Genomic DNA, 71,771 nt, shown 5'->3' with positions numbered 1-71,771 from the left:
TCATATGTTCATGACCATGAGCCTTGAGCTATCCCAAGGTCAAATTTCCCACCAATGGAAAATGTTCAGTAAAAATAAAGTAAACCATGAGTAGTGCCTTTATAAGGGATAGGAAAAGGAGACACATCTGTAGAGTACTGCAACCATCATTTCTGTCTGTGGCTGGAACTTGCCATCTATGTAGACCACCAAGCTATTTTGCATTGGATGGTTTGAGTTCATTTCTGTGACTTGACATCAAGTATTCTAAGCAAACCTTTCTTAATGGATAAGTACAGTCTACAAACCTCATCTGAAGACTAGGGAGAGTGCAGGAAAGTTATCCCAAGTCCCTGCATGAGTACGAAGTTTAGACGCACTCAGAAGGAGCACCACCAAATATGCTCAACTTGAAAGGGTGAAAGACAAAAGAAACTCATCATGTTCAGTGTGAGACAGTGTCATGCTCACCACGGCTGCACCAAACTCTTGGTTCATGAAATCCCCAGACACTCAGGAGTTGTAACAAGGATTGTGTGCAGAACTCACCTAGTTCTATTTCCTCAAGTTTTTCTGGCAGAGAATCTCAGAATATTAACTCCTTTCTCTGGAAGGTATGTAAGGGATTCAGAGAAACTCAGTAAAAAGATGATCACAAATGATTGTGGAGGATTCTACTCTAGTATAATCATCCCTTCAACCTACTAAGAAAAATCTTAATTTAACCATCCATGCAAGTTGATGCACATTCTAACGCAAGATGTAACACTGAAGTGATCACACAAATTTCTAACCTTCAGAGCCAGTGGATAATGCATAATATAGAGATCGACATAGTCCAGTTGAAGACTTTTCAGTGACTTTTCCAAGGCTTGTCGGACCAACTCTGGTCGAAAGGATGTGCACCAAAGCTGCAGAAGTTAAAGAATAAAAGTTGTATTAAGAATACTTTAGGTAACTTATTTTGGCCTTACTGCAAGGCTTGTCTGATATTACTTCCCCAACCAAGGATCAAATCAGGGCACATGGCATTAAAGTGCCAAGTCTTAAGCACTGAACCACCAGGGAACTCTAATACTTTAGGAATTTATCAATAAGAATAGTTCACCAAGCAACTCTTCATCAAAGGATCCTATTATATAATTGTCACCTGGGCACAATCACTTGCACATATGTGCACACACACAACACACACAGTACCTTTGAAGTGCAGAATATGTCTTCTCTCTTCACAGTGCCATCTGCAATCTTACTTCGAATGGCCTGGCCTATCTGCTCTTCATTTTGGTAAGCATGAGCACAGTCAATATGGCGGAACCCAACCTCTATAGCAAATGGGGTGAATTCCAGAGCATCCCTCTTAGCAACCTACATAAGCAACAAAGGTAGAAGTTGAATACCCAGATGATTAAGAGATTGCTAGGCACAAGCTTTCATCTTCCCAACATCAACTTTTCTTTGTGCCTTTGGTTAGCTCTGTATGTGTGGTGATGAATGCTTGATGATTTCCCTGAATGTTCCTGGTCAGTGATTAACTGGACACCCAGGAACCACTCATCCTGAGGTGATCATGGCTGATTATGGGCATCAGAGACCTCAAGACCACCTGCTGTTTCATTGATTTGCTGGTAGAACCCAAAGTACTCAGGATAACGTTGCAGTCAGAATAGGATTTATACTGTGAGATCTTTGAAGATAATTCAACAAAGGTGTAAGGTGCCTAGTAAAAGCATCAAGAAACAAGGTAATTGCTTCTAAGACCTCTGTCTACCAGTGAGGCCACAAAAAAACACACCACATAAAAACTGTATGTAATCAAGGTGTACAAAGAGATGTTCTCATATAAGTCGCTGTTTTTGTTCCATCACTCAGTCCTGTTCAATTCCTTCTGATCCCACGGACTGCAGCACTCCAGGTTACCCTGTATTTCATTACCTCCTGCAGCCTGCTCAAGCTCATGTCCATTGTATCAGTGATGCCACCCAACTATCTCACCCTCTGTCGCCCCCTTCTCCTCGCGCCTTCAGTCTTTTCCAGAATCAGGGTCTTTTCCAATGAGTTGGCTCTTCGTATTGCGTGGCCAAAGTATTGGAGCTTCAACTTCAGCATCAGTCCTTCCAAGGAATACTCAGGGTTGATTTCCTTTAGGTGATGACTGGCTTGATCTCTTTGCTGTCCAAGGCATTCTCAAGAGTCTTCTCCAACACCACAGTTCAAAAGCATCAATTCTCCCCCGCATAGCCTTTTATGGTCCAACTCTCACATCCATACATAACGACTGGAAAAACCATGGCTTTGACTATATGGACCTTTGTCCACAAGCCAGTGTCTCTGCTTTTTAAGATGATGTCTAGGTTTCTCGTAGCTTTTCTTCTGAGGAGCAATCATCTTTTAATTTCCTGGCTACAGTCACCGTCCACAATGATTTGGAGTCCAAGAAAATAAAGTCTGCCACTGTTTCCATTTCTCCCCCATTTACTTGCCATGAAGTGATGGGACTGAATGACATGATCTTAGGTTTTTGAAAGTTTAATTTTAAATCAGCTTTTCACTCCCTCTTTCAACTTCATCAAGAGATTCTCTAGTTCCTCTTCCTTTCTGCCATTAGGGTGGTGTCATCTCCATTCTGAGGTCATTGCTCTTTCTCCCGGCTTAAGCTTGATTCAAGCTTGAGCTTCAACCAGTGTGCCATTTCCCATGATTATTCTTACCAATGGAGGTATCCACTCTTAATGAATTACCAAAATCAACCTAGGTAACAGTTCCATCACCTCACACACCTAACTTTTTTGGGTGTTTGTAAGAAGACATAAGATATAGTCTACAAAATTGAAGATATATCCCATTATTGTTAACTATAGTCACAGTGCTTTACATCAGGTCTCCATGATTATTCATCTTATAATTGATGGTCTGTACCCTTGACCAACAACTTACCATTTTTCCCAGGCTTGACACCAGCTGCTGGTCACCACACCTCTATTCTCTGCTTCTATGAGTTCTACTTTTTAAGATTCTAGCTACAAGGAGATTATGCAGTATTTGTCTTTCTATTTCTAGCTTGTTTCACTTGCCTTAATGTTCTTACCATCCATCTGTGCAGTTGCAAATGGCAGGATTAATGTCATTTTAATGCTGAATAATATTCCATTTCTTTTTATATGATTGAGAATCTTTCCCATTTCAAAGTGTTAAAGTGTTAGTCATTCAGTCATGTCCAGCTCTTTGTGACCACATGGACTGTAACCCGTCAGGCTCCTCTGTCCACGGGATTCTCCACAAGAATACTGGAGTGGGTTGCCATTTCCTTCTTCAAGGGATCTTCCCAACCCAGGGATCGAACTCAGATCCCCTGCATTGCAGGCAGATTCTTTAACATTTGAACTACCCGGGGAAGCCCAAGAAAACGTTACAAAACCTGGCCTGTAGGGTAGTAACTTTTACCCTCAAATGATAGTACTATTTTCTCTGAGAATAAATTTCCAAGCAGAAACAAAAATATGAGGCAAAACACAGTTGGAGTGTTTCTTGCCTGCCATCTAACAGGCACTCCACAGTATAAAAGCAATGCATTCCCATTATTTTTCATTCAACTCATCTACAGGACTTCCCATCTCAAATACTTCTCAGTGTCATGGCTTTTTGGAAAGAGGAAAGAGTTCTGGAATTAATTAACTATACAGATAAACTTCACCATTGCAATCACCTTCAAAGCAAAGCAGCTGACAGTATTCTTGACAGCTGAGTCTCACCTCTTCTGCCAATCTGGGAAAGAGATGGAAACTGGAAGGAAACCCAGAGTAATCTGCAGGTGAACACAGCTTCAGACCATGAAGCAGAGTGAAGCCTGAATGCTTTATCCTCTTTCAGAGGAAATGGTTCTAGCCTGGTTGGTGGAATCACATGACCCTCCCAGAGTCACACAGGAGCTCAGTGCTTGACAACCCAAGTCCCTTCTGCTCATGTCACATCCACTACTATTTATGTCTCAACCCCAAACCACTACTGTTACCTCTGGAGGTGCGTAGGTTCCAAATCCCAGGACAGGAATGAAGTGGCCATCATTAAGCTTCACCTTCTGGCCTTTGGGATCCATTGTCTGTTGCTCCTCTGAGTAAGCAGACTGGGACTTTTTTCTTCTCCCTTCAAATGTTATAAATAACAAGAACATAACACCCCAGCTGCACTGTCCAGTGCTAGCAGAGACATTGTAGGAGAAGCAGAGATGATTGAACACTGCTAACTTATTTGATTATTTTTATCAACATAACCTCACATATTATATAATGATGAGACTGGGTGAGCAATTATTGACTACTTGTTAGACTAGAAACTTCCAACAACAATCGTTTTTAATTTTCTATTATGAAACCCAATGTCGATCAAACATCGATTGAAAAAACTACCTTACAGTACAAACACACACACATACACAAATCACACAATCCAAAAGTGTTTAATAGCACTTTTCAAAATGTTACCCCTTAATAAAGAATCAAACCTTCAAATGAAAATAAATTTCCCCTTTTACATTTCCCACAGCAAAATTATTATGCTTTACAGACCTGACTGGTGAAATCCTGAACAGAAAATAGAAATGAGACATTTTGGCAAAGTGTTTATTGGAAGTTAATTATTAATAGCCTTAGAATACCATGTACAGTGTTCAAAGAGACTTTGAGTGTTGATCCCTTCTAGCTAGTTATATAACTTTTAGGGTACCCTTATAATGTCACTGATACATATTTTACATAATGTACTAACTGCTCCACATCATTCGTAAATGAAAAACCTATAAACAAATTAAAATGCAACAAATTTGGAAAGAGTAACAGAAATTGTGATGCACTGATACACGAGAATCTTGTGAAGACAAAATTTAACATGTACAGTGATGTCAGCAAAATGGTGAGGTGGGAGGACTGAACTCTCCCATGGAAAGACAAGAAAAGAAAGACAAATCAGCTTTAAAACTTCATAGGAGTTCTGGAAAACAGTCAAACACAGATTAACAGCAACAAAGTGAACAGGCAATTAGGAAAAATCCAGGACAGAGTGGAAGGAAATTTCACCGTGTGTTACTCACCTGTACCCTCCTCCTGCCTGCAGCAGTACAGTCTGGATGAGCGCCCAGTTGCTCCCTCAATCCAGAGTGACAACAGAAAACCTCATGTGTGGTATTCCAACCTACTTGGGGGCTGTCTGGGGACTAGTGTCTGTTCCACTTAATTCTAAGTTTAAACTGAAGAGCACTTGGAATGCCTATTGCAGCTTCAGGGGAACTATATATACATGTTTGTGTGTGTGTGTATACATACATACAGAGCCAAGGACAAAGGAATAAGGGCGGAGACATGGACGAGACCATGTATTAAAAGGCCCTGAATAGAATGGGGGTGTGGCTTTGGGGGACATAGTGCATTCAGAAACAGTCATAAATTCACCAGAATCAGATAGCCAATCTCAGCCAGGTAAGATGCTGACTCAGAAATGAACTGAACCACCCGTAGCTTTCCTGTTGGGCTGATCCCAGGGCTAGGAGCATGACGAGCTAACTAGTAAAAGTCATGACAGGGAACAAATCTACCGAGAGTGAGACTTTCCTGTTATTTCAAGTACCAAACTAAATGCACATACACAGAAGCACACAGAGGAACATACATACAGAAACACACACACACACAGGAACACACATCCAGGAACACACACACAGGAATACACACACACAAAGGGACACACATATAGGAACACATACACACACAGGAATACACACACACAGGAACACACATCCAGGAACCCATACACACAGAGGAACACACACACATCTGGACGGGGCAGGGCAGCCATCACAGAGGGCCCCGAGGAGCAGGGTCTGGGGCTCTGATGGTATGTAGGGCTGCACCACATGCACGGCTGCCCGCACCAGGGGCTGCTCCTGCACACCTTCCTCCAGCTCTGCCACCCTCTGGGGCAAAGGTGCAGTGCAGGGGACGGGGGTGCACACTTACAAGGGGTGCACACTTACAAGGAGTGGAACTAGTCTGGACCCAACCCTCAGAGTTCTGCTCCAGCATCTTGGGACTCACATGGCCCAGTAGGGTGGGGACAGCCACTGAGCACAAGAGAAGCCTTTGCTCACACTAGGCTCTGGCTCTAGCCTGCCCCTCCTCCTCCCACCGAGGTGACAGTTGCCAGCACACCCTGGGAAGGGATGACCTCTGACCAGCTCAGCTCCAGCTCTGCCCTAAAGCCTTGTGCACACAGACTGCACAGACATGGGTCCACAGAAGGACAGCCCCACAAAACCAGGACAGAAAACTTTTTCACCTAACTTAATAGAAAAGGAGGAAGCTAAGCAAAATGAGAAGAGAGAGGAATTCGTGTCAAATGAAACAATTAAAAAAAAACTTGAAAAGATCAGATATTGAGATAGAGATTAATAATTTACCAAAATAATTTACCAGAATACAGAATCATAATAAAAATGCTATATTAACTAGGGAATAGTACATACTAACATTCACAGTGTAGGAGTTCCAGAAGCAGAAGAGATGGAGAAGAGAGCCGAAAATGTAGGTATGATGAAATTGTGGCTAAAAATTTCCTTTAACCTGGGACTTTCCTGGTGGTCCAGTGGTGAGGACTCTGTGCCTCCACTGCAGGGGGCATGGTTCTGAACCTGGTCTGGGAACGATCTTGTAAAGCTGATTAAAATCTTGAGAGGCAAGATATTCTTGGTTTACCTGGTAACTCTAGTATAATGACAAAGTCCTTACATGTGTGACCTGGGAGGGTTGTATTCAAAGAGAAGGTGGGGAGATAGGAGCATTAGATAAAAGATTCTAAGATGCTATAGTCTGTCTCTGAAGACCTCAGTAGAGTCTACAAGATGAAGATGGAAGAGTTCTCTTGTTCAGTTTCTTGGTTGTATCCAACTCTTTGCCATCCCATGGACTGCAACACAGCAGTCTTCTCTGTCCTTCACTATCTCCCAGAGTTTGCTCAACTCATGTCCATTGAGTCAGTGATGCCATCCAACCATCTCATCCTCTGTCCTCCCCTTCTCCTCTTGCCCTCACTCTTTCCCAGCATCAGGGTCTTTTTCAATGAGCTGGTTCTTCACATCAGGTGGCCAAAATATTGGTGTTTCAGCTTCAGCATCAGTCCTTCCAATGAATATTCAGGATTGATTTCCTTCAGGATTGACTAGTTTGATCTGGCTATCCAAGGGCTCTCAAGTGTCTTCTCCAGAACCACAGTTTGAAAGCATCAGTTCTTCAGGGCTCAGCCTTCTTTACAGTCCAACTCTCACATTCATACATGATTACTGGAAATGCCATAGCTTTGACCCTACAGATCTTTGTCAGCAAAGTGATGGCTCTGCTTTTAAATAGGTTATCTAGATTTGTCATAGTTTATCTTCCAAGAAGTAAGCATCTTAATTTAACAGCTACAGTCACCATCTGCAGTGATTTTGGAGGCCAAGAAAATAAACTGTCACTGTTTCCCTTTTTTTCTCCATCTATTTCCTGCGAAGGGATGGAACCAGATGCCATGATCTTAATTTTTCAAATATTTAGATTTAAGTCAGTTATTTCTCTCTCCTCTTTCACCTCCATCAAGAGACTCTTTAGTTCCTCTTTGCTTTCTGCCATTAAAACAAAGAAAGAAAGTGAAGTCGCTCAATCATGTTCAACACTTTGCAACCCTATAGATTGTAGCCTGCCATGCTCCTCCACCCATGGGATTTTCCAGGCAAGAGTACTGGAGTGGGTGCCATTTCCTTCTCCAGAAGATCTTCCCAACCCAGAGATCGAACCTCGGTCTCCCGCATTGTAGGCAGACGCTTTACCATCTGAGCCACCAGGGAAGACTTTTCTGCCATTAAGGTGATGTCATCTGCGCATCTGAGGTTACTGATCTTTCTCCCAGCAATCTTCAGCCCACCGTGTGATTCATCCAGCTTGGCATTCCACATAATGTACTCTGCATATAAAGTAAATAAGCAGGGTGAAAATATACAGCTTTGATGTACTCCTCTCACAATTTGGAACCAGTCCATTGTTTCATGTCCAGCTCTAACTATTGCTTCTTAGCCTGCATACAGGTTTCTCAGGAGGCAGGCAAAGTGGTCTGGTATTTCCATCTCTTTAAGAATTTTCCACAGTTTGTTGTGATCCACAGAGTCAAAGGCTTTAGCATAGTCAATGAAACAGAAGTAGATTTTTTTGTGGAATTCTCTTGCTTTTTTGATGATCCAATGGATGTTGGCAATTTGATCTCTGGTTCCTCTGGCTTTTCTAAATCCAGCTTGAACATCTGGAAGTTCTTGGTTCACATACCATTCAAGCCTAGCATCAAAGATTTTCAGCATTACCTTGCTACTATGTGAAATGAGTGCAATTGTGCAGTAGTTTGAACATTCTTTGGCATTGCCCTTCTTTGGGATTGGAATGAAAACTGACTTCTTCCAGTCCTGGGGTCACTGCTGAGTTTCCCAAATTTGCTGGGCTATTGAGTGCAGCACTTTCACAGCATCATCTTTTAGGATTTAGAATAGCTCAGCTGGAATTCCATCACCTCCACTAGTTTCATTCATAGTGATTCTTCCTAACGCCCACTTGACTTCACATTCCATGATGTCTGGCTCTATGTGAGTGATCACACCATAATGGTTATCCCGAGCATTAAGGCCATTTTTTTGTATAGTTCTTTGTGTTCTTGCCACCTGTTCCTAATCTGTTCTGCTTATCTTAGGTCATACAATTTCTGTCCTTTATTGTCATCATCTTTGCATGAAATCTTCCTTTAATATCCCTAATTTTCTTGAAGTGATCTCTAGTGTTTCTCATTATATTGTTTTCCTCAATTTCTTTGCACTGATCACTTAAGACTTCCTTACCTCTCCTAGCTATTCCTTGGAACTCTGCATTCAGATGGGTAAATCTTTCCCTTCCTCTTTTGCCTTTTGCTTTTCCTCTTTTCTCAGCTATTTGTAAGGTCTCCTCAGACAACCATTTTGCCTTGTTGCATTTCTTTTCTTGGTGATGGTTTGGTCACTGCCTCCTGTACAGTGTTACAAATCTCCACCCATAGTTCTTCAGGCACTCTGTCTATCATATCTAATCCCTTGAATCTTTCTGTCACTTCCACTGTATAATCATAAGGAATTTCATTTAGGTCATACCAGAATGGCCTAGTGGTTTTCCCTTCTACTGGAGGGCGCACAGTCCCACTTTTACCAAAAGGGCGTTTGCGGGGACAGCTGCTCTTCACTTCAAAGCCAATAATCAGGCCAGGTTGGTGGAAAGGAAAGTTTGTTTGATTTCAGATTCCAGCAACTGGGCTGTTGGGGTTACAGACATCAACCCAAAGGCTGACCCCCCTCCACTTCAACCAGTGGGGCAAGAGCCCTTATAGACAGAAGTGATAGTGTTGCCATATGCAGAAACACTACAGTCTGCTCTGGGAGTCATCTTCAAATTGGTCATCAGTGGTCTGACCTGTGTCATCTTGCTGTTCTATGTACATTAGTCTTCAGTTCCAGGACCCATTTGTTTGCATTTCTTGAGTTCAGTACTCAGAATTGTGGCAGCTTATGTCATGGATATATTCTGGCCATCATGTGGTTAACTTCTCCACCTGGTGTTCTAGGATCTATACAGCAGCTCACAGGATATGGTATGCTTAATGACCACACGGTTATTATTTAGTCTCCTTTGACCCTTTTCCTTTGTGTCTAGTTTCTCAATTCTCTGATTAAACTTATTCTTTGAAGTTTTCCACAAAGAGCTGGGAAAGGACATGGTACTGGGGCAAGGAAAAAAGGATTCTGCTCATTTCACCACCCACCAGCAGAAAATTGGGCTAAAGATTTACTAAGCATTGCCCTGCCCACCAGAGAAATACAGTCAGTACCTCACATCAGGAAACTTGCACAAGCCTCTTGAAAACTGCAATCACAGAAAACTAAACAATGTGATTACATGGATCACAACCTTGTATAACTCATGAAACTATCAGTCATGCCATGCAGGGCCACCCAAGATGGACAAGTCATGATGGAGAGATCTGATGATGGAGAAGGAATGGCAAGCCACTTCAACATTCCTGCCTTGAGAACCCCATGAACAGTATGAAAAGGCAAAAGTATGTCATACTGAAGGATGAGATACATGGGTTGGTAGGTGTCCAATGTGCTACTAGAAAAGAGTGGAGAGATAGCTCTAAAAGGAATGAAGAGGCAGAGCCAAAGCAGAAACAACACCCAACTGTGGATGTCTCTAGTGGTGGAAGTAAAATCTGATGCTGTAAAGAATAATATTGCATAGGAACCTGGAAAGTTAGGTCTCTGAAACCAGGTAAATTGGATGTGGTCCAACAGGAGATGGCAGGAGTAAACATGGATATTTTGGAAATCAGTGAACTAAAATGGATGGGAACGGCTGAAATTAATTCCGATGACCATTATATCTACTACTGTGGGCAAGAATCCCTTAGAAGAAAGGGAGTAGCCCTCATAGTCAACAAAAGAGTCTGAAATGCTATATACTAGGGTACAATCTCAAAGGTGACAGAATGATCTCGGTTCAGTTCCATGGCAAAGCATTCAACATTGCCATAATTCAAGTCCATGTCCCAAACACAAAGGCCAGAGAAGCTGAAGTTGACTGGTTCTCTGAAGGCCTAAGAGACCTTCTGAATCTGACACCAGAACAAGATGTCCTTTTCATGAGGGGACTGGAATCTGAAAGTAGAAAGTCAAGAGCTACCTGAACTAACAGGTATCTCTGTTAGTTTGTATTAACAGACTTTGTACTCCAAGTTTGGCCTTGGAGTACAAATGAAGCAGGGCAAAAGCTAACAGAATTTTGTCAAGAGAATGCTCTGGTCTTAGCAAACACCCTCTTCCAACAACACAAGACCTGTTCTCTAGGAGTTGGAAAAGACAACAAAATGGATTCCCCCTACAACCTTCAGAAAAGAATGCAGGCCTGCTGGCACTTTAATTAGCCCATTGAACCGGATTTTGAATTTCTGACCTCAGGGTATGTAAACTAGTACATTGGTGTTGTTTCAAGGCACAAAGTGTTTGGTCATTTGGTGTAGCAGCAGCAGTAACTAATACGGATATGGTTCAAACCAGCCCATTTCCGTCCGCAGCATCATAGGATTTCCTCTCTCTGCTGGACTGTTCCTCTGACCTCAGAGGCTGGCGATACTCTTCAGGGTAACCCAACAGTGTACTTGTCTCTTAATTCCACTTCCTTCTTCAACAACTGCCCAATTCCGTAGTCCGCATTACAGCAAAGTCTTTGAAAGCTGTGTCTACTCTGTTTCTCACTGACCTCTTAACACCGCTTCTTGAACCCACTCTACGCAGAGTTTGCCTTCACCACTCTATCAGAGCTGCCCTTGACCTTGCCAGGGTTACCTGCCAAATCCAATGGTCAGGTTCAGTCTTCTCTTACTTGTCCCCTTGCAAGAACTGGATTCTTTTCTCCTCCAATCATTTACTTCATGTGCCTTCTAAAAACAGTCCCTCCTACTTCACTAGCCTCTTCTTCTCTGCCTCTTCTGCTGGTTCCTCCACATTTTTTTTTTTTTTAAGAAAAAACTAACTTCTCAATGCTAGGTTCTCATGAAGCGTGATGTCCCAGACTACACTCACTCAAGTATACCGTATTATCTCTGATTTTCTAGTTTCATGGCTTTAAGTGGCAACTAAATTTGAGAAGCCACAAATATAAATATTTTACCTAACCCTTTTCTCTAATAGACTTAATGTCCAACTGTGTGCATGCATCTTCACTTGGGTACCTAAAGGCATCTCAAAGATCCATGTCTGTAACTGAATTCATAATCTTCCCACAAAAAAATGTCCTCCCCCACATCATCTCCATCTGAGAAAAGGGCATCTCCTTTTCCTATCCCGTAAGCACAGACGTTGGGAGTCAGCTTTGATTCCCCTCTTCCTTTCACTTTACGTCCAATATGTCAGAAATCTAGTTGATGGAGCCCTTTAAATGTATCCCTATTCTAACAACTTTGACCACACTTACTGTTCCTTCTGTGGTCCAAGCCAACATCATCTCTCACCTAGATTGCTGTAAAGTCCTAAAAGAGGGCTCTTTTTTCTCTTTTTCATCTCAAAATAGCAACAAGGGTAACTTTTTTTTGAAGCATGTCTCTTTATGTAACTATTCTGCTCAGAACCCAAAATATCATTCTCCATTTCCCTCAGAGTAAAGTCCTTTCAAAACCCCTTGTGACACAAACCCTATGGTGCCACTATCTCTCTGGCATATCTTCAGCTTCTGTCTCTGCATCTCACTAAGCTTCACCCAAATCAGCCAACTTCAGTTCAGTTCAGTTGTTCAGTCGTGTCCGACTCTTTGCAACCCCATGGAGTACATCACTCCAGGCTTCCCTGTACATCACCAACTCCCTGAGTTTACTCAAACTCATGTCCATTGAGTTGGTGATTCCATCCAACCATCTCATCCTCTGTCATCCCCTTCTCCTCTCACCTTCAATCTTTCCCAGCATCAGGGTCTTTTCAAATGAGTCAGTTCTTCACATCAGGTGTCCAAAGTATTGGAGTTTCAGCTTCAGCATCAGTCCTTCCAATGAATATTATGGACTAATTTCCTTTAAGATTGACTGATTGGGTTTCCTTGCAGTCCAAGGGACTCTCAAGAGTCTTCTCCAACACCACAATTAAAAAGCATCAATTCTTCAGTGTTCAGCTTTCTTTATAGTCCACCTCTCACATCCATACATGACTACTGGAAAAACCATAACTTTGACTAGATGGACCTTTGTTATTAATGTCAGCCAACTTGCTGTCCCTTAAATGTTACATAACACTTGGCCTTCTTGAACTTAGTATTTTCTGCTCCGGAGTAATGAATGGAGCCACTGTCTCTATGTTGCAAGGCTGTTTCTTGTACAAATGAAAAGTTGCGTGGGATGAAGGGTAGTTGGTGTCTCTGCCTAACAGATATACAGAAATGAGAGAGATTGTGCAGAATTATCTCCTACAGGCACTTACTCATTTCTAACAGCTAAGTCCTCCTGATTTCATTCACAGTCTTATCCTCCAGTAGGTTATAGACTCAAGAATTTCTCATTTTAATTGATATTTATTGATAATAAATGTTACTAAAGAATATTCAATAAAGTTTTGCTGAATTAATGAGTGAATGACAACCAATGAATCAATGGCAAAATATATAAAAATTCATCAAAATGCTAAGCATGGGCAAAAAATTAAGAAATTAAATAAAAGAATATGATATGCTGCTTTATAGTAAGCAAAATATAATACTGGATTTTTAAGTCATATTTTTATTTTACCAAGATAATTATGCTAAGTTAAAAATGAGTAGAAAACCTATAATTGAAAATCTTTTCCCTTTGTAAATGAAAACACACACATTTATACAGTAAAATCATAAGGAAGAGGCACCAAATTAAAATATTATTAAATGGGTTAATCATAGCTTATCTTTATTCTCTATCATTTCCTTTCAACTTTCAAAATTTTCTGTAATTTGCATTTTTTAACTATCACAAAAAAGTATTCTAACTTTGAAGCCTTTATTGTTTCATGAACTGTTTATTTTTTTTAAGGAAAGGCAAACTTTCAAACATTCAGACATTTAAGCACCTCCACCAAGTACAAAAATCTTCTTCATAGTCCTAGAAGCAAGTAATTCTCAAAGAACCACAGTGAGAGCTGAGAGTCAATATTCTTCAGAGAATGGAAACTCAGGATGATCGACACAACTGAAAGAGAAGAATGATTCATTTATTAAATCAGCCATGTTGTCATAGAGAACATTATTCTGTGAATGTGGTCAGGATGGGCTAAAACTCTAAATCTACAAACACGTCCCTCGTTCTCCCCCAACAAGCACACCTGCAGGTGCCTGCTCCGTGTGCACACGGCACCTGCACGTCCAGTCCCAACATTCACGTGTGATCTCCACTCCACAGTGACAGGCAGTTGGACTCAGGTTACAATTTATATGAGAGCACAAGACCTAGAGCTCACTGTGGAGGCCATTTCACACACAGGGAGAACTTCTTCAGTCCCTAGTTGATGAAAAGGTGCACAAATTAGCTGCCCTTTTCCACACATCCATGGATAAGCAAATACTGAGCACTCCAAAAATACAGAGCACCACCATTAAGGAACTTGTCTATAGGAGAGCTAGCATGCGCACCTGAATAATCACACAGTTCAAAGCGGGATTATTACCTCTTTAATTTAGTCAAACATTGGTTATGCAGTAATTACTATTACTGCTTTTTTTCATTTTTCCTATGTTTCTACTTTTCTTTCAGAATTTGTCTTTTTAAATTTGATTGATTAAAGAGTGCATTCTGAGCAATTCCAAGTACCAGGAGCCTGGCTCAGGTCATTACCTGAGCCCACAACAGAGTACAGAAAAGTAAGTATCCACCTTTTTTTCAATTATCATGTCTTTTATCAGAAGCATGATAGCTGCTATAAAAACAATAGGGAGAGTTTTGAAATCTTTCACTGGAAACAAAATCTTCATTTCACCAATAATTGGTATTCCTTTCTCTCTAAATTCCCATCCAACATCTCGTGTTTGATTAGCCCTCTGTCCCTTCAATCCTGACATCTTCCTGCAGTAATTGGGCAGCTGGAATTCAATGTTAGTGACTAATTCAAAGTCAAGAGGGTAGGGGCTCCCCAGGGGATGGACCTCTGATGGACAAATACAACACTGGTGTGAGTCTTGACTCAAGAAACCACAGAGACCCAGATAATCTTACCTGAGTGTGTCCTGCTAAGCAGTCACTCACTGGAGGGTCAGTTAAGCTCAAGATCTACTTGTAATTCAGTTTTGTGAGACAACAAGGATGAAGACATGGGAGTTGTAATAGGGAAGAAAGGGCAGTGAAGAGATCAATTTGTAAGAAATAGATGGTGTCTTGGTGAAGAAATGCCCATAAGGGAGAATGTCCACCAGACCCTTACGGGACAAGGTGGAGGCAGGCCCATGTGACATCGTAGCACTGATGGATGTTGGCCTTTCTAGGACCCTCCTCCATAAAAAAAACATCTACAATACATTTTATAGTTGTGTTGGGGTTAACATGATTGCAGGCTTCCTAGGTGGCTCAGTGGTAAAAGATCCACCTGCAAAGCGGGAGACATTGGTTTGACCCCTGAGTCAGCAAGATCCCCTGGAGAAGGAAATGGCAACTCACTTCAGTATTCTTGCCTGGGAAATCCCAGGGACAGAGGAGCCTTGCAGGCTACAGTCCATGGAAGACCAAGAGTTGGAAATGACTGAGTGACTAAATAACAACAACAAAACTTGAATGCAATTCATGATGGATTCATTATTATACAAAATATTATTAATATAATAATTTTCCACTGATGTAGAAAGAAATAGAGATTAAACATGTTCACAGGACCCTGAAAGAATACAGGGCTGCAGGCACCTTGCCCTCTGTGTTTCCTGGGTCCCTCAGCCTTGAGAGGAGGTACACCAGGCATAGGGATTAAGGGTACAAGTTAGTGAATTCACCAGGATGTCAACTCAGTGATTTTATTGATGGGCTGGCCTGGGCCCCATCACATTCCTCTTGGTCAGAGACAGAGCCCTGGAGGAAACCTCTGGTCTGAAGTCTGCAGGAAGCCCCTGATTTACTCCTACTCTAGAAATTAGCACTGCTTTCCTATATTTAAGCTTTTTAAAAGCTAAGCTCTCCTGCTGACCTGCCTACTACAGAAAACAGTATTTGTGGGAAACATAGGCAAGTCACTTACAGGTGAAGATCATAGTATCTTATATTACGATTGAGGCCATCGATTGCTTTCATGTCTTCTGGAGTCAGTTCAAAGTCAAACACCTGGAAGGAAAGAAGAATCACATTGACCTCTCCCCCAAGGAGCCAGCCTCCCCCTGGGGACTGGAGGACTTTCCAGCTGGATGGAGACAAGAAGAGGGGATAGGGAAGCATGTCTGTTCTCAGTTTCCAGATGAATAAGCTTAGGACCCTCTGCTGAGTTCTCACCTCTCCCTTCCCACATCTTCTCCTTCTCTGTTAACCTCACAAACATTACAGCGCATCAGTCACTTATCTTTCCAAGTGAATTACTTGAGACAAAAAAGAAGAAGAAATCTAAAATCATTTTTTTCCAAACACACTGCTTTTAGACACTCCTGACTTGATACTTGAACCTGAGTTGACATTAGACTGATTGCCTCTCCCCAACATACCCTAAGGGCAACAGCATTTGGCCGAAGCAATATGGGAAGGAGGCTCCCCTGAGAAAGCCTGTTCAGGAATCTGATATCAAACTACTCATTATCTATGATTGAATCTAAAAAAAAACCTTTATGTACATACATTCCTGGAGAAAGTTATAAGAAGTGTTTAAACATTAAGGAACAACAAATTATTAAAAATTCACATCATAACAAATGGAAATGGAAAGCTCAATTTTGTAAAGAAATTCATTTTCTCCAAAGTGATCTCTTGTTTCAATGCAACATGAACCAAAGACTTAAACACATATTCTGTTGTGGAAGTTGGTATAGTGATACTGAATTTTAAATAAGAGAAGAGCTAGTCAAAAGCAGTCAAGACATCCTTAAAATAGAAGAACGTACCATACTAAAAAGCAAAACTTATTTTTTACTTCAGTAACACAGTACAGAAATAGTTAAATAGACAAGAGTGGGCAGAAATGTACTTATGGACACTTGATATGTGGCAGAGTTGACAAGGAAAACGTGGAAATGGACAGTTGTTTTTGTTATTCAGTCACTTAGTATGTCCGACTCTTTGTGACCCCAAAGGAAGAGGTTTTTCTCCCCACTCACTGACTGAGAATCATATCACTGTGCTGAAAAGAAGACTAGGTTAGTTGCCTTATTCTAGGCAATAAAAACTATACAGAAAAGTCTTCAGGCTCCTCTGACAAGAGCCACATCCACCTGCTAAAGCAGAACTCCCGAGCTGCTCAGCACTGAACTGCAAATGCACAAAAGAGCCCAGCCTAGAGGACAACAGCTGAGCTGAGTGCAGGCTGATTTTCAAACCACAGATTCAGATACATAAATGAACTCCGCATTAAATCCTGAAACTGGGGAGAGTTTCCTGTACAGCTAAGGGCAGAATAATGGTCTCCTACAAATAAATCAAAAGAGAAACAACCTAGCTAAAGTGGACAGACAAAGTCATTAAGAGGAACTTCACAAAGACAGAAACTCAAAAAGATTAAAGGTATGAAGATGAAAGCCTATTATTATTCAGGGAAATAGTAATAAAACCACAAGGCTTTGGAAGTTAAAGAAAATTTTTGTGCCCCCAAATTCACATGTTATGGTGTTAAAAATGGAGTCTTTGAGGGAGGAGTAGATCATGATGGCAGAGCCCTCACAAATGAGATTTCAAGAATATCATATTCATATAAGAGACTTGGGAGAGCTCTGTTTCCCCTCCAACATGTAAAGATACAAGGAGAAGCCTGTGACCTGGAGGAGAGCCCTCACCCAACCACCCGGATCCTGATCTCAGATCTCCAGCTTCACAACTGTGAGAAACAAATTTAAATTTTTTCACAGCCACTCAGCCTGTAGTGTTTTGTTAGAGCAATTCAAACAGTCTAAGAAAAATCACATGATGCAATTTTATCAATTGAGAACAGAGAAACTAAGATATTTTCCTTAGGAGCCCTCTGCCCACAGCCCTGCTCCGTCACCTGTATGTTCTCTTTGATCCACTTCTTGTTGTTACCCTTGGCCAGAACCACAACCCCACGTTGTATCTGGTAGTGAAGGGCAACCAGAGCTGCCGTTTTCTTGTGCTTTTGAGCAATGGCAGAGAGAACCGGGTCCTCCAGGAGAACGGGGTGGTTTGGGTTCACCCTGGAAGGAATTTCAGAAATGTTGAGGAGCTGAGACTACGCAGTTTCTATGGAGGCTTTTCACAAAGAACAAGTAGGTCCACTCTAGACCAGTGCTTCCCAAAGTCTGGTCCAGGGACTGGCAGCATCAGTATCACTTGGGATCTTATTAGAAATACAAATTCCATGGCTGAGCTGAAGACAAACTGAATCAGAACCTCAACTGAGACACTTCCCATTTTTTGTTTACAGAGCTCTGCAGGTGATTCAGATGCATTATTGAGTTGAGACCAGAATGCCAAATTGTGGATTATTTTCTTTAATTCTCAGGGGTTGTTTTCTTCGGCAATCAAGGGCATGAATAGAGAAACAGTAGGAGGAGCCCAGGAATTGTTTTTAAATTTCACTTTTTAAGGTATTGATAAAAATTGAGTAGTCTCAAAAATAAGACACGTTTATTTCATCATTATTTTTCTAGGATGTTCACAGAAATGCTTCAAATTGAAATGTTTTCTATCGTGATATACTGAGTAGTTACATATTATCCAAATTTTAGATATGGGCTAAGTGAGGCTTGCAACATCTGTTTTTACAAATGTGTTCATTAGTTAATAAGTAAATCATGACATCACCTTGTGTCTCTGGTCTCAACTGGGGGATTCTATATAGATTTCAGTGCAGACATTTGTTATTGATGAGTCTACAAGCTAATACAATGTAGAAAACTTGTCTGGGTGATGGGAAGATACAAGGGTTAATTTCATCCCACCCCTCACTCCCCTCTGCCTATGAGAGATTTCCCAGTACTGTGCTATTTAAATTGTTTCATCAAATATTGAATTTCAGGGAAACTCCAGATGTCTTCATTAGGATTCAATACCATTCTTTTACTCGTTGGGATCCCAGAGCAGCATAGGCAACAAGAACGATTTCATGTGCCTTGCAGAAATCCAACAGTTTGCTCTGGTTGAGATAAGGGTGACATTCCACCTGTAGAATGCCCAAAGAGAAGAGTGTCAGATTATATGCAAAGGCAATATTAATATGACAGAGAAAGACTAAAAGTTTTCAAAGGCTAAAGGAAAGACTAAAACATTAAATGAAAACTGGAAATGTCAACATTTACAAGAAACAGAGAAAAGTGTATCTATACAGTTAATTTTATGATAGACATGGATGGAAGAACCAGTCCAATACTGATACAGTAATCAAAAGCTGTGCTCTACATTTGAGTGGATGTTCTTGAGTAACTATTTCATAAATTACTAGTATCACCTTGAGCCTTTAACTTCATCCTCTAACCTGGATGATTTTCATCACCTCCAACACATTTTTCTGAACTACGCTCCCTGTTTAAGACTCATAAATGCTGAGACAACCAGACCAAGAATTCAGACATCAGAACCCCACACAAACCCTTAAAATCCACCTCAGCTGTTTTGACTCTTCATTAATTTACTTCTGATTCCATGTTTTTATCATCTTCCTTCCTGTATGCAGTTCTCTTCAGGGCACATTTCCCTCCATCTGTTCATCCTTCCATTTCAGGGAAATGCCTCCTTCCTCTAGTTCTGAGTTCTACCCACAGTTTAGAAGAAAGGCACTCACCTTTTCCAGCCAGATGTTTGTAAACAGAGATAATGTTATGGATTCTATTCACACCATCCAGAGAGGCTCTGCTCTCTAGAATCCTCTGACCCACAAAGGTCAGATGAACATGAGGGGAGGACAGACAGACATCAGGCTCCAGGGCAAGAAGGAGGTTGTGAAGAGCAGGAGGGAGAGGAGCCGAGCTGTTCACCTGGTTGCAGACGGGCTTGTACTTGAGCCCCGGCTTGTTCAGGATCTTCTCCAGCTGCTTGTGGTTGAAGTTGGACACCCCGATGGACTTGGTCAGCCCTGCATCCTTACATTTCTCCAGGGCCTGGGAGGGAGGAGTGGTGAATAGCCATGAACAGTCACTCGGAATGGGCAATAGAATAAGAATAAATGCTGAAAAACATCAGTAATCACACTCATCTATCAAGAATTACCCTTGACTATCAAGAAGAAAACTCAGGAAGAAGGTCATGATTTCCCCACCTTAGAAAAACTCCAGAGAAGATATATCACATGGAAGGAAAAAGATACCTGTCTGCACTGCCCAAATTCTCTTCCTCCATTCCTCTCTGTGAACATTTCAGCAGTGATTTCCTCTCCACAACCCCAGCATTCATGCCCTTAGATTCATGAACTGCTGAGTCTGATGGTCCACAGCCCATTCTCACAGGTGGAAGAAATGAAGGAGGTTCCCCCTCTTCTGGCTGGTTCTTTCCTCCATGGACTCACCTCCCACGTGCGACAGAAATCCACTGAGTCAAATATCAGTTTTCCATTTTCATCTTTGGGGTATAATTCCTCCCCTGGCTGGATAGAAGCACTCATTTTAGACATGTCACAAAATGATTTCTTAGCATTTACAGGCTGCCAGGCACCAGGGAGTAAACCTCCATCAGGTAGCTTCACAAATTTCTAAATATTAATATTTGCAAAGTGATTTGCACATATGGAGTTGTCAGCAATACCTTTAGGAAGGAGGACTATTCCAATCTCTTACACTCAATATATGTTGTAATAAATACAATTTTTCTGGGTCCTAAAAGGGACTCACAGTGACTTCTCTGAATTTTGTCTGCTCCTTGTACTTGCCAATTTTGAAATGCCCTTTTGGGCTGGGAATGGCAATAAGTTACATGACACAATTTCCGGAATAAACTTTGCAGTCTTCATATGGCTAGATATCAGACTTCCTTTTTCATCTGAGCATCAGGTGCCCTAGGGCAGGCATGTGAACCAGCAAGGCTATCTTTAGGTGGATATGGAGTGTGGACGATCCACACATTTTCTCAAATATTCATGACCATGAGCCTTGAACTGCCCCCAAGGTCATATTTGCCTCCAGTGGAAAATGTTCAGTAAAAAATAAAGTAAATCATGAGTAGTGTCTGATAAGGGATAGAAGAAAGGAGACATTTCTGAACACTGCTGAAAATCCTCAAAACTCTCTGTGTCTGGGACTTGCTATCTACATAGTCCACTAAGCAATTTTGCATTAGATAGCTTGAGTTTATTTCTGTAACTTGAAACCAAGAATTCTAAGTAAACCATCATTCTTAATGGCTAAGTGCAGTCTACAAACCTCATCATGAAGACAGGCAAGAGTATAGGCCATGTCTCCCAACTTCCTATACAGTTAAGAGATTTGACTCACCCAGAGGAAGCACCACCAAATCTGCTCAACTTGAAAGAGTAAAAGACAAGATTAACTCATCATGTTCAACGTAAGGCAGTGTCATGCTCACCACAGCTGCACCAAACTCTTGGTTCATGAAATCCCCAGACACTCAGAAGTCATAACAAGGACTGTGTGCAGAACTGACTGATTTCTATTTCCTTTAATTTTTCAGGCAGAGCCTCAGATTATTAACCCCTTTCAAAAAACTCAGTAAAAATAATCACAAAGGATTATTTGGGGGATTCTACTCTAGTGTAATCATCCTTTCAACCTACTAAGAAAAATCTTTCTTCAACCATCCATGCAAGTTGATACACATTCTAACACAAGATATAACATTGACGTGATCACACAAATTTCTAACCTTCAGAGCCAGCGGATAATGCATAATATAGAGATCGACATAGTCCAGTTGAAGATTTTTCAGTGACTTTTCCAAGGCTGGTCGGACCAACTCTGGCCGAAGGGAAGTTAACCAAAGCTGCAGAAGTTAAAGAATGAATGTTGCATAAATAATACACGAGGTAATTTTTTTTTGAGGCTTGTAGGATATTACTTCACCAAGGATGGAATCCCGGCTCCTGGCAGTAAAGCACCAAGCCTTAAACGCTGAACCACCAGGGAACTCTAATACTTTAGGAATATACCAATAAGCATAGTTCCCCAAACAACCCCACCAAAGGATCCTATTATGTAATTGTCATCTGGGCACAATCACTTGCACACGTGCACACACAGACAACACACACAGTACCTTTGAAGTGCAGAATATGTCTTCTCTCTTCACAGTGCCATCTGCAATCTTGCTTCGAATGGCCTGGCCAACCTCCTCTTCATTTTGGTAGGCATGAGCACAGTCAATATGGCGGAACCCAATCTCTATAGCGAATGGGGTGAATTCCAGAGCATCTCTCTTCGCAACCTACATAAGCAACAAAGGTACAAGTTGAATACCCACATAAGATATTGCTAGGCACAAGCTTTGATCTTCCCAAGAGTCAACTTTTTTCTATGTCTGTGGTTAGTTCTGTATGTATAGTGATGAACCCATGACAGTTTCCCTTAACATTCCTAATAAGTAATTAAATGAACACTAGCCAGGAACCCTTCAACTTCAGGTGATCAGTGGCTGATTGCTGGTATCAGAGGACAGCAAAACCACCTTTAGGTTCAGGGATTTGATGAAAGAACCCAAATGACTCAACAAAATGTTGTAGTCATGAATATGATTTATAATGGGAGGTGTTTGAAGCAAAATGAGCAAAGTTACAAGGTGCCTGGTAAAAGTACCAAGAACCAAGGTGAAAGCTTCTGAGACTTCTACCTACCAGTGAAGCCACACAGAATACACCCAAAAACATACCAAAAAAAAAAAAAGCTGTATCTTTTCAAGGTGTACAATGTGATATTCTCATATAAGTTATTCTTGTTATTCACTTGCTCAGTCGTGTCTGACTCTTTGCAACCCCGTGGAATGCAGCACTCCAGGTTTCCCTGTTCTTCACCATCTCCCAGAGTTTGCTCAGACTCATGTCCTTTGAGCCAATGATGCCATCAAACCATCTCATCCTCTGTCCCCTCCTTCTCCTCTTGCTCTAAATCTTTCCCAGATTCAGGGTGTTTTCCCATGAGTTGTCACTAGCATTAAGTAGCCAAAGTGTTGGAGCTTCAGCCTTAGCATCAGTAATTCCAAGGAATATTCAGGGTTGATTTCCTTTAGGACAGACTAGTTTGATCTGCTGGCTGTCCAAAGGACTCTCAAGAGTCTTCTCCAACATCACTGATCAAATGCATCAATTCTTTGGTGCACAGCTTTCTTTATGGTCCAGCACTTACATCCATACACGAACATGACTACTGGAAAAACCATAGCTTTGACAATATGTACCTCTGTGGGCAAAGTAATGTCTCTGCTTTTTAATACGCTGTCCAAGTTTGTTATAGCTTTTCTTCCAAGGAACAAGTGTCTTTTAATTTTCTGGCTACACACCATTCACAGTAATTTTGGAGACAAAAAAAAAATAGTCTGTCACTGTTTCCATTGTTTCCCCATCTATTTGCCATAAAGTTATGGGACAGGATGCCATGATCATAGTTTTTCAAATGTGGAGTTGTAAGCCAGGTTTTTCACTCTCCACTTTCACCTTCTTCAAGAGGCTGTTTAATTCCTCTTCACTTTCTGCCATTATAGTGGTGTCGTTTGCATATCTGTGGTTACTGATATTTCTCACAGCAATCTTGATGCCAGCCTGAGCTTCATCTAGCTTAGCATTTCTCAGGATTATACTCATATAAGTATCCATTGTTAATAATTACCACAAGCAAGCTAGTTAACACCATCACCTCACACAGCTACCTTTTAGAAGTGCTTGTAAGAAGATATAGATCTAGTCTCTACAAAATCTCAAGATATAGCCCATTATTTTTAACTATAGTCAACTTGCTGTACATCAGGTCTCCAGAATAATGCATCTTATAACAGAAGGTTATACCTTGACCAACATCTTTCCATTTTTCCCAGGCTTGTCACCAGCTTCTGGTCACCATACCTCTACTCTCTCTTCTATGAGTATCACTATTTTAGATTCCACCTACAAAGAGATCATGCAGTATTTGTCTTTCTATTTCTGGCTTACTTCACTTTGTTTAATGTCCTCCCAGTTCTTCTGTGTGATTGCAAATGGATTAACTTTGTCTTCAATGCTCAATACTATTCCATTTCTTTTTATGTGATTCAAAATCTTTCCCATTTCAAGAAGGTAGATAATTGGGGTAACAGACTTCTGCTGGGTCTAGTTCTGGTTTTTCTTAAATGCCCGGACATGTGGGGATGGGCTTCCCTGGTGGCTCAGGCGGTATAGAATCTGCCTGCAATGCAGGAGACCTGGGTTCGATCCCTGGGATAGGAAGATTCCCTGGAGAAGGGAAAGGCTACCCACGCCAGTACTCTCGCCTGGAGAATTCCATGGACTGTGCAGTCCATGGGATCGCAAAGAGTCAGACACGACTGAGTGATGTTCACTTTCAGGGATGTACCTGGGAATGAGCCTATGAGCTTCAGTAACAGCCCTGTCCCTTTCCTCTCCTCAACCCAATGTGCTCTGTGAAGTAAACAAGTTCTGTCTTCTATCTGCAAAGTGTCTCTTAATAATTTTTCCACTTTATAAATTAGAATAGTGAGCCTCAAAGTATAAGTGCAGTCCCTGTCACATCTACTCTAAAGACAAGATAGACAGCAAACTTTCTGGCCTGCAGTCTAGAGACTTGTCCACTAACCCCTCTTACGACCAAGCACTACAGACCATACTTCAATAAAAACACATTACAAAACCCCAGGATACATTACAAAACCTGGCCTGTAAGATTGTGTCTTATCCCCTCAAGTGATACTAAGGTTCCCATCAGAAGTTTCAAAGCAGAAACAGAAGTAAAGTAAAGCCGCTCAGTCGTGTCTGACTCTTTGCGACCCATGGACTGTAGCCCACCAAGTTCCTCTGTCCATGGGATTCTCCAGGCAAGAATACTGGAGTGGGTTGCCATTTCCTTCTCTAGGGGATCTTCCTGACCCAGGGATTGAACCCAGGTCTCCTGCATTGCAGGCAGACGTTTAACTTCTGTGCTACCAGGGAAGCCCAAGCAGAAACAGAAGCACAAGGCAAAAAGCAGCTGGAGTGTTCCTTGCCTGGCACCAAGCAGGTATCCCACAGTAGAAAAGCAATTCTCTCCCATTAGTTTTCAGTCACCTCATCTTCAGGACCTTCCACCTCAAATACTTCTCTGGGTCATATATTATTGGAAGCAGGAAAGAGCTCTTGAACTAATAAAATGTACAGAGAAACCTTGCAACTGCAGTCACCCACAAAGGAAAGCAGCTGACCGTGATCTTGACAGCCAAGTCTCACCTCTTCTGCCAAGCTGGAAAAGAGAGAGAAATTGGAGGGGAGCCCAGACCCAGTGTAATCTACAGGTGAGCACAGTTTCACACCCTGAGGCAGAGTGAAGACTGAATGCTCTCTCCTCTTTCATAGGGCATGGTTCTGGCCAGGTTAGTGGAACGATGTGACCCACCCAGAGTCACACAGGAGCTCAGTGCTTGACAACCCAAGTCCCTTTCACTCATGTTACATCCACTACTATTTATATCTTGACCTACAACTGCTACTGTTACCTCTGGAGGTGCATAGGTTCCAAATCCCAGGACAGGAATGAAGTGGCCGTCATTAAGTTTCACTCTCTGGCTTTTGGGATCCATTGCCTATTTCTCCTTGGAGTAAACAGACTGAGGATTTTCTTCTTTCTTCACAGGTTAGGAATAACAAGAAGGTAACACCCCAGCTGCAGCATCCAGTGTTAGCAGATATATTGTAAGAAGAGTATGATTAAACCAGTTTCCATTGAGTAAGAACAGGATTAAAATCAGCTGGCTTGTTTGCTCTTTTTTTAGCTGTAAAACACTATTATATAATGATGACATGTGCTGAATAATTATTGACTATATTTTAGACTAGACACTTCCACAGGAGCAATAGTTTTTATTTTTCTATTACAAAGCCAATCTCGATCAAACATCAGTTGAAACAACGGTCTTACAGTACAAACATACACAAATACACAAATCACACAAGCCAAAGGTGTTTAATAAGCATTTTTTAAAATGTTAACCTTTAATGAAGAATCAAAACTTCAAATGAAAATAAACTTGCCTTTTTACATTTTCCACCAGCAAAATTATTATGCTTTACAGACCTGACTGGTGAAATCCTGAACATGATATGGAAACCAGACTTTGGCCAAAGCGCTTATTGGAGGTTAATTATTAATAGTTTTAAGATATCATATGCAGTGTGCAAACTCTGAGTGTTCGTACCTTGTACTTAGTTATATAACTCTAAGAGTACTCTCATATGTAACTGACACATATTTTACATAATTTATTAACTGTCCCACATTATTCATAAAGAAAAACCTATAAACAAATTGAAATACAACAAATTTGGAAAGAGTAATGGAAATTGTGATGCACTTATAGACAGGGATATTGTGAAGACAAATAAAATTTAACATGTGCTGTGATGTCAGCAAAATGGTGAGATGGGAGGATGGAAATCTCCCATGGGAAGACAAGAAAGAGAAGGCAGCTGAAAAACCTCATAGGAGCTCTGGAAAACAGTCACACAAAGATCTATAGCCAAAAAAAAGTGAACAGACAACTAGGAAAAATTCCAGAACAAAATTACAGAAAATTTCATCATATCTTACTCACCTGTACCCTCCTCCTGCCTGGGGCAGTGCAGTCTTGATCAGTTCCAGTTGCCTCCCTCAAACCAGAATGATCAGAAAAAACCGTATGTGCAATGTTCCAACCTACCTGGGGACTGCCTGGAGACTGTTGTCTGTTCCACTTAACTCTAAACTTAAACTGAAGAGCAGCTGGAGAGGCTATTACAGCTACAGGAGGAATATATACATATATATATATACATACATACATACAGGTACTCAAGGACAAAGGAATAAAGGTGGAGACATAGATTAGACCATGTATTAATAGAATCCTGAATAGGACTGGGGTGTGGCTTTGGGGGACATAGGGCATTCAAAAAACAGTCATAAATTTACCAGAATCAGAAAGCAATTCTTGGGCCAGGCATGATGATGACTCAAAAATGACTGAGACCCCCTTAGCTTTCTTGCTGGGCTGATCCCAGGACTAGGAGTATGATGAGCAAACTAATGAAGAAGTCATGACAAGAAACAAATCTACCAAGAGCAAATTTTTACCTGCTGCCTCAAGTACCCAATGATGAACACAAACAACACAGGAACACACACAGGAATACACACACACACAGCAACACACACAGGAACATACACACACACATCTGGATGGGGCAGTGCACACTTATAAGGGATGGAATGATTTTGGACCCACCATCAGAGTTCTGCTCCAGCACCTTGGGACCCACACCGTCCAATAGGATGGGGACACCCAGTGAGCACAGAAGCCTCTGCTCACACTTGGCTCTGGTGTAACCTCTCTCTCCCCTCCCACCAAGCTGCCAGCATGCCCTGGGGAAGGGGTGACCTGCCAACATCAGCTCCAGCTCTGCCCCCAGATCCTCCAGGCACAAAGACTGAACAGGGACCTGTCCACACATGGACACCCCTGCAAGACCAGAACAGGTAAGTTTTTCACCTAGTTTCGTAGGGATGCTTCCTTGATGGCTCAGCTGGTAAAGACTCTGCCTGCAGTGTGGGAGACCTGGATCGATCTCTGGCTTGGGAAGATCCCCTGGAGAAGGGAACAGCTACCCACTCCAGTATTCTGGCCTGGAGAATTCCATGGACTGTACAGTCCATGCGGTCACAAACAGTCAGACCCGATTGAGCGACTTTCACTTCACAGGGAGAGAGGAAGTTAAAGAGAAGAGAGAGGAATTTGTGTCAAATCAAACATTAAGAATAAACACCTGAAAAAAATCAACCATGAGATAGACATTGATAGTTTACCAATATAATTGACCGGAATGGAGAAACATAAGAAGAATGCTACCTTAACTAGGGAATGGAACATACTAACATTCACAGTGTAGGGGTTCCAGAAGCAGAAGAGAGGAGGAAAGGGGCAGAAAATGTATCTGATGAAAGTATGGCTAAAATTTTCTTAACCTAGGACTTCCCTGGTGGTCCAGTGGTGAGGACTCTGTGCTTTCACTGCACGGGGCACAGGTTCTGAACCTGGTCGGGAAACTACTTACCAAAGGTGATTAAAATCATGAGATGTGAGATATTCCTGGATTACCTGGATCACTCTGGTATATTCACAGAGTCCTTATTCATGGGACCTGGGAAGGCTGTAGTCGAAGAGAAGGTGGGAAGATAGGAGCATTAGATAAGACAATCGAAGACCCTATGGGCTGTCTCTGAAGATGTTGGAAGAGTGTCCAAGACAGAAAACAAAGTGTTCTCTTGTTGTACAGGACATATTGCATATAACTCTTTGCACCCCATGGACTATAACACAAGGATTCCCTGTCCTTCACTATCTCCTGCGGTTTGCTCTAACTCATGTCCATTGAGTCAATGATGCTATCAAACCAGCTCATCCTCTGTTGCACCCTTCTCCTCCTGCCCTCAGTCTTTCTAGCATCAGGGTCTTTTCCAATGAGTCAGCTCTTTGCATTAGGGTGAAAAATATTGGAGCTTCAGCTTCAGCATCAGTCCTTCCAATGAATATTCAAGGTTGTTTTCCTGTAGGGTTGACTGCTTTGTTCTCCTTGCTGTTGAGGGACTGAATCTTCTCCAACACCACCATTCAAAAACATCAAATCTTCAGCCTTCTTTACAGTCCAACTCTCACATCTACATGACTACTGAAAAAACCATAATTTTGACTATATGAAACTTGGTGGGCAAAGTGATGTCTCTGCTTAATACGCTGTCTAGGTGTGTCTTGGATTTTTTTTTCCGAGGACCAAGTGTCTTAATTTCCTGGCTGCAGTCATGGTTCACAGCGATTTTGGAGCCCAAGAAAATAAAGTCTGTCACTGTTTCCATTTTTTCCCCATCTATTTGTCATAAAGTGATGGAACTGGATAGGCTTCCAGGTGGCACTACTGGTAAAGAATCTGCCAGTGCAGGAGACATAGTGACATGGGTTCTACACCTGGGTCAGGAAGATCCCATGAAGGAGGGTGTGGCAACCCACACCAGTATTCTTGCTCAAGGAATCCCATGGACACTGGAGCCTGGTCAGTTACAGTCCATAGGGTCACAAAGAGTTGGACATAACTGAAGCGTCTTAGCATGCACTAACGCACGATGTGACTGATTGCAATGATCTTATTTTCTTGAATGCTAAAATTTAAGCCAGGTTTTTAATTCTCCTCTCTCACTTTCATTAAGAGGCTGTTTAGTTCCTTTTCACTTTCCGCCTGAAATGTGGAGTTATCTGCATAACTGAAGTTATTGATATTTCTCCCATCAATCTTGATTCCAGCCTGTGATTCATCCAACCCTGCACTTAGCTTGATGTAAACCACGTATAAGTCAAATATGCATGGTGGCAATATGCAGCCTTGACGTACTCCTTTCCCGATCTTAAACCAGTTCATTGTTACATGTCTGGTTCTAACTTTTGCTTCTTGACCTGCATACAGGTTTCTCAGGAGGCAGGTAAAGTTTACTGTTATTCCTATCTCTTTAAGAATTTTCTAGAGTTTGTTCTGATCCACACAGTCAAAGACTTTAAAGCAGTCATGAAAGCAGAGTTAGATGTTCTTATGGAATTCCTTTGCTTTTCTGTGATCCAAGATATATTGACAATTTGATCATTGTTTCCTCCACTTTTTCTAAATCCAACTTGTAAAAGTTCTCAGTTCACATATTGCTAAAGTCTAGCTTGAAGGATTTTGAGCATTACTTTGCTAGCATGTGAAATGAGTGCAATTTGCAGTAGTTTGAACATACTTTCGCATTGCCCTTTTTTGTGATTGGAATAAAAACTGACTTTTCCCAGTCCTGTGGCCACTGCTTTGCTTTCCAAATTTGCTGGCATATTGAATGCAGTACTTTAACAGCATCATCTTTTAGGATTTGAAATAGCTCAGCTAGAATTCCATCATGTCCATTAACTTTGCTAATAGTAATGCTTCCTTGGGCTGAATAGACTTCACACTCCAGGATTCTGGCTAGAGCTAAGTGACCACACCATCGTGGTTATCCAGGTCATTAAGACCTTTCCTGTACAGTTCTTCTGTGTATTCTTGCACCTCTTTTTAATCTCCTCTGCTTTTATTAGGTCCCTATCATTTTTTTCCTTTATTTTCCTCATCTTTAATGAAAAGTTTCCTTGGTATCTCTAATTTTCTTGAAGAGATGTCTAGTCTTTCCCATTCTATTGTTTTAGTCTATTTCTTTGCATTGTTCACTTAAGAAGGCTTTCTTATCTCTCCTTGCTACTCCTTGGAACTCTGCACTCAGTTGGGTATATCTTTCCCTTACTCATTTCCTTTCCCATTTCCTCTTTCCTCAGCTATTTGCAAGGTCTCCTCAGACAGCCATTTTGCCTTCTTGCATATCTTTTTCTTTGGGATGGTTTGGTCAGCACCTCCTGTACAGTGTTACAAAAGTCATCCATAGTTTCAGGCACTCTATCAATTTAATCCCTTGAGTCTATTAATCATTTCTATTATATCATCATAAGGGATTTTATTTAGGTCATATGTGAATGGTCTAGTGATTTTCCTACTACAGGGAAGGAATACAGGCCCACCCATCAACAGAAAATTGGATAAAAGATTTACTGAGCATGACACTGTCTACCAGAGTAAGACTCAGTTTTCCCCACAGTCAGTCCCTCCCATCAGGAAGCTTGAAAATCCATCACATGGCAGACAGAGGAGCAAGAATTTCAATCCTATGGCCCTCAGAATGAAAACCACAATCACAGAAAACTAACCAAAATGATCACATGGGATCACAGTCTTTTGTAACTCATGAAACTATGAGTCATGCCATACAGGGCCACCCAAGATGGGCGAGTCATGGTGGAGAGTTCCGGCAAAATGTGGTTCTCTAGAGAAGGCAATGGAAAACTACTTTAGCATTCTGCTGTGAGAACACCAGAATGAAAAGGCCAAAAAGATATGACACTGAAGGATGAACTCCCCAGGTCAGTAGGTGCCCAATGTGCAACTAGGGAAGAGGGAGAAATAGCACCAGAAACAATCAAGACGCTGTGCCAAAGCAGAATTAATGCCCAGGTGTAGAGGTATCCGTTGATGAAAGTAAAGTCTGATGCTGTAAAGAATAATATTGCATAGGAACCTGGAGCATTAGGTCTCTAATCCAGATAAACTGGATGTGGACAAACAGGAGATTGCAAGAGGAAACACAGACTTTGTAGGAATCAGTGAACTAAAATGGACAGAGATGGGCAAATTTAATTCAGATGAGCATTATATCTACTACTGTGGGCAAGAATCCCTTAGAATAAAAGGAGAAGCCCTCATAGTCAAAAAAGATTCCAAAATGCAGTACTTGGGTACAGTCTCAAAAATTACAGAATGATCTTGGTTCACTTCCAGGGGAAATCATTCAACATCACAGTAATCGAATTCTATGCCCCAACCACAAATGCTGAAGAAGCTGAAGTTGAAAGGTTCTGTGAAGACCTACAAGACCTTCTAGAACTAACCAAAAAAAAGATGTCCTTTTCATCATAGGGAGCTGAATTCCAAAAGTAGGAAGTTAAGAGATACTTGGATTAACAGGCAAGTTTGGCTTTGGAGTACAAACAACACAGGGCAAAGGCTAACAGAGTTCTGTCAAGAGAACACTCTAGTCATAGCATACAACGTCTTCCAACAACACAAGACTTGTTCTCTAGGGGCTGGAAAAGGTGATAAACTAGGTTGCCCCCTACAACTTCCAGAAAAGAATGCAGGCCTTCTGGCCTCTGATTTTAGCCTCTATTGATTTCAAATTTCTGACCTCCACAAATGTAAAATAATAAATGGTGTGTCGAGCCACAAAATTTTTGGCCATTTGTTGGAGCAGAAGAATTAACTAATATGGACGTGGTTCAAGTCAACTCACCTCCATCTGCTGCATCATAGGTTTTCGTCTCTCTCCTGGATCGCTCCTCTGACCTCAGAGCCAGTTGGTCATCTCCCCCAACTGGGAGCCTTTTCCACTTTCTTCAGCAACTGCCCAGTTCCATGGTCCTCAAAACAGCAAAGTCTTTGAAAACTGTGTATACTCTGTCTATCATTGGTCTCTTCATGCCATTTCCTAAACCCACTCTACTCAGGGTTTGTCTGAGTATGTGTATGTGTATAGCAACCAGTATTGTTCAATACACTCGGTATTCTTGTGTGGAGAACACCCTGATAGAAAAGCCTGGCAGGCCACAGTCCACAGGGTCACAGAGAGTTGGACACGACCAAAGGGACCCCGTATGCATAGACACAGACTTTTTTTTGCCTGTGACAGCTCTGCCCCAGTGAAGGTTGTGCATGAAGGTGGCAGCGCTGCTTGGGTTGCGGGGACCATGGTGGCGCCAAGTGTGCAGGGATACGGACTGCCTCAGCCACTGGTGTATTGGGCCCATCAGAGTCCTTTTTCAAGCCTCTGGTACCTGACGATCAGAAGGCCACTTCGGCTAGTCTTTGTCCGTACCTCTGCCCGTTCAGGCACTTAGAGGGCTCCCTTGCCGGGGTCCTTCTCTGTTGTTCTATGCATCAGACACATAGAAGCCCCTCTCCCAGTGACCTCCTTCCTGCCCCGGGCTGGGGTCCTACTCTGTAGATCAGCAATCAGGCACTTAATAAAGCACTCTGGGTGGGGTCCTCCTCGGTAGTTCCCTGCCTCAGGTGCTTGATGGATCAGCCTCTCTATTGTGCAGCTGTCCATGCTGGTGTGTGGGGAGAGAGGCTATGGTGATGGCTCCAACCCCTATGTGTGACTTGGCATTTCCCACCACAGTCTCCTCCCTCACATTCCTTCATCTGTCTCTCCACAGCAGCCCTTGCCCTGGGATTGCTCCACAATCCCTAAGCTCCAGCTCCCAGCCACTGCACCTTCTAGGGGACTTGCCTCCCTGTCCGGGGTGTGTATGGCTGTGGCAAGAACTGTCTGATTCTCATTCTATTCAGGCTGCCACAGATCAACTCTTTCACACTCAGCCTTAAATGTGTCTCCTCTGACTCAGACAATTGCCCCACTGTGGAGACTGGACCCCTGCTTCAGTTCCCCCACGTGCTGAGGGCAGGTCCAGCCCTACTAACACTCCAGTTTTTCCCTCTAGTTCCTTTGTCCTACAGAGTTTTGTGTGGTTCCATATATTCTTTTCCGCTGATCCGGTCCTCCTGTCCGCTCTCAGCTGGTGTTCTGTATGCACTTCCATGTCTGAAGGTGTATTCCTTATGCATCCGAGGAGAGAGATGTACTCCACGTCCACCTACTCATCCGCCATCTTGTTCCTCTACAGAGTGACTTTTTTAAAACATCAGCTCATGTAACTACTATGCTCAAAACCCAAAATGTAATTCTCCATTTCTCTCAGAGTGAAGTCCTGTCAAAATCTACATGACACAGACCCCCTGGCCCCACTGACTCTCTGGTCTTCTCTTCAACGCCTCTCTCCCCACCTCACGAAACTCCACCCACCATCAGCTGACTTGCTGGCCCTTAAATGTTACATGAATACTCCTACTTCCTTGACTAGCATTTTCTGTTCCAGAGAAATGCAGGGAGCACTATCACTATGTTTCAAGGCTCTTTCTTGTACAAATGAGAAGTTGTGTGGGATGAAGTGTAGTTGGCTCCTCTGCCCAACAGCTGTACAGAAATGGAAGAGATTGTGTAGAAATATCTCCTACAGGCACTTGCCCATTTCTAACAGCTAAATACTCTTGATTCTGTTCACAGTTTCAGCCTCCACTGGACTATCAAGTCAAGAATTTCTCATTTTTATTAATATCTATTGATAAAACAATTTCTAGGCAGACAATTAAGAGAGGGTGTGGAGAAAAGGGAACCCTCCTACACTGTTGGTGGGAATGCAAACTAGTACAGCCACTATGGAGAACAGTGTGGAAATTCCTTTAAAAATTGCAAATAGAACTACCTTATGACCCAGTAATCCCATTGCTGGGCACACACACTGAGGAAACCAGAATTGAAAGAGACACATGTACCCCAATGTTCATCGCAGCACTGTTTATAATAGCCAGGACATGGAAACAACCTAGATGTCCATCAGCAGATGAATGGATAAGAAAGCTGTGGTACATATACACAATGGAGTATTACTCAGCCGTTAAAAAGAATTCATTTGAATCAGTTCTGATGAGATGGATGAAACTGGAGCCAATTATACAGAGTGAAGTAAGCCAGAAAGAAAAACACCAATACAGTATACTAACACATATATATGGAATTTAGGAAGATGGCAATGACGACCCTGTATGCAAGACAGGAAAAAGACACAGATGTGTATAATGGACTTTTGGACTCAGAGGGAGAGGGAGAGGGTGGGATGATTTGGGAGAATGGGAATTCTAACATGTATACTGTCATGTAAGAATTGAATCGCCAGTCCATGTCTGACGTAGGGTGCAGCGTGCTTGGGGCTGGTGCATGGGGATGACCCAGAGAGATGTTGTGGGGAGGGAGGTGGGAGGGGGGTTCATGTTTGGGAACGCATGTAAGAATTAAAGATTTTAAAATTTAAAAAATAAAAAAAAATTTAAAAATTTAACAAAAAAAAGATTTGCAGCCTTATAGTGAGCAAAATATAATGCTGGATTTGTAAATGGTATTTTTAGCTTACCAAGATAATTATGTTAAGCTAAAAAATAAGTATACATTCTGTAGATTGAAGAGTCTTTCCCTTTGTAAATAAAAACACATTTGTATAGTAAAGTGCACCAAAGTATTATTAAAATGGTTAACCACAGCTTATTTTTATTTTCAATCCTTTGCCTTCTATTTCCTAATTTTCTATAATTTGTATGTATTACCTTAATTATCAGAAAAATAGAAGTATTCTTACTTTGAAGTTTTTATTGTTTCATAAAGTGTTAAATGTTTTTTAAAAAAAGCAAGCTTTCAAAATTTCAGACACTTCATTTAAGCATCTTAACAATTACAAAAATCTTCACTGCCCTAGAAGCAAGACATTCTCAAAGAACCACGGTGAGAGCTGAGAGTCAATATTCTTCAGAGAATGGATATTCTGGGTGACCAACACCACTGAAAGAGAAGAAGGAAGATTCATTTATTAAATCAGCCATGTTGTCATAGAGAACATTGTTCTGTGAATGTGGTCAGGATGGGCTAAAACTCTAAATCTACAAGCAGGTGCCTCCTTCTCCCCCGACAAGCACACCTGCAGGTGCCTGCTCCATGTGCACACGGCACCTGCACGTCCAGTCCCAACATTCACATGTAACATTCACTCCACAGTGACAAGTAGGTTGACTCAGGTTACAATTTATACAACAGCACAAGACATAGGACTAACTGTGGGCATCATTTCAGACACAGGTGGAACTTATGTCCCTAGATGAGGAGAAAAATCACAGTGAACAAACGAGCTACTCCTTTTCACACATCCATGGATAAGCAGATACTGAGAACCCCCCAAAATTCAGGGTGTCTCCATTAAGGAATTTCTCATCTGTTGAAGAGATACCACGTACACCTCAATAAATACACAGCACAAAGTGGGATCATTCTCTTACTTTATAATATATTAAAACACTGGTTATTCAGCAATTAGTATTACTGCTGTTTTCCTTTTTTCCATGTTTGTACTTTTCACTCTAATGTGTCCTTTTAAATTCAATCTATTATAAAGTGGATTTTTAGCAATTCCATCTTCCAGGAACTGTGCTAGTCAGTTGAGCCCACAAAGATAGGCATTCACAGCCCAGTGAAGGAGAACATAGAATTAAAAAGCCTTTGAGAACTTAAAAGCCTTTGAGTTCAGAAGAGGAGCTTTCCATGTTTTTTCCACGTATCATATCTTTTCTTAGAATCATGATATAGCTCTGCAACAACAGGGGCAGTTTTGAGACCTTTCACTGAAATTAAATCTTCATTTTGCCACTATTTGTATTCTCATTTCTCAAAACTCCCTTCCAAATTTTTATTTTGTCTTTTCAATCCTGATCTCCTTCTTCAGTAATTAGGCAGCTGGAGTCACATGTTAGTGACTAAGTCAAAGTCCAGGTGATAGGGGCTCCAAAGGGATGTACCCCTGATGGACTGAAGCTACAGTGGGGTAAGTGTTGACTCAGGAAACCAAACACCCAGCCGATCTTCCCTAGGCGTGTCCTGCTAAGGACACAGAAGTCATTCAGTGGAGGGTCAGTTAATTCAGTTCTGTGAAATTATAAGGATGAGGAAATGGGAGTTGGAAGAGGGGAAAAGGCCAATGAAGAGATCAATTTGAAATAAATGGATAATGTCTTGGAGAAGAAATGCCCATTAGGGAGAAAACCCACCAGCCACTTAGGGGAGGAGGTGGAAGTAGGCCCCCTGTGACTTCTGAGCACTGATGCACATTGGCCTGCTTGGATCCCCTCCAGAAAAACATTAACATGACATTTGATGACTGTATGTGGACAAACATCAACACGGGCTTCCCAGGTTGTTCAGCAGTAAAGGACCCCACTGCCCATGCAGGAGACATGGGTTCAACCCCTGGGGTGGGAAGATCCCTTGGAGAGGGAAATGCCTGGGAAATCCCATGGACAAAAGAGCCTGGTAGGCTATAGTCCATGGGGTTGCAAAAGAGTCAGACAGGACTTCGCAACTGAACAACAACAAAACATGTATGTAATGCATGATGGATTCATTCTTATATAGCTGTTATTAATATAATCATTTTCCCCTGATCCAAAAAGAATTAAATATGAAACATGTTCACAGGTCCCTGAAAGAATAGTGGGCTGCAGGCAGTGTGCCCTTTTTGTTTCCTGGGTCCCTCCACCCTGAGAGGAGGCATACTAGGCATAGGGATTAGGGACACAAAGTAGTGAAATCACCATGATGTCAAATCTGAGGATTCTATTGATGGGCTGTCCTGGGCCCAAGTCACATTTCTGTTGGTCAGAGATGGAGCCTTGGAGGAAACCTCTCATCTGAGGTCTGCAGGAAGCCCCTGGTTTACTTCTACACTGGAATTCAGGACTCTTTTCCCAGAATTAAGCTTTTGAAATGCTTAGTTCTCCTGCTGACCTGCCTGCCACAGAAAACAGTGTATGTGTGAAATTCTGCAAGTCACTTACAATAGCATCTCGCTATATCTTATATTTCTGTTGATGCCATCGATTGCTTTCATGTCTTCTGGACTCAGCTCAAAGTCAAACACCTGGAAGGAAGGAACAATCACATTAACCTCTCCCCCAAGGAGACAGCCTCCCCCCTGTGGACTGGAGGATTTTCCAGCTGTATAGAGACATGAGGAGGGGACAGGGAAGCCGTGCCTGTCCTCAGCTTCCAGGAGAACAACCTGGGACCCTCTTGCTGAGTTCTCACCTCTCCTTCCCACACCTTCTCCTTCTCTGTCCACCTCACAAACATTACAGTGCATCAGTCCCTTATCTTTCTAAGGGAATCACTTGTGACAGAAAATGAACTAAAATCTTCTTTTTCCAAACACATTGCCTTTGGACACCCCTGACTCAATACGAAATCAGGTGGATTATATTCTTTGCAGCCAAAGATGGAGAAGCTCTATACAGTCAGCAAAAACAAGACAGGGAGCTGACTGTGGCTCAGATCATGAGCTCCTTATTGCCAAATTCAGACTTAAATTGAAGAAAGTAGGAATAACCACTAGACCATTGAGCTATGACCTAAATCAAATCCCTTATGATTATACAGTGGAAGTGAGAAATAGATTTAAGGGACTAGATCTGATAGAGTACCTGATGAAATATGGATGGAGGTTCGTGACATTGTACAGGAGACAGGGATCAAGATCATCCTCATGGAAAAGAAATGCAAAAAAGCAAAATGGCTATCTGAGGAGCCCTTACAAATAGCTGTGAAAAGAAGAGAAGTGAAAAGCAAAGGAGAAAAGGAAAGATATGACCATCTGAATGCAGAGTTCAAAAGAATAGCAAGGAGAGATAAGAAAGCCTTCCTCGGTGATCAATGCAAAGAAATAGAGGAAAACAAAAGAATGGGAAAGACTAGAGCTCTCTTCAAGAAAATTAGAGATACCAAGGGAACATTTCATGCAAAGATGGGCTCAATAAAGGACAGAAATGGTATAGACCTAACAGAAGCAGAAGATATAAAAAAGACGTGGCAAGAATACACAGAAGAACTGTACAAAAAAGATCTTCATGACCCAGATAATCATGATGGTGTGATCACTCACCTAGAGGCAGACATCCTGGAATGTGAAGTCAAGTGGGCCTTAGAAAGCATGACTATGAACAAAGCTAGTGGAGGTGATGGAATTCCATTGAGCTATTTCAAATCCTGAAAGATGATGCTGTGAAAGTGCTGCACTCAATATGCCAGCAAATTTGGAAAATTCAGCAGTGGCCACAGGACTGGAAAAGGTCAGTTTTCATTCCAATCCCAAAGAAAGGCAATGCCAAAGAATGCTCAAGTTCAGTTCAGTTCAGTCATTCAGTCATGTCCGACTCTTTGCGACCCCATGAATCGCAGCATGCCAGGCCTCCCTGTCCATCACCATCTCCCAGAGTTCACTCAGACTCACACCCATCGAGTTCGTGATGCCACCTAGCCATCTCATCCTCAGTCGTCCCCTTCTCCTCCTGCCCCCAATCCCTCCCAGCATCAAAGTCTTTTCCAATGAGTCAACTCTTCCCATGAGGTGGCCAAAGTACTGGAGATTCACCTTAACATCATTCCTTCCAAATAAATCCCAGGGTTGATCTCCTTCAGAATGGACTGGTTGGATCTCCTTGCAGTCCAAGGGACTCTCAAGAGTCTTCTCCAACACCACAGTTCAAAAGCATCAATTCTTCGGCGCTCAGCCTTCTTCACAGTCCAACTCTCACATCCATACATGACCACAGGAAAAACCATAGCCTTGACTAGACAGACCTTAGTCAGCAAAGTAATGTCTCTGCTTTTAAATATACTATCTAGGTTTGTCATAACTATTCTTCCAAGGAGTAAGTGTCTTTTAATTTCATGGCTGCAGTCACCATCTGCAGTGATTTTGGAGCCCCAAAAAATAAAGTCTGACACTGGTTCCACTGTTTCCCCATCTATTTCCCATGAAGTGATGGGACCGGATGCCATGATCTTCGTTTTCTGAATGTTGACCTTTAAGCCAACTTTTTCACTCTCCTCCTTCACTTTCATCAAGAGGCTTTTTAGCTCCTCTTCAATTTCTGCCATAAGGGTGGTGTCATCTGCATATCTGAGGTTATTGATATTTCTCCCAGCAATCTTGATTCCAGCTTGTGCTTCTTCCAGCCTAGTATTTCTCATGATGTACTCTGCATATAAGTTAAATAAGCAGGGTGACAATATACAGCCTTGACGTACTCCTTTTCCTATTTGGAACCAGTTTGTTGTTCCAAGTCCAGTTCAAACTGTTGCTTCCTGACCTACAGATAGGTTTCTCAAGAGGCAGGTCAGGTGGTCTGGTATTCCCATTGCACTCATCTCACATGCTAGTAAAGTAATGCTCAAAATTCTCCAAGCCAGGATTTAGCAATATGTGCTAAATATTTAGCAATATTTTCCAGATGTTCAAGCTGGCTTTAGAAAAGGCAGAGGAACCAGAGATCAAATTGTCAACATCTGCTGCATCATCAAAAAAGCAAGAGCATTCCAGAAAAACATCTATCTCTGCTTTATTGGCTATGCTAAAGCCTTTGACTGTGTGGATCACAATAAACTGTAGAAAATTCTGAAAGAGATGGGAATGCCAGACCACCTGACCTGCCTCTTGAGAAACCTATATGTAGATAAGGAAGCAACAGTTAGAACTGGACATGGAAAAACAGACTGGTTCCAAATAGGAAAAGGAGTACATCAAAGCTGTATATTGTCACCCTGCTTATTTAACTTCTATGCAGAGTACATCATGAGAAACACTAGGCTGGAAGAAGCACAAGCTGGAATCAAGATTGCTGGGAGAAATATATCAATAACCTCAGATATGCAGATGACACCACCCTTATGGCAGAAAGTGAAGAGGAACTGAAAAGCCTCTTGATGAAAGTGAAAGAGGAGAGTGAAAAAGTTGGCTTAAAGCTCAACATTCAGTTCTATTTGCAACTTTTTAAGGAATCTCCACACTGTTTTCCATAGTGGCTGTACTAGTTTGCTCAGCAATCCCGCTGCTGGGCATACACACCGAGGAAACCAGAATTGAAAGAGACACATGTACCCCAATGTTCATCGCAGCACTGTTTATAATAGCCAGGACATGGAAACAACCTAGATGTCCATCAGCAGATGAATGGATAAGAAAGCTGTGGTACATATACACAATGGAGTATTACTCAGCCGTTAAAAAGAATACATTTGAATCAGTTCTGTTGAGATGGATGAAACTGGAGCCGATTATACAGAGTGAAGTAAGCCAAAAAGAAAAACACTGATACAGTATACTAACACATACATATGGAATTTAGAAAAATGGCAATGATGACCCTGTATGCAAGACAGCCAAAAAGACACAGATGTGTATAGCGTACTTTTGGACTCAGAGGGAGAGGGAGAGGGTGGGATGATTTGGGAGAATGGCATTGAAACATGTATACTGTCATGTAAGAATCGAATCACCAGTCTATGTCCGATGCAGGATACAGCATGCTTGGTGCTGGTGCACGGGGATGACCCAGAGGGATGTTGTGGGGAGGGAGGTGGGAGGGGGGTTCGTGCTTGGGATCACATGTACACCCGTGGTGGATTCATGTCAATGTATGGCAAAACCAATAGAGTATTGTAAAGTAAAATAAAGTAAAAATTTAAAAAAGCTCAACATTCAGAAAATGAAGATCATGGCATCTGGTCCCATCACTTCATGGGAAATAGATGATGAAACAGTGTCAGACTTTATTTGGGGGTGCTCCAAAATCACTGCAGATGGTGATTGAAGCTATGAAATTAAAAGACGCTTACTCCTTGGAAGGAAATTTATGAGCAACCTAGATAGCATAATTCAAAAGCAGAGACATTACTTTGCCGACTAAGATCCATCTATTCAAGGCTATGGTTTTTCCAGTGGCCATGTACTGATGTGAGAGTTGGACTGTGAAGAAAGCTGAGCACCAAAGAACTGATGCTTTTGAACTGTGGTGTTGGAGAAGACTCTTGAGAGTCCCTTGGACTACAAGGAGATCCAAACAGTCCATCCTAAAGATCAGTCCTGGGTGTTCATTGTGGAAGGACTGATGCTGAGGCTGAAACTCCAGTACTTTGGCCACCTCGTGCAAAGAGTTGACTCATTGGAAAGACCTTGATGCTGGGAAAGATTGAAGGCAGGAGGAGAAGGGGACGACAGAGGATGAGATGGTTGGATGGCATCACCAACTCACTGCACATGAGTCTGGGTAAATTCCGGTAGTTGGTGATGGACAGGGAGGCCTGGCGTGCTGCGATTCATGGGGTCGCAAAGAGTCGGACACAACTGAGCAACTGAACTGAACTGAACTAAACTGACTCAATACCTAAACCTGAGCTAACATTAAACTGATTAACTCTCCCCAACATGCCCAAGGGTGACAACATTCAGCTGAAGCACTGCGGAAAGGAGGCTCCCTGTGAAAGCCTATTCAAGACTCTGATATCAAACTATTCATTATCTATGACTGAATCTAACAAAAACTTTATGTAAATTTGTTTGTGGAGAAAGTTATGAAAAAATGTTTAACATTAAGGAAACCTAGATAATTAAAAATTCATATCATATTCACGAAATGGAAAGCTCAATTTGTAAAGAAATTCATTTACTCCAAATGATATAGTGTTTCAATATAACATGAACCAAAGACTTGAGCATATATTCTTCCCTGGAAGTTGGTAAAGTGATACTAAATTTGCAATAAAAGAGAGCTAAATAAAAGCAATCAGGATATTCTTAAAAAATAAAAAATTATCATTTTGAAAAGCATACTTATTTTCACTTTAATATCACAGTGCAGAAAACAGAATAGTTAAATAGAAGAGAGACACCATAAACGTACTTCTGGACAATCGATATATGACAGAGTTGACAATGAAAATCTGTGAGGAAATATGGAACTTTTGGTTTAAATTTAAATATACGTAAAGGCGTATGTATCTATTTTCATATAATCTTAGATAATCAGTTCCAGCTAGATTACAGAACCAAATTTAAATGGAAAAATGGAAACAATTGATCAGGGGACAATTTCCCTTCCCCTTGACTTGGCCTGACCTGTAACCTGTGGCACTGAACAGTGATATTTCCCAGAAGTGCTGAGCCAGATCTGAGCCCTGACAGGAAGAGGATTTTTTTGCCTAATCACTGACTTGGGATCACAGCACTGTGCTGAGATGAAGACCAAGTCAGTTGACAGCAGTCTAGCCAAACATATTTGAAAAACTATGCAGAGAAGCGTGCATGCTCCTCTAACAAGGGCCATATCCACCTGCTAAAGCAAAACTGCAGAGCTGTTCTGCACTGAACTGCAAATGCATGAGAGAGCCCAGCTAAGAGGACAACAGCTTAGCTGAGTGCAGGCTGACTGTCAAACCACAGAATCAAGAGAAGCATAACTGTTCTCTACATTAAATTCTGAAATTGGGGAGTTTTCTGTGCAGCTACACTAAGGGGAAAATGTAGGTCTCCCACACAGAAGTCTAAAAAGAAACAACTTAGCTAAAGTGGACAACGTCTTGAAGAGGAGCTTCTCAAAGACAGAAACTCATGGAGATTAAATGTATGAACATGCAACCTTGTTAGTATTCAGGGAAATACTCTGTTTTCCCCTCCACCATGTTAAATTACAAGGAGAAGCTTGTGACCTGGAGGAGGGCCCTCAACCAACCACACAAGCCCCTTGACCTCAAGACTCCAGCTTCATAAATGTGAGAAGCAAATTTCAATTTTTTCTCAGCCACTCAATCCATGGTATTTTGTTGGAGCAGTCCAAACAGCCTAAAAAATTCACAATTTCATCAACTGAGAACAAAGAAAATAAGATGCCATTTGCACAAAGTGACAGAATAAATTGCAGAAGTAACACTGGAAATAAATCTCTGTTATCTGTCCAACCTTGGCTCAGATGGTAAAGAATCTGCCTGCAATGCAGGAGACTCCAGTTCAATTCCTGGGTTAGGAAGATCCCCTGGAGAAGGAATAAGTTACCAACTCCAGTGTTCTTGGGCTTCCCTGGTGACTCAGACAGTGAAGAATCTGCCTGCAATGTGGGAGACCTGAGTTCAATCGCTGGGTTGGGAAGATCCCTTGGAGGAGGGCATGGAGACCCACTCCAGTATTCTTGCCTAAGAACCCCCATGGACAGACCAGCCTCGCAGGCTACAGTCCATGGGGTCACAAAGAGTCAGACAAGACTGAGCAACTGAGCACACACATCTGTCCAACATTAACCCTCTCCAGCCATGCCACCTTTCCTGTTGCCACATCAGGAGGAGAAAACTACCAGGAACACACACAAGGCATTCATGCACAGAGGAGAACAGGTAACTTGTCTTGACTCAAGGAAAGTCTTGAGAGACGGACAAAGAATGACCCTCGTGAAGGACATTCCTTAGGAGCCCGCTGCCCACAGCCCCACTCATCATCACCTGTATGTTCTCTTTGATCCGCTTCCTGTTGTAACTCTTGGCCAGAACCACAACCCCACGTTGTATCTGGTAGCGAAGGGCAACTAGAGCTGGGGTTTGCTTGTGCTTTTTGGCAATGGCACAAAGAACCGGGTCCTCCAAGAGAACGGGGTGGTTCAGGTTCACCCTGGAAGGAAATTCAGAAATGCTGAGGAGCTGAGACTAAATCCTCACTTTCTAAGGAGGCTTCTCAAACAGACCAAGTAGGTTCACTCCAGACCAATGCTTCTCAAAGTGTGCTCCAGCGACCAGCATCATCAGTATCATCAGGGATCTTGTTAGAAATACAAATTCCATGACTCAGTTGAAGACAAACTGAGTCAGAACCTCAACTGGGTCACCTCCCATTCTGTGTTCAGATTCTTGATTGAGTTGAGACCAGGACTGCCAAACGTGTGGAATTTTTTCTTTACTTCTCAGTTATTGTTTTTCTTTGATAATCAAGACCATGAGTAGAGAAGGAGAAGAAAAATACCAGGAAATTTTTTAATGTCACTTTTCTAGGCTTTGATAAAAACTGAGTAGTCCCAGAATGACAGTCATTTATTTCATCATTATTCTCCTAGAGATGTTTACATAATTGGTTCAAATTGAAACTTTATTTCTAGCATGATAGACTTAGGAGTTACATATCATTGTCCCAATTTTAGACATAAGGTAAGTGAAGTTTGGAACATCTCTTTTTAGAAATGTATTCATTAGTTAATAAGTAAGATCATGATATAAGGTTGGGTTTCTGGTCTCAACTGGGAGATTATGCAGAGATTTTAATGTAATTGATGAATATACAAGCAGCAGACCTGGCTTGGATCTTGAGCCAGAAAGACCCCCTGGGGAAGGGAATGGCTACCCACTTCAGTATTCTTGCCTGGGAAATCCATGGACAGAGGAGTTTGGTGGGCTACAGACCATGAGGTCGCAAAGAGTCAGACACAACAAGCAACTAAATCTTTCACACAAGCTAATACAGTGTAGAGAAACTGTCTGGGTGATGAGAAGATAAAAGAGAAGAAATCAGTCCATCCTTCCCCTTTATTCCCCCTGCCTGTGAGAGTTATCTTCAGACCACTGAGTACTGTATGATTTGAATCATTTCATCAAAAACTGAATTTTAGGTAAACACCGTGTTGTCTTCCTTAGGGTTCATTACCATCCTTTTATTCTTTGGGATCCCAGAGCACTATAGGCAACAAGAACAATATCATGGGACTTGCAGAAATCCAATAGTTTACTCTGGTTGAGATAAGGGTGACATTCCACCTGTAGAATGCCAACAGAGAAGAGTGTCAGATTATATGGGAAAGTAATATTAATAAAACAGAGAATATTAAAAGTTTAAAAAATGCTAAAGGAAAAACTACAACTTAAATGTAAACTTGAAATATCAACATCAAGATAAAAATTGAGAGAAGTGTGCTTAAAAGTTAATTTTATGATAGAGTTGGATGAGAGAACCATTCCAAGCTTGAGTAATCACAAGGTGAGCTCTACATATGAGTAAATGTTTCTGAGTAAATATTTTATTGATTGTTAATATCACCATGAGCCGTTAAATTCAGCCTTTCACCTGGATGACTTTCATAGTTGTCAGCACATTTTTGGTACTGAAGACCCAGAAAAGCTGAAACACTAAGACTAAGGATTCAGCCATCCAAACCCCACACAAATTTTAAACCAATATTGTCCGATTTAACTTTCTTTACACTCTATGCCATATTTCGTGGTCCTCCTTCCCATCCATAAGTTCCCTCCCAGGCACTTGCAACATCCATTTCTGGACACCCTTTAGGCTCAGGTGAACACCACCTTCCTCTAAGTTCTGGGTGACTAGTGTAACCCTTCTTCACCTCCCTTACCTTTCCTCAGTCTCCACCACAATTTAGCAGGACCCCACCCCCCCCCCGCCGCCAGCTTTTCCACCCAGACTTTATCAAACAGAGGTACCACTGTAGGTTCTATTCATGGTATTCCATCCACACAGAGGCTCTGCCCTCTAGAACATTCTGTCCACAAAGGCCAGATGAACAGGAGGGGAAGACAGACAGACATCAGGCCCCATGGCAAGAGGGAGGTTGTGAAGAGCAGGAGGGAGAGGAGCCGAGCTGCTCACCTGGTTGCAGACGGGCTTGTACTTGAGCCCCGGCTTGTTCAGGATCTTCTCCAGCTGCTTGTGGTTGAAGTTGGACACCCCGATGGACTTGGTCAGCCCTGCGTCCTTACACTTCTCCAGGGCCTAGGGAAGAAGGGGGGGGTGCACAGTCGTTTAGAATGGGCAATAGAGCAAAAATAAATGCTGAAAAAGTATCTGTCAACAGGGTCACCCATCAAGACTTAGCATTGCTTATCAAGAGGAAAAAAGAAGTTGTGACACAAAAACGACAATTACCATTTCCTCCTTAGAAAACTCCCTGAGAAGACATAGCATACGGAAGGAAAGAGATGCCCGTCTTCCCTGTCCCATATTCTCCTCCTTTGTTCCTCTCTGTGAGCATTCCAGCAATGGTTTCCTCCCCAAAACCCCAGCATCACAACCCTTAGATTCATGAACTGCTGAGTCTGATGGTCCACAGTCCATTCTCACAGGTGGAAGAAATGAAGGTCCCCCCTCTCCTGGCTCCTCCCCTGATTTGCTCCTCCCTAGACTCACCTCCCACGTGCGACAGAGATCCACTGAGTCTAATATCATTTTTCCATTTTCATCTTTTGGAAGTAATTCCTCCCCTGGCTGGAATAGAGGTAGTCATTTTAGAGATGTCACAAAGTAATATCTCTACATTTAGCCTGGCTGCTTGGCACCAGGTAGTAAACCTCCATGAGGTAGGTGTTACAATATTCTGGATACTAGTATTTGCATATAGGGAGTTGTAAGCAAAGTCTTTAGGAGGGAGGCATATTCTAGTCTCTTACACTTAATATATATATGTTGTAATAAATATGTTTTTCTAGGTCCTAAATGGGAATTCCCATGACTTTTGTGGATTTTGTCTGTTCCTTGTACTTGTCTCTTTCGAAATGCTTCTCTTGAGCTGGAAAAGGCAGTAAGTTACATGACATAATTTCCAGAATAAAAATTTCAACCTTGATATGACTAGATAATCAGACTTCCTTTTCCATCTGAGCATCAGATGCTCTAGGGCAGGCATGTGAACCAGCAAGGCTCTGGTTAGGTTGATGGAATGTGGAAGATCCAGACATGCTCTCAAACATTCATGACCATGAGCTGCCCCAAGACCATATTTGCCACCAGTCGAAAATGTCACCAATGTTCAGTAAAAATAAAGCAAATCATGAGTAATGCCATAATGTGTGTGTTTGCTAAGTTGCTTCAGTCATTTCTGACTCTTTGTGTCCCCATGGACTGTAGCCCACCAGGCTCCTCTGTCTATGGGATTCTCCAGGCAAGAATACTGGAGTGGGTTGCCACTCTTTCCTTCAGGGGATCTTCCCAATCCAGAGATCAAACCTGCATCTCCTGCAGCTCCTGTATTGCAGGCAGATTCTGTACTGATGAATCCTCCAATGTTATGATGAGAGATAGAAAAAACAGACATTTCTGAAGAGTACAGCAAATCCTTAAATCTATCCATGACTTAGACTTCGCATCTACATAGTCCTCTAAGCTATTTTGCATAGGATGGCTTGAGTAGATTTCTGTAACTTAAAATCAAGAGTTCTATAGAACACAGTTTTTTGTTGTTGTAGTTTCACTGTGGGGTTTGTTTGTTTGTTTGTTTCTTCCCTCAGGTTTGTGGGATCTTAGTTCCCCAAACATGGATTGCACTCCTTCCCTCAAGTCAACTTGCCTCAGCAGTGAAAGCATGGAGTCGTAACTACTGGACTGCCAGGAAACTCCCGTCTACATAATAATACAGCATAATAATACAGTTCTTAAAGTCTAAATGCAGTCTATAACTTCATCATGAAGACAAGCAACAATGTAGGCAAGGTTTCCCTATGATGTCTGCCAGTTTTACATCCATCCAGATGGAGCACCACCAAATATGCTCAACTCGAAAGGGTGAAAGAGGAGAAGAACTCATTACATTCGATGTAAGATTGTGTCATTGCTCATCATGGCTGCACCAAACTCTTATTTCATGAAATCCCTAGAGACTCAGGAGTCGTATTCAGGACTGTGTGCAGAACTCACCTATTTCTATTTCCTCAAGTTTTTAAGGCAGACACTGAGAGATTCTTTAACTCCTTTCTCCGGGAGGTGTGTAAGGGATTCAAAGAAAATCAGTAAAAAGATGATCATGAATGATTATTAGGGGGATTCTACTCTAGTGAAACCCTCCCTACAATCTATTAAGAAAAATCTTAATTCAAGCACCCATGTAAGTTGATACACATTCTAAAAAAAGAAGTAAAATAGAAGCAATCATACAAATTTCCAACCTTCATGGCCACTGGAAAATGAATGAGATAGAGATCAACATAATCCAGTTGAAGATCTTTCAGTGACTTTTCTAAGGCTGGTTGGACCAAATCTGGTCGAAAGAAAGTGCACCAAAGCTGTAGAGATTAAAGAATGGAAGCTGTGTTAATAATACTTCAGGAAATTGAGGGGGGAGGGGGGCTTACCACATGGCTTTGGGGGTATTACTTCACTGACCAAGGATTGAACCTGGGCTCATGGCAATAAAGCACTAAGTCTTAATCATTGGACCACCAGGGAATTCCAATACTTTAGGAATGTAATAATAAACATGGGTCACCAAACAACTCTTCACCAAACAATGATCCTATTATACAATAATCACCTGGGCACAATCAGTTGCCCACATGTGCACACACACAACACACACACAGCACCTTTGAAGTGTAGAATATGTCTTCTCTCTTCACAGTGCCGTCTGCAATCTTGCTTCGAATGGCTTGGCCAACCTGCTCTTCATTTCGGTACACATGAGCACAGTCAAGGTGGCGGAACCCAACCTCTATAGCGAATTTGGTGACCTCCAGAGCTTCGCTCTTAGAAACCTACATGAGCAACAAAGGTAGTACTTATATTCACATAGGTTAAAAGATTGTTAAAGCACAAGCTTTGATCTTCCCAAGATTCAACTTTTCTTTGGGTAGTTCTGTATACGTGTGATGAACCCATGACAGTTTGCTGGAATTTCCTGGTCAGTAATTAAATGGACACCCAGGAACTCATCAATTAGAGGTTTATCACAGGTATCAGAGGATCCAAAGGCCACCTCCAGGTTCAGTGATTTGATATTAGATTCCAAAGGAGTAAACATAAAGTTGTAGTCATGGATAGGATTTATACTGTGAGGAGTTTGAAGTGAAATTGACAAAGATGTATGGTAAGATGTATGGTAAAAGCATCAAGAAACAAGCTGGAAGCTTCTAAGACTTCTGGCTACCACTGAAGCCACACAGAATACACCCAAAAAAAAAAAAAACTGTATCTATTCAAGGTATACAAAACGATATTTACACATAAGTGCATGCAAGCTAAGTTGCTTCAGTCATGTCCATTCTTTGCCACCCTATGGCAACCAAAGCCCACCAGGCTCCTCTGTTCAAGGGATTCTCCGGGCAAAAATCCAGGAGTGGATGGCCATGCCCTCCTCCAGCGTTCTTCCCAACCCAGGGATTGAACCCTTAACCTCTTATGTCTCCTGCACTGGCAGCGAGGTTCTTTACAACCAGCACCAGGTGGCACTAGAGGTAAAATACTGTCAGTACTGCTTATAATTACCCACTGTTATTGATGATCACAATCAAGCTACCAGGAGATCCATCACCTCACATAGCTAACTTGTGAGGGGAGTTGTGAGAACACTGAAAATCTGCTCTGTTAGCAAATCTCAAGATAGAATCCATTATTATCAACTGGAGTCACCGTGCTGAACATCAGGGGTCAAGACTTATTCATCTCAAACTGAAGGTCTGTCCCTTTGACCAACATCTTTCCCTTTTTCCCAGCCTTGTCCTCAACTTCTGATCACCATTCCTCTACTCTCTTCTTCTGTGAGTTCCACTTTTTTAGATTTCACCCATGTAGAGATCATGAAGTATTTGTCTTTCTATTTTTGTCTTCTCTCATTTCACTTAATGTTCTCCAGGTTGATCTGTGTGGTTGCAAATGGCAGGATTAACTTTGTTTTTAATACTGCATAATACTCCATTTCTTTTTATGTGATTCAGAATCTTTCCTGTTTCAAGGAACTAAATAATTTGTCTAACTTCCCTCTGTGGGGTCTAGTCCTGGTTTTTCTTAAATACTCAGGTATTTGGGACTGTACCGAGGAATACTTCAGTATAGCCTGGTCCCTTCCCTCCCCTCATCCCACTTTGCACTCCAAGGAAATAAGCCCTGTCTTCTGTCTTGAAAGGGTCTCTGAATATTTCCTTCTGTTTTATAGATGAAGAAGTGAGACACAAAGTTTAAGGACCAGTCAGCCCCTTGTCACAGCTACATACGCTAAAGGCCAGATGGACGGCAAACTTTCTGGTTTCCAGTCTAGACACTTGTCCACTAGCCGCTCATGTCCAAGCACTGAAAACTATACTTTAATAAAGAGACACTGCAAAACCCAAGAATACATTAAAAAGCCTGGCCTGTAAGACTGTAGCATATCCCCCCAAATGACACTGTAATTTCCATTAGAAGAAGTAGTCAAGCAGAAACCGAAGTACAGGGTAAAACACAGCTGGAATGTGTCTGGCCTGGGACCAAGTACACACCCCACAGTAGGAAAGCAATGCTCTCCCATTAGTTTTCAGCCATTTCATCTTCAGGGCCTTTTACTTCAAATATTTCTCTAGGTCATGTCTTTTTGGAAGGAGGAAGGAGTTCTGGAACTAATAAAATACACAGAGAAACCTGAGCATTGCAATCCCCCTCAGAGCAAAGCAGCTGACAGTCAGTGTTCTCAACAGCCGAGTCTCACCTCTTCTGCCAAGCTGGGAAAGAGACGGAAACTGGAGGGGAACCCAGAGTAATCTGCAGGTGAGCACAGCCTCAGACCCTGATGCAGAGTGGAGACTGGATGTTCTCTCCCCTTTCACAGGGTATGGTTCTAGCCTGGTTAGTGGAACCACAAGATCCTCCCAGAGTCACACAGGAACTCAGTGCTTGACAACCCAAGTTCCCTTCCTCTCATGTTACATCCACTACTATTTATATCTCAACCCCAAACCACTACTCTTACCTCCTCAGGTGCAGCAGTGCCAAATCCCAGGACAGGAATGAAGTGGCCATCATTAAGCTTCACCTTCTGGCTTTTGAGATCCATTGCCTGTTGCTCCTCCAACTAAGCAGAGAGATTTTTTTCTTCAACCTTCACAAGTTATAAATAGCAGAAAGGTAACATACCAGCTGCACTGTCTAATGTTAGCACATATATTATAGAAGAAGTAGGATTAAACCCATACACATGGAGTAAGAAGAGGATTGAAGTGAGTTAAACAACTTGTTCCCTTTTTTATAACCTTAAGCATTGTGTAATGATGAGATTGGTTGTATAATTATTGACCATATGCCAAACTTCCATACAGCAACTGTTTTTCACTTTTCTGTTATGAAGCCCAATCTCAATCAAAAATCAATTGAAACAGCTATCTTTCAGAACAAACATACACACATACACAAATCACACAAACTAAAAGTGTTTAATAAGCATTTTTTAAATGTTACCCCTTAATAAAGAATCAAAACTTCAAATGAAACTAAATTTGCCTTTTTACATTTCCCACCAGCAAAATTATTTGCTTTACAGATCTGACAGTGGTGAAATCCTGAACAGGATATGGAAACCAGACATTTTTGCAAAATACTTTTTGGAGATTAATTATTGATAGCTTTAGGGTACCATGTGCAGTATACAAACAGACTCTTGAGTGTTTATACCTTGTACCTAGCTATATAACTTCTAGAGTACTCTCATAATGTAACTGATACATATTTTACATAATTTACTATCTTGTACAACATTATTCATAAAAGAAAAACCTATTAAAAATTGACAAATTTGGGACAGAGAAGGAAACTATGATGCACTGATACTTGGGGATGTTGTGAAGACAAATAAAATTTAACATGTACAGTGATAACAGCAAAATGGTGAGCTAGGAGGACCAATTTTTCCCTTGGAAAGGCAAGAAAAGAAAGAGAAGGCAGCTGAAAAACCTCATAGGAGTTCTGGGAAACAGTCACAGATCTACAGCAACAAAGTGAACATGCAACTAGGAAAAATCCAGACTAGAATGGTAGGAAACGTCATCATGTATTTACTCACACGTACTCTCCTCCTGCAGTCCTGATCCCAGTTGCCTCCCTCAAACCAGAGTGATCACAGAAAACCTTATCTGCCACCTACTTTGGGGCTGCCTGGAGACTGGTGCCTGTTTTACTGAGCTTAAACTGAACAGCAGCTGGAATGGGTATTATAGCTGTGGGGAGAAGGTGGGGTATATATGGGGCCAGGGACAAAGGAATAAGGGTGGAGACATAGACTATATCATGTATTAATAAAATCTTGAGTAGAACTGGGGTGTGGATTTGGGGAGATAGTAAGGCATTCAAAATGGGGAGGGAAGTGGGAGGGGGGTTCATGTTTGGGAACACATGTAAGAATTAAAGATTTTAAAATTTAAAAAATAAAAAACTAAAAAAAAAAAACAAACAAACAAACAAACAAAAACAGTCGTAAGTACACCGGATTCAAAAAGCCACCCAGATGCTGATTCAGAAATGAACTGAATTGCCCTAAATTTTCCTGTTGGGCTGATACAAGGACTAAGAGCATGCCAAGCAAACTCGTGAAAGCCAATCAGGACAAGGAATCAGATCTACCAAGAGTAAGTATTTGCCCATTGTTTCAAGTACCCAGCTATGAACACACACACACAGGAACACACACACAAACAGAGACACACACACACAAGAACACACATACACAAACACACACAGGAACACATGCACACAGGAACACACACAGAAACAGTCATATAGGAACACGCACACAGGAACACACGCACAGAGGAACACACACACACAAAGGAACACACGCACACAGGAACACTCATACAGGAACACACACATATATGGACGGGGCAGGGCGGCCATCACAGAGGGGCCCGAGGAGCAGGGTCTGGGGCTCTGATGGTGTGCCAGGGTTTCACCACGTGCACAGCCACCCGGACCAGGGGCTGCTCCAGCACACCTTCCTCCAGTTCTGCCACCCTCTGGGGCAAAGGAGCCAGTGCTGGGAGTGGGGGAGGAGAGGGGTGCATACTTACAAGGGGTGGAACCAAGTTAAGGCCAACGGTCAGGGCTTCTGTTCCAGCACCTTGGAACCTGCCCAGCCGAGTAGGGTGGGGACAGCACTGGTTTCTCCAGTGCTCACACTGGGCTCTGGCCCTAGCCTCCACTTCCCCCTCCTACCAACTTAAAAGTTGCCAGCAGGCCCTGGGAAGGGGTGACCTCTGACCAGCTCAGCTCCAGCTCTGCCCCAAAGCCTGTGGGCATACAGACTGCATAGAGACACATCTGCACAAGGACACCCCTACAAGACCAGAACAGGAAACTTTTTCAACTAATTTCATAGAGACAGAGGAAATTAAGCAAAATGAGAAAACAGAGGAATTTGTTTCAAGTGAAACAGTAAGAAAGACACATGAAAAAATCTGCTAATGATACAGAGATTAATACTTTACCAAAATAATCATTTACCAGAATTCAGAACAGTAATAAGAATGCTTCCCTAATTAGCAAATACAACACAGTAACAATCACAGGATAGGGGTTTCAGGAGGAGAGATAGAGGAAAAGGGACAGAAATGGATGTGATGAAATTATGGCTAAAAACTTTCTGAACGTGGAACTATCCTGTTGGTCCAGTAATGAGGACTCTGTGCTTCCACTGCATGGGAAGTGGTTCTGAATCTGGTCAGGGAACTACTTAACAAAAGTGATTAAAATCATGAGATGGCAGATGTTCCGGAGTACCTGGATCACTCTGGTGTAATCACAAAGTCCTTATACATCGGACCTGGGAGGGTTGCAGTTGAAGAGGAGGTGGAATATAGGAGGATTAGATAAGAGAATCAAAGATTTGATGTGCTATCTCTGAGATGGCAGGAGTGTCTCCAAGATGGAGAATAAAGTGTTCTCTAGGAGCTGGAAGAGGCGACAAAATGGATTTTCCCCTGAAACCTCCAGAAAAGAATGCAGGCCTGCTGGCACTTTGATTTTAGCCCATTGAACCAGCTTTTGCATTTCTGACCTCCATAAATGTAAACTAATACATTGGTGTTGTTTCAGGTTACAAAGGTTTTGGTCATTTGCTGGGGCAGCAACAGTAACTAACACAGATGTGACTCAAGTCATCCCACCTCCATCTGCTTCATCATAGGTTTTCCTCTCTCTGGGGACTGTTCCTCTGATCTCAGAGGCAGGTGGTCAACTCCCCCAATAGGGAACCTCATCTCTTGATTCCATTTTCATCTTCAGCGACTGCCAAATTCCTTTTCCTCATTACAGAAAAGCCTTTGAAAACTTGGCACCATTTCTTGAAACCACCCCACTCAGGGTTGGCCTTCACCACTCTATCAAAGCTGCACTTGACCTCGCCAAGGTTAACTGCCCGATCCAGCAGTCAGTTTCAGTCTTCTCTTACCTGTCCCCTTGGAAGCATTGAACTCTTTTTTCCTTCAAACTTCTACTTCACGTGCCTTCTTAGAACAACCCCTCCTATCTCGTTCACCTCTTCTTCTCTGCCTCATCTGCTGATTCCTCCACTTAAAACAAAAAATGCCTTCTTAATGCTGGGTCTTCACGAAGCTTGACTTCCCTGTCTATACCACTCACTGTTTAATATATCTCTAATTGTCTACTTTCATGACATTGCTGCTGCTGCTGCTAAGTCACATCAGTCGTGTCCGATTCTGTGCGGCCCCATAGATGGCTGCCTGCCAGACTCCTCCATCCCTGGGATTCTCCAGGCAAGAACACTGGAGTGGGTTGCCATTTCCTTCTCCAATGCATGAAAGTGAAAAATGAAAGTGAAGTGTCCGACTCTTGGAGACCTCATGGACTGCAGCCCACCAGGCTCCTCAGTCCGTGGGATTTTCCAGGCAAGAGTACTGGAGTGGGTTCATGACATTAGGTGGCAGCTAAATTTGATAAGTCACAAATATAAATATTGTCTAAAATTTTCCTCTAATAGACTTCTATTTCCAACTGTATGCATGCATCTTCACTTGGGTACCTAAAGGCATCTCAAAGATACATGTCTATAATTGAACTCCTAATCTTCCCACAAAAGTGTGCTCCCCCACATCGTCTCCATCTGAGAAAATGGCATCTCCATCTCCTGTCCCTTAGCCACAAATACCTGGAGTCAACTTTGATTCCCCTTTACCTCTCACTGTATGTCTAACATGTTCAACAGTCTAGTTAATGCTGCCCCTAAAATATATCCCTATTCTAATACCTCTGACCCATTCACTGCTCCTTCTATGGTCCAAGCCAACATCATCTCTCACCTAGATTCCTGTAGCCATAAAAGAGGGCTCTTTTTCCTCTTTTGCTTCTCAACAACCAGAGTCATCCTTTCAAAAGCATGTCGGTCAGCTCATGCAACTTATGCTCAAAACCCAAAATATCGTTCTCCATTTCTCTCACAGTAAAGTCCTTTGAAAAGCCTACATGATACAGACCCCTTAGACCCACCGGTTATCTGGCCTTATCTTCAACTCCTGTCTCCCCACCTCACTAAACTCCACCCTCATCAGCCGACTTGCTGTTACTTCCATGTTACATGAATACTCTTTCTTCCCGGACTTAGCATTTTCTATTCCAGAGAATGCAGGGAGCCACTGTCTCTTTGTTTCAAGGCTGTTTCTTATACAGATGAAAACTGTGGGATGAAGAGTAACTGATGGCTCCGCCTAACAAATGCACAGAAACGGGAGAGACTGTGCACAATTATCTCAACAGGCCCTTACCCATTTCTAACAGCTAAGTTTTCCTGATGTCGTTCAGTTTCATTCTCCACTAGACTAACGATTCAAGACATTTCTCATTTTACTTATTGATATTTATTGATAAAACAATGTCTTACTAAAGAATGTTCAATCAAGTGTTGATGAATGAACAGTGAAATACGTAAGGACTCATCAAAATGCTGAACATGGGCAGACAAATAAGAAATTACATAAATGAGTAAGATGTGCTGCTTTACAGGAAGCAAAATACAACACTGCATTTTTAAAATCCTATTTTTAGCTTAACAAGATACTTATGCTAAGTAAAAGAATATGTATACAACCCATGAATTGAAGATTATCTCTATTTGTAAATAAACACACACACATACACATTTATCTAAGAAAAGCATAAGGAAACTGCACCAAAGTTTTGTTGTTGTTCAGTCACTAAGTTGTGTCCGACTCTTTGCAACCCCATGGTCTGCAGCATGCCAGGCTTCCCTGTCCTTCACCATCTCCCATAGTTTGCACTAAAGTTAAGTATTATTACATGGATTAATCACAGCTTATCTTCATTTTCTATCCTTTCCCTTCTACTTTCCAAATTTTCATAATTTACCTGTATTATTTTAATCATCAGAAAAAAATGAATATTCTTACTTTGAAGTCTTTTATTTCATAAAATTTTTTTTTAATAAGAAAGGCAAGCTTCCAAAAGTTCAGACACTTCATTTAAGCACCTCCCCTCTATACAAAAACCCTCTTCACAGCCCTAGAAGCCAGAATTTTTGAAGAACCACAGTGAGAACTGAGTCAATATTCTTCAGAGAATGGGTACTCAGAGTGACCGACACCGCTGGAAGAGAAAGAGGTGGATTCATTTATTAACCCTGTTATGTTGTCGAAGAGAGGCTTTATCTGGATGCAGTATGAACGGGCTAAAAACTCTAAATTTACAACCATGTCCTGCCATCTCCCCTGACAAGCACACATGCAGGTATCTGCTCCATGTGCACACGGCACCTACATGTCCAGTCCCAACATTCTACGTAATATTCACTCCACAGTGACAGGTAGTTTGACTCAGGTTACAATAGATAAGAAGGTGCAAGACCTAGGGCTAACTGTGGAGATCGTTTCAGCCGCAAGTAGAAGTTTTGACCCTAGATGATGAGAGGGATCACAGTTACGGAATTTGCTGCTCTTTTTCATGCATCCATTCAAAAAAATATATATTCAGCACCCCTAAAATACAGGGTGCCTCCAGTAAGGAACTTCTAATCTATTGAAGAGATACCACATACACTTGAATTATCATACAACATAAATGGGATTATTATTTTCTTAATTTATAGTTTAGTAAAACACTGGTTATTCAGTAATCTGCATTACTAAAATGAAGATTTAGATTGCAAACTAAATCACTTTATTACTAATTCTTGTTCCCTCTTCTCTGAATATGTTTTCTGCAGGCAGTTTAAAGTCAAACACCTGAAAGGAAGAAAGAATCATATTAACCTCTCCCCCAAGGAGCCGGCCTCCCCCTGGGGACTGAAGGACTTTCCCGCTGGATGGGGACAAGAGGAGAGTTCAAGAAAGCTGTGTCTGTCCTCAGGTTCCAGCTGAACCAGCCTGGAACCCTCTGCTGAGTTCTCACCTCTCCTTCCCACACCTTCTCCTTCTCTGTCCACATAAGCAAAGAAAGGCTTGCCATGCGTCAATCCCAAACATTTCTAAGGGAATTGCTTTAGACAGAAAAATTCTTTTTTTCCAGATAAAGAGATAGTTGGACCATCTGGACAGTCTACCTGCACTTGATCAAACTTTACACAGGTTTTTCCTTCCACACGTCCCTCTAGAATTTGGCACAGCCTTGAACTTAAGCAAGTTGGTGGGGAGAGCAACCTCCCTGTCAGGCCCCTCCAATGCTCTGCTGACCTCAGGAAAGAGCTCTCCCTGATCAGTCACAGCCCCTGCTTCTCCCACCCCCACACCCTTCCCCTCCTAGTTGTGTTCACCCTTCCCTAGAAAAGTCTTTCCATTGATCTCTGAGATGCCTCTGTCTCAGCTATCACCTCCTCCTAGAAGAACCTGCTCTATTCCCACCTGGTTTCCATCAGCACTGTGAATACTTATCCTAAAAGCATGAGCTCCAGCCCATATTCTTTACAATGCCTATAACCTTGCCAGGTGAGGTTAATCACTTTCTCTTGTGGGCCCTCATATTATTATAGCCCCTATTAATGCAGGTCAAAAATCCCCGTAAGTGAAAATATACTTATAAGGAGATTGTGCTAGATAAAACCGCTAAGGACTGTTGCTTCACGTTACAATCATATCATGCTTCCCGACCCAGTATTTGTACAGTTTGACATCTTAGAGCAAACCACAGAACATAACACTGCATTTATCTTATTATTATCAACCCATCCCTCTAGGTGGTTAAGGTCAGAATTCTACCTTGATTCTGTTATCCCATATAGTTAGTATTTATTCCAACCCTCTGCTGTCGCTGCTGCTGCTGCTGCTAAGTCGCTTCAGTCTTGTTTGACTCTCTGCGACCCCATAGACAGCAGCCCACCAGGCTCCCCAGTCCCTGGGATTCTCCAGGCAAGAACACTGGAGTGGGTTGCCATTTCCTTCTCCAGTGCATGAAAGTGAAAAGTGAAAGTCAAGTAGCTCATTCGTGTCTGACTCTTCGTGATCCCATGGACTGCAGCCTACCAGGCTCCTCGGCCCATGGGATTTTCCAGGCAAGAGTACTGGAGTGGGGTGCCATTGCCTTCTCTGTCCAACCCTCTATCAGCTCTAAATTTGATGAGTATGCTCTTTACATTTCCACTGTTAAAAATTAGGAGTAAGTTCTGTGTCAGGTCATGAGAAAATTCTCTTCATCAGTGTTGATAGCCTTGAGTACATCACATTTGTTTAGGACCCCTTGCAAAGTTTATCTGAATTTTGACCTAAATGCTTTGTTGAAAGCAGAGGTACAGTTTCTTCCTGCCTTCCTGATTCACTAGCTGAGGGACATTGTCAGTAAAAGAGAATAAATTAGCCTCTTGCCTGGTAAAGTCACATCAGGCTCTCATGTTCCCTGCCTCTTTTAAAAGGTCTCACAAAACTTGCATTTAAACAGTATCCTGAAATACGTATGGAGATTACTATCACACCTATGGCTAACAGTTTTCAGCAGCCATCTTCCCTTTGTAATTGAGAAGAAATGTACCTTTTCTTCATACATATCTCTCCTCTAAAGTTTCTCAAAGGCCGCCACTGAGACGGATGCTCTCAAGCAACTCCTGGTCCACAAGAGGGGTACTGGGCACACAGGGAGACACCCGCTATGATACCCAATTTCATTGACTGATAGTCATGACTTTGTGAAATATCCTCTCCTTGAGGATGGGTAGTACTTATGACTTGCTTCTAACTGATAGAATGTTATAAGGAAAAGGAATATGATTGCCATCATCAGGTTTTACAAGAGTGTGTCCTCCACCTCAACAGCAAACTCTAGTGTCCTCCCAGTTTGCAAACTTCAATAAAATAAGTAGCCAAGTTGAAGAACTTGCAAAAGACGCGGAGCTGGTTTTCCTCAACAACACAGGGAATTCTGGGTGGGTGGACGCCCTTGTGGAAGTCACGGGAAGGCGCTGGCTGGTGAAAAGTTTGAAAGAATCAAACTCTACCTGAATGAACAAAAGTTTTATTTTACCACAAATAAAACTGTCTTTAAAGGAAAGTCTTCTTTATCTCATCTTCACTCTGAGTGTTTCTCAAAGACTCTCATATTCTGGTGCCTGTTATGGTGGAAAGGGGCTTCCCCAGTGGTTCAGATGGTAAAGAACCCACCTGCCAATGCAGGAGATGCAGGTTTGATCCATGGGTCAGGAAGATCCCCTGGAGAAGGGAATGGCTACCCACTCCAGTATTCTTGCCTGGAGAATCCCATGGACAGGAGAGCCTGGCAGGTTACAGTCCATGGGGTTGCAAAGAGACATGACTGAGCAACCAACACTTTCATTTTTCAAGGTGGAAAGTCTCAGTTCAGTGCAGGAGTTTCAGCTGGGTGGACCGATGGCCCCTGAGCACAGCAACCAGTCGCTTTCCTGCAGGAGGTCTCAACGTTGACATCTGTGGAACAGTGAACCCAGCCCTCAGGAGGACAAGGTGGACCCTGACTGAATGTCCTTTTAAGGGACCATCACACATTTCCGACTGTAGGGTCTCAGAAGTGTTACACTTATCTATTGAAAAATAAAAAAGCAATGCTTATACACAGAAATATATTTGCACAAGGACAATTCTTAACTCTTTCTCTCTCTCTCTCTCTATCACACACACACACACACACACACACACACACACACACACACACACACACAATTTCCAGTCTGTGCTCCCTAACCAGCCCTTACTATGGCCATAGGTCTTTGCCTCTGTGCACAGCTCGGGGAGGGAAAGATGATGAAGGATCTACCCTTTCTGACCCTCAACTATCTAAATACATATGTACAGGTGGTGCACCCCTCCTTCGTGTCATTTTTGGGGTAATATGTGCTACTTCAAGGACTGAAATTTGTTTACTGCCTTTATTTCATCTGGCTTTCATGCTAAATGCAGACACACTTTATGATAAACCTTAAAAACCTAAGTGCAAGAGAGACCCTTGGTCAGTGGCCCCACCCCTGCCTTCTGGGAAGCTGGACACTGGTTGTGAAAACACTGCAAGAGAGATCCAAGAAATTGAATGATTTTTAAAATAATAGTCCTCATTTTGTGAGCTTGTTTCCATCTAGTGGGACCAGATGAGAAACTGTTGGCTCAGAGCTGTGCTTCCATCACTTCTACTGAGCTCTAAAAATCTTTGTTCACTGTGAGTCAGCAATATTTTTGAAAGAGGGTGGGGTGATATTTTTGGCAGCAAGGAGGCAGAAATTTCAAAGTACTAAAAAACACAGGCAAGTCCAAGTTCCACTCTTCTGTTTTCTCAGAATGCAATGCCAAGTATTAACTGAAAATGTCCATGAACATTGCCTCTCGATAGGAAGGTGGGGTTCCTCAACTGCCCAGTGCTTCTGGCGTCCAAGGCTGGCATTACTCCCTTAGTGAGATGAAGGCGGGAAGGAGAGAAGAGTTCCCATGCCCATGTCAGCAGGCATAACTGGACAGCGCCCACCCTGGGGAGGACTCAGGAAGGAGATGGTTCTGTGTCCTTTATTATTTCACCAAAGGTGGAAATTCTGAGCCCATAGTGATATCCAATGGCAATCTTCTCTTACCTCTCATGGAACACTGATAGTCAAACTTCTCCACAGTCATGTTTGAGGGAAAGTTATAAAGAAAATCTCGGACTAACCCAGGAAATTCCTCTCCACATATGTAGAAAAGAAATGGTTTTATTATTGAGTATGCATTAAACCAAGCTGCAGTGACCACTAAAATAATTTGCTAATGAGATTATAAAGACAGGATGGAATCACTTCCTTTTATATATTCAGACATATATTCTGAAATATTCTGATATATATTTTATATATTCAGCAGATACAGTCTCAAGATACATGATAACTTTGTCCTCAGATGAGATAATGCAACATTTGGGATGCCTTATTTCATAGTTTAATTCTAAACTGACCGGTCATTGGGGCAGCCATCTGTGCTAGTTATCTGCCTTTATCCCAAGGAAAAATGAAGCCTCTGTGGCAACAGGCAATTATTGTTTGGATCAAGGTACCCAAAGAAATAGGAACTTCTTTTCTCTGATGTTTATATTTCAAAGATAAGGCTCGAGTACTTACAAGAAAAATTTGCAAAACTGACAAAACTTTATCTTGACTAACCAATAAAAAGAGGGCCAGCAGAGTAACATCGATCAGCTGAGCTGGTCCTGGTTCAGGGCCCAAAATTTGGTATTGATGAAATATAGCCCTCCTCTGTGCTCCACTCAGTAAAGCCAGGACACAGGGTTATGTGAACTTGACAGTGACCAATACTTCGGCCATCTGATGCAAAGAACTGACCCACTGGAAAAGACCCTGATGCTGGGGAAGATTAAAGGCGAGAGGAACAGGGGACGACAGAGAATGAGATGGTTGGATAGCATCACCATCTCAATGGACATGAGTTTGAGCAAGCTCCGGGAGTTGGTGATGGACAGGGAGGCCTGGCATGTGGCAGTCCATGGGGTCACAAAGAGTCGGACACAACTGAGTGACTAAACTGTAGACAGTGACCAGAGTAGGAGAACTAGGCTGTGGTAAAAGTTGGTCCTGGGGAAATGCAAGACTTCTTCAGCATTCACAGTATTCAGGTCACCTTTGCCAAATGTTGGGAGTAGCAACATTTCTGTGGCTTAAGTATCCTCACTAGAATTCAGTTAGGTAAACAATGAAATTGTCTTAACAGCAAACACCCTTGCTATTTTTTTTCCCAGGTTGTGCACACAAGAACAAGCCTAATAGTTTTGAAATTTGCTTTTGCAGGGCTATATTCTCAGATCTTGCCTTGGCACTTGACAACCATCTTCTCTGAAAGAAGGACATAGATTTTGTTTGGTTTTTTGTTTTTGTTCAGTCACTAAGTCGTGTCCAACTCTTTGCGACCCCATGGACGGCAGCACACCAGGCTTCCCTCTCCTTCACTATTTCCTGGAGTTTCCTCAAACTCAAGTCCATTGAGTCAGTGATATCATTCATTGGTGCCAAACAGTGGTGATGCCCCTGTTTGTTTTAACTGGAGGGTAATTTCTTTACAATGTTGTGTTGGTTTCTACTATACCATGAATCGGGATGTGTATACATATGTCCCCTCCCTCTTCAGCCTCCCCGCTCCCCCGCCCCACCATCCAGGACCTAGATTTTGAAGTGCTGTGGGAGGGCAACTCTGTAACCCCCACTCTCTTGCACCTTGGGGACGTTGGAAGGAAAAACCTACAGGAAGAAGAGACTGGGAGCATAAGCTTGTCCTCTCCATTGGCAGGAACTCGCGATGCAGGATTAAATGGTACAGAGTGACCTCCACAGACTTGCTGCCAAATCCAGGAGAAAAACCTCCATGCCAGAGGCCAGCCTGGGGAACAGCCTCGGGGGAGACGCATAAGTAAGGAGACAGGGGAGAAGGGCATGTGCATGAATTAGAACCTGGAAAAGAGGCCGAGCAGGTTCTCCCCCACAACATGAGGAATTCTAGGTGGGTGGACGGCCTGGCGAATGTCATGGAAGGGGCTGGGTAGTGACAAGGTTGAAGGAACCAGCCTTTACCTGAGTGAACCAAAGCTTTGTTTTACCACAAAGCTGTTTCTTCTTTACTCTGAGTGTTTCTCAGAGTCTCTCGTAACCTGGTGCTTGTTATGGTGAAAAGTTTCAGTTCAGTGCAAGCATTTGAGCCAGGTAGACCAACGGCCCCTGAGCACAGGAGCTGGGCGGTTTCCTGCAGGAGGCCTCACCGCTGGCATCAGTGGGACAGTGAGCTCAGCCCTCAGGAGGACAACAAGGTGGACCCTGACTGAACATTCCTATAGGGGACCACCACGCACTTCCAGCTGTAGGCTCTCAGAGGCCTTATAGTTATTTGAAAAAAAAGTTTATACACAGGAATATATTTGCACAAGGAAAGATTCTGCTGAACACAACTCTTAACTCACTCACACACACACACACACACACACACACACACACACACAGAGGCATACACAATTTCTAATCTGCTCTCCCTAACCAACCCTTACTATGGCCATAGGTCTCTGCCTCTGTGGGCAGCTGAGGGAGGGAGGGAAGATGAAAGATCTATGCTTTCTGACCCTCAATTATCTAAATACATTATTTACAGGCAATGTACCCCTCCCTCCTACCATTTTCGGGGTAATATTTGCTACTTCTAGGACTGCAATTTGTTAATTGCCTTTATCTCATCTGGTTTCTACACCAAGTACAGACACACCTTATGATAAATCTTAAAAACCTAAGTGCACCAAGAGACCCTTGGTCAGTGGCCCCACCCCTCCCTCCTAGGAAAACACACACTGGTCATGGAAAGAGTGGAAGAGAGATGCAAGAAATAGAATAATTTTTTAAGTAACAGCCCTAATTTTGGGAGCTCCTTTCCATCCAGTGGGACCAAAAGAGGGAGCCTATTGGCTCAGAGTCTGTGCAGCCATCCAGGGCTGTGCTTCCATCCCTCTATACTGCTCTAAAAATCTTTGTTCACCGTGAGTCAGCAGTACTTTTGAAAGAGGGTGGGGTGCTATTATTGACAGCAAGGAGGCAGAAATCTCAAGACACTAAAAAATGCAAGCAGATCCAAGTTTCACTCTTCTGTTTTCTCAGAAAGCAATGCCAGGTTCTAATCAAAACTGTCCATGGACTCTGGCTCTCAATAAGAAGGTGGGGTTCCTCAACTGCCCAGAGGTTCTGGGGGCCAAGATAGTGCCCTCAACAGTCCTATTGTGCTGTCCAAGAGCTTTGTTCACTGTGAGTCAGCAATATTTTTAAAAGAGGGAGATTAGAAAGCTAAATTAGGTACAGAAACGCTTTTGGATGATCACGCTTGGTAAACATGAACGCTTTAATGAGGACTGGTGTGGAGAAACCTCTGCAGGATGTGTTTTCATGGGAGCCTCTTTAAGCAACTTTAATGTTTTATGTAAACATTACCTGTTGGTCTTCTTTTGTATTCCATGCAAATAGAACAGAACACTGGATTATGTAAGAAGGTGAACTGAATGCACCACTAGGTAGTTAAAGCTTGCTCCTGAGAAAATTCAAAAATGCTTTTAGCACTGAACCTCGACATTAGCACAGATGGGGCTGCAGAAGATGTTGAAACTGTAATTCAGTTAGGCAAATATTTAGTGAGTATCTCCTATGTCCAAAACACTGTTCATAATTTTTTTTTGGTCATGCACATAAACAAGCCTAAGAGTTTTGCAATTTATAGGATTATACCCTTGAATCTTGCCCTGGATCTAAAAACTTTCTTTGCAAAAAAAAAAAAAAAACATAGGAATAATTGTTGCTGGATCTTGAAGCCCCTGTGTTGTGTGCTGTCCTTAGTCGCTTAGTGATGTCCAACTCTTTGCGACCCCATGGACTGTAGCCCACCAGGCTCCTCTGTCCACGGGATTCTCCAGGCAAGAATACTGGAGTGGGTTGCCATGCCCTCCCTCCAGGGGATTTTCCCAATCCAGAGACCCAACAATTCTTGTCTCTTCCATCTCCTGCACTGGCAAGTGGGTTCTTTACCACTAGTGCTATCTTAGAAGCCCAATACTGAATATATATACTCTGAAGAGTCTCTTCTTGCAAAACAACCACTGTCACTTAAGAAATTCTTTATACTAAACTTTTAATACTTTCATGATTCACATTGACTTTTTATAGGCTATGCTGCATTTCATTAGCTGCACATTCCTTCACAGAAAATAAAACCAAAGTGAATCTTAAAATTGATAGTATGCCATTGTCTAATGAACAGAGTTTTTTCTTTCTTAGGTAGAATGTCTTAGTGCATCATACAACTGTCTATATCTTAGATTTGAGGAATGACAGTACACAAGGCAGAGCATCAGTAACCTCTGCAACATCCAGCTTTGCAGGGCATTCATCGTGGAGCTATTTAATATCATCAGTCATGACTATAACTCTGTCTTCTTACATAAAAATGCATATGAATTCTTCAGAGAGAACTTTCCTGGTGACCTGGGTCAGGAAGATCCTCTGAAGAAGGAAATGGCAACCCACTCCAGTATTCTTGCCTGGGAAATCCATGGATAGGGAAGCTTGATGGGCTACAGTCCATGAGGTTTGTGAAAAAGGTGAAGACTAAGACTTCATCTTCCAGTGCAGGGGATGTAACAAATTCAATGAAAAGTTTGAAAAATGGATGAAATTAAAAAAAAAAAAACTTGGGAAAAAAAGTCTTCATAGAGGACATAACACAGAGCTCCATGCTGAAAAGTGAAGAGGTCTTAGAGTGGATTGAATGGGTGGCCCCAAAAGATACACCCACCCTACAAATGACATATTTCGGGAAAAGGTCTCTGCAGGTGTAATTAAGTTAAGGATCTTGAGATGAGATCATCCTTCATTATCCAGGTGATCCACAAATCTAAGGATATGTTTTAATCACTCAATCCTGTCCAACTTTTTTTCAGTCCCATGGACTATAGCCCACCAGGCTTCCCTGTCCTTGGATTTCCCAGGCAAGAATACTGGAGTGGGCAGCCATTTCTTTCTCCAGGGGCTCTCCCCAACCCAGGGATCAAACCCAGGCCTCCTGTGTTACAAGCAGATTCCTTACCGACTGAGCCCCCAGGGAAGCCCTAGGTGTCCTTATAAGGGACAGAAAAGAAGATACAGAGAGAAGAGGAGGCTGCAAGAAGATGTGGGCAGAGACCAGAGTGATGCAGCAAGAGGCAGTCCCTGGGGATCAGGGATCCAGGCCCAAGAACCCCTGGACCCAGCAGAAGCTGCAAGAGGCAGGAGGGATTCTCCCCCCGGAGCCTGTAGGATGAGCGTGCCCTTCATGCCCTACAAGTGAAGACAACAGATATTTCCAAACCTTTGAGCTCTTCCAGTGGACATGCATGATTCTAAGTATTCCTTAATGAGACCCCCTCATCTATCGTGCACTACCTTAGATTCATGGTCAGAATCCCTATTCTCAAACTGTCACTCCATAGTCACAGGCAGAACTCGGAGCATCCTGGGAGGAAAGAAGAGTTTGAGTAAATTGAAGATGCTCATCCTGTAATAAACAAAGATGATGCATTGACAGCAGATCACTTTAAATGTTGGAGGCTTTCTTACACGGTCTCCTGTTACTCATTCCCACTTGAGACAAGATCAGAAGAGCTTATTTCAGGCAGAAGGAGTTGAATCAGACACAAGGAAAGTGATCCTGCCCTACTTTGCAAAGAAAAGTTCTGCATCGTCCCTTCTAGGGTTAAAAGGTTGGTGAAAGCCCCCTCTCCGCCTCACCCCCATCTCCGACTGTCCTCCAACTCACGTGCCCCTCTGGGAAGGTTAAGGGAGCCTCCAGTCCAAACAAACTATGACATTAAGCAACTCTCATACTCTAAAGAGGTAAACAGCCTTCACTCTGCTGCGATCCTCATCACCAATATTTGCTCAAACAAACCAAAATAAACTTGCCACCTAGAGTCTAGCCAACATGGACTTGTCAACACTTTAGCCAATGCTTCCCCCTGGTGTGTGGTCGAGATATTTCATGAGCCCAGGATTGTGACCATAAATAGCAGACAAGCCTTTGAGGAAAACAGAGACACTTTCAAACTCCTGTCAACCAGCTTATTCCACAGACAAGGAAACTGACAAGACCTGGGTTTCCCCGTGGGCCCCACAGGCAAGGCTGGCAGAGGTGATGGGACTTCAGGATGCCCGTCCGTCCCATCTTTGCTGCCTGGTCAGATAACAGCCAGGGAGGGCTGGCCAGTTAACAGTGATCCGCTCAGACCGCCCGGCTCCCCATTAGGCTTTGGGAAATTTCACAAACCATCAAGCACAGTATTCTTCTCCGCTCCCCCAAGAATTTGTCACTGAAAACAGAGAATATGATGACAAATCTCAGGGTGGCTCAGTCCATAAAGAACCTGCCTGCCAATGCAGGAGACACAGATTCAATCCTTGGATTGGAAATTCCTTCTCCCTGGAGAAGGAAATGGCAACCCACTCCACTACTCTTGCCTTGGACAGAGGAGACTGATGGACTACACTCCATGGGGTTGCAAAGAGTCAGACATGTCTTAGTGACTAAACAACAACAAAGACACCTGTAGATTATGAGATAATAAAGATGCTTTGTTAACTACTAAGGAGACACAGGGCTTCCATGATAGCTCAGTTGGTAAAGAATCCACCTGCAATAAGAAAATGGCCTCTCCAAAATGTCCACTTCCTCATCCCAGAAACCTACAAGATGTTTCCTCATATACTTTAAAAAAAAAAAAAAAAAGGACTTGGAAGGGACTTCCCTGGGGGGTCCAGTGGTTAAGACTTCACCTTTCAATGCAGGGGATGCAGGTTTGATCCCTGGTCAGGGAGCTAAGATCCCACATGCCTCAGGACCAAAAAACCAAAATGTAAAACAGAAGCAGTACTGTAACAAATTCAATAAAGACTTTAAATATGGCCCAGAGTTAAATAATTTTTTAAAAGGGAGCGTGAGAGGGGGATTCCCTGATGGTCCAGTGGTTAAGACTCCATGCTCTCAGTGCAGGCGATCTGGGTTCAATCCCTGATCAGAGAACTAGAGTCTGCATGCCACAACTAAGACCTGGTGCAGCCAAATAAATAAATAAAATAAAATTTTTAACAAAAGACTTTGGAGGTGTAAGCTAAGGATCTTGTGATGGGAAGATTGTCCTGGATTATTCAGGTGGTCCCCATATAATTATGAGCCTCCTCATCAGAGGATGACAGAGAGCAGAACCAGAGGGGCCATGTGACAACAAAGATGGAAGCAAAGATGGAAGCAGGGGAACTGCCGGCTTTCAAGACAGAGGAAGGAGCCAGGAGCCCCAGAGGGCAGGCGACTTCCAACAACTAGAAACATCTAGGGAACATTCTCCCCTAGGAGCTCCAGAAAAATTGCAGCCCTGCTGACCCATTCTGGGTGTCTGTCCTCCCCAACGCTGAGATAAATCTGTGTTGTTCTAAGCCGTCGAGTTCATGTTAATTGGTTACAGCAGCAACAAGAAACCAATAGAACTGAGTTTCAATAGTGTTTGTCTTCTGCAGTCCTGTGCAATTTTACTTTATTTTCTGGATTTAAAAACATTACCAAGATAAGGGGACTCCCCTGGTGGCACAGTGATAAAGAACCCACCTCCCCATGCAGAAGATGCAAAAGCATTCAATCCCTGGGCTACCCACTCCAGTATTCTTGCCTGAAGAATCCCATGGACAGAAGAGCCTTGTGGGCTACAGTCCATGGGGTCAGGAAGAGTCACACATGACTGAGCAACTGAGTACACACAAAATGAGGGCCTATGGGCCTCACTCAACTTGCCATATATCCTGAGGTGTGTATTAATGTTGGTATACTTGCCAGGGATCAGTGGTTAGGGCCAGACTGGAGACTCAGACTCGAGAACTGGAAAAGGCTCGCCTTTGGATAACACTGTTGGAAGAGGCAGTAGGCCCTGGCCAGGGTGTCCTGCACACTCTCGCCAAATGTACTGGTGGTCTCACCGCTCTTTCCCAAGGCCGTTTCTCTGGCTGTAATCACAGCAAGCCATCTTCAGGGTGGACTAATGTCTCTCCACAAACAGCAGGCTGATCCCTCTTGCTGCCAAGGTGGTGAATCCTCTAAGCTCAGTGCACACCCCCTGTGTGTGGGAAATCCCTCCAGGCCCCCAGAAGGTAAAAGGAGCTGACAGTCAGGCCAAACAGGAGAGAGAACGGACCACATGATCTGACAGCATGGAGGTCCCTTGAGAAGAATGATTTCATGGGGTTAAGGAGGAGAAAGCTCCATGGGAGTGGATTTAAAAGAAGATGGAAAGGGAGTAAAGATATCAGATATTGGATATTTCATGTTGTTGTTTCTGGCCACACCACTCAACACGCAGGATCTTAGTTACCCAACCAGGGATTGAACTCATGCCCCCTGCAGTGGGAGTGCAAAGTCTTACCTGCTGGACCACTAGAGTAGTCCCAATATTGGATATTTTTTAGCACTTTTGCCAAAAAGAGAAATGAGAAAATGAAAAACTCTCTTGCTTGCTCTAAGCAAACCTGCTCTTAATAACAGTTTCTCTATTAAGAGTTGTATAACCCCACACCTGTGGGGAAAACTCATGCATACCACCTTGGAATGTTACCCGTAAGATATGTACTTCTTGAGGGAAAACAAGGTCTCAGGCCAAAGCTAGGCCACAGGCCCCTGAGAAGGATGCCACACTGCCATCACTGGCCAAGCTGGTGGCTAAACTGCATTCCACGGCCAGCACGTGGAGATCTTTGTTTGATTGCCCCTTAAAGGAAATTCTAAGCGTGGTACAAAGACTTAGAGTAGCAGATGCTAATCAGTTAACATTCCCCAACACCAGGAAGAAATCAAAACAGCAGCAATTAACTGTCTTGACCTTGGAGAGGCCGTTAAATGGTATCAAGTTCCCTATTAGTTCCCACAGCTCATGAGAGAATAACACTTACCAACCTGCCTTCTTATGCTTGCTGGACCCACAGGGTTTCTTTGCTGATCAAGGCGCTCATACCAATAATAAGCATATTTAAAGAGTCGGCACCGGTGGCAAACCAACTGATCACCTCATCCTGAAAGGAAGTAGACATTGAAGTTTTCTTTGCACCAGGAAACTATCCTTTCTCCCCAACTACCACCAGTGTTCTATAGGCTTTCCAAGTGTCTCAGATGGTAAATCTGCCTACAATGCAGGAGACCAGGGTTCAATCCCTGGGTCAGGAAGATTCCCTGGAGAAGGGAATGGTTATCCACTCTAGTATTCTTGCCTGGAGAATTCCATAGACAGAAGAGTCTGGCAGGCTACAGGGGTCTCAAAGAGCTGGAAATGACTGAGCAACTAACACTTTCATTTTCACTTTTCTATGTCAAGAATGAGAAGATGGGATGGGAGAAGACAGTTGAACTGGTGGAGGGAAGAAAAGGGATTTTAGAATCCCCCAGCCAGTGGGAATCTCCAAGACAAGCTCCCTTGTTTCACTAAGGCCCAGGGGAGCTGGTTGATTCTCTGGAGCTCACCCAGAAAGTACAGAGCAGAACTGAGATTATAACCCAGGTGACCTGGTGCTCTCTGAAAAATATTACACTATCCAGAAGGCGAGGCTAATGGTAAGAACCCGCCTGGCAATGCAGGAGACATAAGAAATGCAGGATCGATCCCTAGGTCAGGGAGATCCCCTGCAGGAGGGCATGGCAACCCACTCCAGTATTCTCACCTGGAGAATCCCATGGACAGAGGAACCTGGCGGTCTACAGTCCGTGGGGCCCCAGAGAGTTGGACACGACTAAGGTGACTTAGCACACCCAGAATGATGGAGTCATCAAGGGTCCCCCAGAAAGTGGACTGGGGAGCCCGGCTGCTGGGCTCAATGCCCAGACCTAACTCGCAGTCACCTCAGGCAACCTCCTGAAACTTTCCTCCACCTGCGGTAAACGGGACAAGTTAGGTATCCTCCCTGGGCAGCACACCCTAGAGGTGTTGGGATGTATATAACCTAAATCTTAACTTATCACACCAACAGCACTCAGAATATGTTAATTTATTACTTATCGTCTCCCTGGGACATTCCAATCCAAGCATTGGACAACAATTGTACCAGAAAAGAGCCCGAGTGAGGGAAGGAACAAAAAGTCTAGCAAAAAGTGGAATGCCTTGTGACCATGGAGAAGGTCAACAGAAGTTGCAAAATCCCAGGAATGATTACTCTTCGCTTCTAGGCCAGCTTCCTGGCCTTGGAGATGTCATGAGCTCACCACAAACTGGTTCTTCAAGCAGCCCCTGAGGGTGGCCTCAAGGTTGAGAGAAGAAAGTTCAGTTCAGTTCAGTCACTCCATCGTGTCTGACTCTTTGTAACCCCATGGACTGCAGCATGCCAGGCCTCCCTGTCCATCACCAACTCCCAGAGTTTACTCAAACTCATCTCCATTGAGTCAGTGATGCCATCCATCCATCTCATCTATGTCATCCCCTTCTCCTCCTGCCTTCAATCTTTCCCATCATCAGGGTCTTTTCAAATGAGTCAGCTCTTCGCATAAGGTGGCCAAAGGATTGGAGTTTCAGCTTCAGCATCAATCCTTCCAATGAACACTCAGGACTGATCTCCTTTAGGATGGACTGGTTGGATCTCCTTGCAGTCCAAGGGACTCTCAAGAGTCTTCTTCAACATCACAGTTCAAAGGCATCAATTCTTCAGCACAAAGCCTTCTTTATAGTCCAACTCTCACATCCATACATGACTACTAGAAAAACCATAGCCTTGATGAGACAGACCTTTGCTGGCAAAGTAATGTCTCAGATTTGTAATATGCTGTCTAGTTTGGTCCAAGGAGTAAGCATTCTCCAAGGAGTGCTTTCTTCCAAGGAGTAAGCATCTTTTAATTTCATGGCTGCAATCACCATCTGCAGTGATTTTGGAGCCCAAAAAAATAAAGTCAGCCACTATTTCCACTGTTCCCCATCTATTTGCCATGAAGTGATGGGACCAGATGCCATGATCTTAGTTTTCTGAATGTTGAGTTTTAAGACAACTTTTTCACTCTCCTCTTTCACTTTCATCAAGAGGCTCTTTAGTTCTTCACTTTCTGCCATAAGGGTAGTGTCAACTGCATATCTGAGGA

The 71,771-nt window shown here is 42.6% G+C and overlaps 3 protein-coding genes across 9 annotated transcripts in view; all 3 read right to left on the bottom strand.

Moving 5' to 3' along the window:
* Positions 1-5,275, bottom strand: part of LOC102176897 (dihydrodiol dehydrogenase 3) — a 13,693-nt gene extending 8,418 nt beyond the window's left edge. The window contains exons 1-4 of one of the 2 annotated variants that reach the window (XM_013968607.2): positions 5,066-5,275; positions 3,992-4,125; positions 1,180-1,347; positions 774-890 (exon numbers count right to left, since the gene is read on the bottom strand). In XM_013968607.2, coding sequence (XP_013824061.2) covers positions 774-890; positions 1,180-1,347; positions 3,992-4,075 — 369 coding nt within the window. In that variant the 5' untranslated portion in view covers positions 4,076-4,125; positions 5,066-5,275. The remainder of the gene's footprint in view (positions 1-773; positions 891-1,179; positions 1,348-3,991; positions 4,126-5,065) is intronic. The other variant, XM_005688102.3, reaches the window with a different exon arrangement.
* LOC102176622 (dihydrodiol dehydrogenase 3) lies at positions 13,455-26,657 on the bottom strand. Of its 4 annotated transcripts, none has more exons than XM_018057307.1 (10): positions 26,524-26,657; positions 25,324-25,490; positions 21,910-22,077; positions 21,520-21,636; positions 20,210-20,287; positions 19,683-19,805; positions 18,762-18,871; positions 17,738-17,903; positions 15,797-15,879; positions 13,455-13,770 (listed from the first exon to the last, which is right to left on the bottom strand). In XM_018057307.1, the coding sequence occupies exons 2-10, from the start codon at positions 25,405-25,407 to the stop codon at positions 13,728-13,730; spliced, it is 972 nt and encodes a 323-aa protein (XP_017912796.1). In that variant the 5' UTR covers positions 25,408-25,490; positions 26,524-26,657; the 3' UTR covers positions 13,455-13,727. The 4 variants fall into 4 exon arrangements, with proteins under 4 accessions (XP_017912796.1, XP_017912797.1, XP_017912798.1 ...); XM_018057308.1 differs by having other exon boundaries at positions 25,324-25,452; positions 26,419-26,651; XM_018057309.1 differs by having other exon boundaries at positions 25,324-25,452; positions 26,524-26,651.
* On the bottom strand, positions 34,705-51,893 carry LOC102176340 (dihydrodiol dehydrogenase 3). 3 transcript variants are annotated; one of them, XM_018057311.1, is made up of 10 exons: positions 51,737-51,893; positions 50,651-50,779; positions 48,297-48,464; positions 47,880-47,996; positions 46,129-46,206; positions 45,592-45,714; positions 44,632-44,741; positions 43,443-43,608; positions 36,956-37,038; positions 34,705-34,913 (listed from the first exon to the last, which is right to left on the bottom strand). In XM_018057311.1, exons 2-10 carry the CDS (start codon positions 50,732-50,734, stop codon positions 34,871-34,873), a joined length of 972 nt encoding a protein of 323 aa, XP_017912800.1. In that variant the 5' UTR covers positions 50,735-50,779; positions 51,737-51,893; the 3' UTR covers positions 34,705-34,870. The 3 variants fall into 3 exon arrangements, with proteins under 3 accessions (XP_017912800.1, XP_005688157.2, XP_013824060.2); XM_005688100.3 differs by having other exon boundaries at positions 50,651-50,752; XM_013968606.2 differs by having other exon boundaries at positions 50,651-50,752; positions 51,743-51,893.

This window comes from Capra hircus, chromosome 13 (genome assembly GCF_001704415.2).
Source record: "Capra hircus breed San Clemente chromosome 13, ASM170441v1, whole genome shotgun sequence".
Taxonomy (NCBI): Eukaryota; Metazoa; Chordata; class Mammalia; order Artiodactyla; family Bovidae; genus Capra; species Capra hircus.
Note: the sequence above shows the minus strand (reverse complement) of the source record. Positions and strands in the feature narration are given on the sequence as shown.

Coding starts and splice junctions, on each gene's coding strand:
- LOC102176340 (XM_018057311.1), bottom strand. CDS start 50,734: ATGGATCTCAAAAGCCAGAAGGTGAAGCTTAATGATGGCCACTTCATT. Junction 48,465..50,650: donor GCACTGCTGCACCTGAGGAG/GTAAGAGTAGTG, acceptor TTGCTCATGTAG/GTTTCTAAGAGCGAAGCTCT. Junction 47,997..48,296: donor ACATATTCTACACTTCAAAG/GTGCTGTGTGTG, acceptor TAATCTCTACAG/CTTTGGTGCACTTTCTTTCG.
- LOC102176622 (XM_018057307.1), bottom strand. CDS start 25,407: ATGGATCCCAAAAGCCAGAGAGTGAAACTTAATGACGGCCACTTCATT. Junction 22,078..25,323: donor GAACCTATGCACCTCCAGAG/GTAACAGTAGCA, acceptor TTGCTTATGTAG/GTTGCGAAGAGAGATGCTCT. Junction 15,880..17,737: donor GGATCAAAGAGAACATACAG/GTGACGGAGCAG, acceptor CTTTCCTTCCAG/GTGTTTGACTTTGAACTGAC.